The sequence below is a fragment of the Glycine soja genome, unplaced genomic scaffold (genome assembly GCF_004193775.1).
Source record: "Glycine soja cultivar W05 unplaced genomic scaffold, ASM419377v2 Super-Scaffold_78, whole genome shotgun sequence".
Lineage (NCBI taxonomy): Eukaryota > Viridiplantae > Streptophyta > Magnoliopsida > Fabales > Fabaceae > Glycine > Glycine soja.
In genome coordinates, this window is record NW_021143573.1 from 1,090,423 (window position 1) to 1,162,511 (window position 72,089).

General features: G+C 38.3%; 2 protein-coding genes and 2 non-coding genes across 4 annotated transcripts; 3 read left to right on the plus strand and 1 right to left on the minus strand.

Moving 5' to 3' along the window:
• Positions 1–6,388: 6,388 nt before the first annotated feature.
• On the minus strand, positions 6,389–6,495 carry LOC114404088. The gene has a single exon (XR_003664807.1). It is a non-coding gene; the product is annotated as a small nucleolar RNA R71 (small nucleolar RNA).
• Positions 6,496–15,552: 9,057 nt separating this feature from the next.
• Positions 15,553–17,004, plus strand: LOC114404079 (protein MAINTENANCE OF MERISTEMS-like). The gene is made up of 5 exons (XM_028367200.1): positions 15,553–15,583; positions 15,899–16,032; positions 16,175–16,531; positions 16,625–16,738; positions 16,831–17,004. The coding sequence occupies exons 1-5, from the start codon at positions 15,553–15,555 to the stop codon at positions 17,002–17,004; spliced, it is 810 nt and encodes a 269-aa protein (XP_028223001.1).
• Positions 17,005–19,368: 2,364 nt separating this feature from the next.
• Positions 19,369–26,463, plus strand: LOC114404084 (probable WRKY transcription factor 32). Its single transcript, XM_028367204.1, has 5 exons — positions 19,369–20,118; positions 20,210–20,259; positions 21,746–22,446; positions 22,566–22,715; positions 25,834–26,463. The coding sequence occupies exons 1-5, from the start codon at positions 19,965–19,967 to the stop codon at positions 26,189–26,191; spliced, it is 1,413 nt and encodes a 470-aa protein (XP_028223005.1). The 5' UTR covers positions 19,369–19,964; the 3' UTR covers positions 26,192–26,463.
• A 13,902-nt stretch (positions 26,464–40,365) lies between these two features.
• Positions 40,366–40,472, plus strand: LOC114404085. Its single transcript, XR_003664805.1, has one exon. It is a non-coding gene; the product is annotated as a small nucleolar RNA R71 (small nucleolar RNA).
• The last annotated feature ends 31,617 nt before the right edge of the window (positions 40,473–72,089 follow it).

Sequence of the window (72,089 nt, forward strand, 5' to 3'; positions counted from 1 at the left end):
CCTAAGTGAGGACCCTCAAGGCAATCCTCCATTCTCACCCTTTTTCGGTGCCCCGTGAATGTTATTGCCTAGCGCTGTTCATGTGTCCTCCACTTTCGAGTTTGGAGCTGTGTTTCATGATTGCCTAAGTGAGGACCCTCAAGGCGATCCTCCATTCTCACCTTTTTTCGGAGCCCCATGAATTGCGTTTTCATTCATATGTCCTCCACTTTCGAGTTTGGAGCTGTGTTTCATGATTGCCTAAGTGCGGACCCTCAAGGCAATCCTCCTTTCTCCACCTTTTTTCGGAGCCCCATGAATGTTATTGCCTAGCGCTGTTCATGTGTCCTCCATTATCAAGCGCGAAGCCTCTGGTGACTGGGGAACACGTTCTTCTGTTGTTTTCCGGATCGGTTCCTTCGCCAAATTTGTGTATATGTGTATATGTATATTATATTCGTTGTTCTTGTTGTGGTTTGTATTTTGTTTTGTGCAGAAGAAAAAAGAAGGAGTAGAGGCGAGAGTCGTCATCACGGAAAGGGCAGGACGGACGAAATGAGTGTCCTATCTTTGCTTTCCTCTTATCTCCGATGAGAGGTAAGTAAAGAGGGGCAACTGTCATACCCTAATTTCATCCGGGGATTATTATTTGATGATATACAGCCTTTGATTGGCCGCTTCGAGACACTTGGCGTCCTTTATTGCACAATGAATAAAGTCCCGAGACGTGTCAGAAATCAAAAAGGAAGCAGGCTTGCGCAATCCGTGAAATTCCGTAATGTGGCGGAAATCGAAAAGAGGTGTTTTTGCGCAATCCGTAAGTTTCCGTAACTTCTTCGAAAGCTAAAAAAGAGTAAATACATAATCCGTAAGGATTCGTAACCTTGCGGAAGAAAAATAAGTATCGTTACGGAATTCGTGAAGTTTCGTAACGTTACGGAAAAAGAATTACCAAAAAATAGAAGGGGTTGCATTTAGTAAAAAAGGGGTACAAATAGCAATCTGGCCCACTTGGGCCTTCCAGATCCTTCCTCCAGAAGGTTGTTGCTTCTGGAGGAAGCAACCTTGCTCGCCTGGGTGAGCTGGGTGGCAAGCTCCTCCCCTATTTTGCTATAAATAGGGGGAGGAGTGAAGAAGAAAGGGGTTCAACTTCTTAGGCACTTCTCTCTCTCTCTCAAAATTGCTGAGGAAAATTAGTTCCGTGAAGAAAATTCAAGCCGAGGCGCTTCCGTAATGTTTCCGTGAGTAATTACGCGAAGATTCTCGACTGTTCTTCAATATTCATCGTTCGTTCTTAGTTTTGTTCAGTCTTCAACGGGTAAGTACCTCAAACCGAGCTTTTCAATTCATTCTATATACCCGTGGTGGTTCACATTTTGTTTCATGTATTTTTATTCTCGTTTTCATTTGCTTTTTACACCCCCTTTTGACGTGCTTAAGCCATTTATTTAAGTCATTTCTCGCTTAATCTAAAAATAAAATAAATTTCCACTGATCGTTTGAATTGTATCATCCGTTAATTTCGTTTAAAATGAATTCCGACCGTTCGGTCATGCCGTAACCACGTTGGAAGTCAAAAAAGAGGTAAAATAATAATATAATAATCAAGAAATACCCTTTTAGTAAAGTAAAGCGAAAAATCAATCGGACGTTTTCTCTTTGGGATTTCTCATTCTTAATTGAATTGACTAATAACTAAAGTGAAACTAAGGCTAAAATCAAACTCGCCTAGTCAAGCTCGTCCACAAAAATAGGTTTTTGAAAGTTTTATCATTTCAGTTTCTTACTAAGTAAAAAAGATCACTTTTAAGGTCCAACGCCTTAAAATGATCACCCTTCAAGTAAAAAAGAATCACTTGATTCACGCATAAGGAAGAACTACGTAGGTCTGATTTCCTCTCCAAAGGAGGGTACGTAGGAGCAAAAGCCCCACTTTTGTCGACCTCAAAAAATAAAAAGAGATAAAAGTTAAGGTAACACAATTTCCACAATTCTAAAAAATAGGTTGTTGTCCTTTGAGACAAACGTGAGAGGTGCTAATACCTTCCTCAAGCGTAAATACAACTCCCGAACCTAGAATTTTTATTTTGACCGGTTTCATTCGGTTTTTCTGACGTTTTCCACAAATAAATGTTGGTGGCGACTCCGCGCATCTTTCCTCCTTTGGAAAGCGCACCCGTGAGCCTCGCCTTCGCTCGCCCGCGAATGAGCACGTTGCGACACTACTGTTCACGTAATGCAATTGTCCATTTCCTGCTTCTAATTACAATTTCATTCTTGTTTCTTCTTCTACTTTCATTTATGTTTCGGTTTTCATTTTCGTTTCTGTCTCATTTATGTTTCTCTTTATTTACGTTTCTGCTTCATGTTTCATTTACGTTTTCTGTTTGAATCTATGGAAGGCTAAATATTCTGGTGTTGTTTCCTTTTGAGGACGAAGCCCAACTCTCTTTGAGGTTTCGTTTATAATGTGGTTCCCTGGTAGTTTTCCCCTCACCAGTTAACCCAAATTCGTGAACATTAATCAGTGCACGCTTCTTGTTCGATTAATTGCCTCTGAGCCTAACTTGCGTTCATGCTTAATGGACGAAGGGCTAACTGGTGTATGTGGTGCCTAATCACGTATTGACAACCCTAAGTTGATTTTCGCTTAGTAAATTGAAATAGGGTTGGATTAAGTGGTTAACTGTTAGGGACGAATTCTCCATAACCCAGTATAAGAGAATGGCTTCTAAATCAGAGGAAACAACCCATTCTTAATATTATTAGTTTCGTATTCTAGTTTACTTGTTCTGCTCCTTAAATCACAAATCAAACAACCCCCCCCCCCAATCGTTACTGTTACTACAAGTATATTATGAACGTTTGGTTTATCATTGCTCATTGGGAAACGACCTAGGATCACTTCCTAGTTACTGCATTTTCATGTTTATTTGATTCGGGTACGACCTCAATCAGTTCCTATGTTGTCTCCTGGACTGTTGGACCTCGGTTCCTCATGATAGCCTAGCCTAGTCCTGATTAAGCCTCGTCCGCAGATTCCTCTTGTAAGACTAAACTCAACCAAGACCACATTAAGACACACATACACAACTAAGTTCTTGTACCCCGATCCCTCATGATAGCACAACAACTTAGTCCCACACTATCAAGGACTTTAGAATCAGACCAGTTCCCACTATTGAATGACCCTAACAAAGCATGCATCTACGTGATCAAGGTAAAAGCATACTAGAAAGAAAAGCAGATAGCATAAAGAACACAAAAAACATCATTACATAGATAAAAATATATTTACAACAGGTACCTACAGGGAAGATCCAACAGAGGATTTAGCTTTCCATAGTCCGGAAACCTCCTTTACAACAAAGAGAAGAACAAGATGAAAAACTGCAAAAACACAAGTGGTGAGGATGTCTCCTTCACCTCTAGGATCTCACAATCACTCACAAACTCATCTCAATCTCTCAGAACGACTTCCGCTTCGAACTCGCGTCTCTACATATGATCTATACACCCTTAAGATTTTCAAGGGGAGTTTGGCACTTTTCTTGAGAAGCTCTGCATGCACGAAGTTTCTGGAGAGAGAAAGGTCCAAGTTCCAGAGAGTTCTGAGAGATTTTGCTGTGTGGAGATCTGCAGAGACGCGAGTTCGAAGCGGAAGCCGTTCTGAGAGCTTGAGATGAGTTTGTGAGTGATTGTGAGATCCTAGAGGTGAAGGAGACATCCTCACCACTTGTGTTTTTGCAGTTGATGTGCCATCATTTTCTTCTATTTTCTAAACCCTTTTTGCACCATTTTAATTACTGATTGGTCTTAATTGTCAATTAATCAGGCAATTTTATTATTTGGGCTCATTTAGCTAATTTGATGTTTTTAATCTAATTTCAGGAATTAATGAAACATTGGGCTTAATCCGGATTTTGGTTATGGACTTGAAGAGAGCAAATTAAGCAGCGCTTACCTTAGTTAATTAGGAAATTTCGCAATTTTATTTTATGTTGTTCAGTGTTTATTTCGTTTTGGGCCAGAGTATTGTAATAGGGCCCAGTGACTTTGAGTGACTCTTTTTAAATAGCAGCCATGGGATTCGTGCAAGGCATTCTGTTATGCTATTCATTATTCAGAGCTTTTGTTTTAGGGTTTTTGTTTTTCTGCTTAATGCTACTGTTCACGTAATGCAATTTTACGTTTTCTATTTCTAATTACAATTTCGTTCTTGCTTCTTCTTCTACTCTCATTTACGTTTCTGTTTCATCTACATTTCTGTTCATTTACGTTTTTGTTCATTTACGTTTTTGTTCATTTACGTTTTTGTTCATTTACGTTTTTGTTCATTTACGTTTCTGTTCATTTATGTTTCTGCTTCATGTTTCATTTGCGTTTTCTGTTTGAATCCATGGAAGGCTAGATTTTCTGGTGTTGTTTCCTTTGGAGGACGAAGCCCAACTCTCTTTGAGGTTTCGCTTGTAATGTGGTTTCCTGGCAGTTTTCCCTTCACCAGTTATCCCAAATTCGTGAATATTAATCAGTGCACGCTTCGTGTTCGATTAATTGCCTCTGAGCCTAACTTGCGTTCATGCTTAATGGACGAAGGGCTAACTGGTGTATGTGGTGCCTAATCACGTATTGAAAACCCTAAGTTGATTTTCGCTTAGTAAATTGAAATAGGGTTGGATTAAGTGGTTGACTGTTAGGGACAAATTCTCCATAACCCAGGATAAGAGAATGGCTTCTGAATCAGAGGAAACAACCCGTTTTTAATATTAGTAGTTTCGTATTCCAGTTTACTTGTTCTGCTCTTTAATCACAAAACAAACAACCCCCCCCCAATCGTTACTGTTACTGCAAGTATATTATGAACATTTGGTTTGTCACTGCTCGTTGGGAAACGACCTAGGATCACTTCCTAGTTACTGCATTTTCATGTTTATTTGATTCGGGTACGGCCTCGATCAAATTGGGCACCGTTGCCGGGGAGCAGTGTCCAAAGGTTCATAATAGCTAGCGTTGTGTGTTTAATTCTTTCGTGTTTTATGTTTAATTGTTAGTATTGTGTTAGTATGTGTGTTAGTGTCGTTTAGTATCTTGATATTTTGTTTAGTGTGTGTTCTGTTTCAGTTTTCCCATTAAGCATTTCCCCTGTTTCAGTCTTGGGTGTTTTGCTGTGAATAGTGTTTTGTGACGGACTTAGCGACCATTTCTGCTTGCGGCAAACCAGAGTAGTAGTAGAAATCCCTTAGCGATGGATTTTAGCGACCACCCATGTTGAATTATTTGTGATTTTTTGTTTTAGTAGCTAGGGTTGTTATTTTTGGCTGAATTTTTTTGTGGTAACTTCTTTTAATCCATATTTTGTGGGAAAAATAGCTAAAGCCTTTAGTTTGGTCAGATTTGAAAGTTCCAAAAAACTAGCAAATTTTGTGTTTGTCAAAACTTCAAACGGCCATAACTTTTGCTCCGGTTATCAGAATCGCAATTATTATATATGCATTTGGGGTAGAAAAAAATTTCCTATGCCTTAATAGCCGGCCTAGCCGGCTGAGGTCTCCATTGTCCAAAAAAAGCGATTCTGTCAAAAGTTTTTTATTTTTCAAGTTTTATTCACTTATTTTTCTTAACCTACCATTTTTAGCTTTCATAGTTAGACTTTGAATTTTTGTCTGAAATTTTTTGTGCTATCTTCTCATCATTTTATAAGGTTGCTCACAAAATTTCAAGTCATATGGATATCATTTGAGGGTAGCTGTAGTTCAAACCTACACCTTTATTTACATGACAAGGCAACTAGTTGTGTGCATGCTGAATGTAGTGTATGACTAGAGGCAATCCATCTGACTTACAACCCTTTGATCCTGAGATAGATAGGACATTTCATAGATTAGTTAGGCATCATTTTATACCTTTTGATCATTCTGAGCATTCCATTACTGGTGAATCTGTGCATTCTGTTATTGGTGATTTTGAACATCCTGATCTTGAGCATTATAATTTTGATTCTGAGCATTCTGATTTTGCACATTCTGAGAGCATGGCACAACCTCCACCCCATGAGAGGACTCTAAGGGAAATGGCTGCACCTGATTTCACCTACGAAAGCTTGTGCATCCAGTACCCTGATGAGGATGTCCCATATGTTCTTAAAACTGGACTGATTCATTTGCTTCCAAAGTTTCATGGCCTTGCAGGTGAAGACCCGCACAAACATTTGAAAGAATTTCACATTGTCTGCTCCACCATGAAACCCCCAGATGTCCAAGAGGATCACATATTTCTGAAGGCTTTTCCTCATTCATTAGAGGGAGTGGCAAAGGACTGGCTGTATTACCTTGCTCCAAGGTCCATCACAAGCTGGGATGACCTTAAGAGAGTATTCTTAGAAAAAATTTTCCCTGCTTCCAGGACCACAGCCATCATGAAGGATATCTCAGGTATTAGACAACTCAGTGGAGAGAGCCTGTATGAGTACTGGGAGCGATTTAAAAAACTATGCGCCAGTTGCCCTCACCATCAGATTTCAGAGCAGCTTCTTCTCCAATATTTTTATGAAGGACTCAGTAATATGGAGAGAAGTATGATAGATGCTGCCAGTGGTGGAGCCCTTGGAGACATGACTCCTGCTGAAGCTAGAAATTTAATTGAGAAGATGGCTTCCAACTCTCAGCAGTTTAGCGCCAGAAATGATGCCATAGTCATTAGAGGAGTGCATGAGGTAGCTACAAACTCAGCTGCATCATCTGAGACTAAGAAGCTTGAAGGCAAACTGGATGCATTGGTTAACTTGGTAACCCAACTGGCCTTGAATCAGAAATCTGTACCTGTTGCAAGGGTTTGTGGTTTGTGCTCCTCTGCTGACCACCATACAGACCTTTGCCCTTCCATGCAGCAACCTGGAGCAATTGAGCAGCCTGAAGCTTATGCTACAAATATTTACAATAGACCTCCTCAACCTCAGCAGCAAAATCAACCACAGCAGAACAATTATGACCTCTCCAGCAACAGATACAATCCTGGATGGAGGAATCACCCTAACCTCAGATGGTCCAGCCCTCAGCAACAACAACAGCAGCCTGCTCCTTCCTTCCAAAATGCTGCTGGCCCAAGTAGACCATACATTCCTCCACCAATCCAACAACAGCAACAACCCCAGAAACAGCCAACAGTTGAGGCCCCTCCACAACCTTCCCTTGAAGAACTTGTGAGGCAAATGACTATGCAGAACATGCAGTTTCAGCAAGAGACCAGAGCCTCCATTCAGAGCTTAACCAATCAGATGGGACAATTGGCTACCCAATTGAATCAACAACAGTCCTAGAATTCTGACAAGCTGCCTTCTCAAGCTGTCCAAAATCCCAAAAATGTCAGTGCCATTTCATTGAGGTCGGGAAAGCAGTGTCAAGGACCTCAACCCGTAGCACCTTCCTCATCTGCAAATGAACCTGCCAAACTTCACTCTACTCCAGAAAAAGGTGATGACAAAAATTTACCTAACAATTTTTGTGCAAGAGCAGTTTCCCTCCATTCCCTCCAAGAGCAGTTTCCAACAAAAAAATGGAAGAGACAGAGAAAGAGATCTTGGAAACGTTTAGAAAAGTAGAGGTAAACATACCTCTGTTTGATGCAATAAAGCAAATTCCAAGATATGCCAAATTCTTGAAGGAGCTGTGCACTAATAAGCGGAAGCTTAAAGGAAGTGAACGGATTAGCATGGGCAGAAATGTCTCCGCATTGATTGGTAAATTTGTTCCTCAAATTCCTGAAAAATGCAAAGATCCAGGTACATTCAGCATACCTTGTATTATAGGGAATAGTAAGTTTGACAATGCCATGCTAGACTTAGGGTTGCCTACCCTGTTGGTTTCATAGAAGATGTCTTAGTTAGAGTTGGTGAACTGATTTTCCCTGTTGATTTTTATATTTTGAATATGGAAGATGGATTTTCTCAAGGATCAGTTCCCATCATTCTAGGCAGAACTTTTATGAAAACTGCTAGAACTAAGATAGATGTTTATGCAGGCACACTATCCATGGAGTTTGGTGATATAACTGTTCATTTTAATATTCTGGATGCTATGAAATACCCATCTGGAGATCTTTCTGTATTTCGTGCTGAAATAATTGACCATGTTGTTGATGAATACATGACTAATCTTTATTCTAATCTGCATGCCTCTCACTCTTCATGCATTGAGTCTGAAATTGTACTTGATCATATGTCTGAATTTGATGCTGAGAGTGAATCTGAGAGTGATATTGATTGCATGTCTGGTGGTGCTATTTTACCTCTTGAGATTGATTTTATAGAGTCAGATAGGACTAACCATGTTTCAGAAAGTACTCATACCTTTGACTTTCTTTATGAGGTAAAGGCTGAGAAACCATCTCCTTCTGCCACTGTCCAGCCGACCACACCAGAATTGAAGCCTCTGCCATCAAATTTAAAATACGCTTACTTGGATGATAGCAAGAGTTTTCCAGTGATTATATCTGCCTCCCTTGCTGATGAGCAAGAGGAGAAGTTGTTGTCAGTTCTCAAGAAGCATAAGAAGGCTATAGGCTGGACCTTGGCGGACATTCCTGGTATTAGCCCATCCATATGTATGCATCGAATAAATTTAGAGGATGGAGCTAAACCAGTAAGACAGCCACAGAGAAGACTCAACCCGGTGATTCTTGATGTAGTGAAGAAGGAGATAACCAAGCTTTTGCAAGCTGGAATCATGTATCCTATCTCCGACAGCCAATGGGTGAGTCCCGTCCAGGTAGTCCCGAAGAACATCGGCCTCACAGTGATCAAAAATGAGAAGGAGGAGCTAATTCCTACTCGGGTGCAGAACAGTTGGAGAGTCTGCATTGACTATAGGAGGCTGAACCAGGTTACCAAAAAGGACCATTTTCCCCTGCCATTCATTGACCAGATGCTTGAACGACTGGCAGGTAAATCCCACTACTGTTTCCTTGATGGTTTTTCTGGTTATATGCAAATTACTATTGCTCCTGAGGATCAGGAAAAGACCACATTCACCTGCCCCTTCGGCACTTTTGCCTATAGGAGGATGCCTTTCGGCCTGTGCAATGCCCCTGGTACCTTCCAGCGGTGCATGATTAGTATTTTCAGTGATTTTTTAGAAAATTGCATAGAGGTGTTTATGGATGATTCCACTGTATATGGATCCTCTTTTGATTGTTGTTTGAATAGTTTGGAAAAAGTTTTGAATAGATGCATTGAAACTAACCTTGTTCTAAATTTTGAAAAATGTCATTTTATGGTTGAGCAAGGTATAGTTTTAGGTCACATTATTTCCAATAAGGGTATTGAAGTAGATCCTGCAAAAATTTCTGTTATTTCACAATTGCCTTACCCCTCTTGTGTGCGAGAGGTGCGATCTTTTCTTGGTCATGCAGGATTCTACAGGCGCTTTATAAGGGATTTTAGCAAAGTAGCCCTTCCATTGTCCAACTTATTGCAAAAGGAGGTGGAGTTTGACTTTAATGACAGATGCAAAGAGGCTTTTGATTGCCTCAAAAGAGCGCTAACTACCACCCCCATCATCCAGGCACCCGATTGGACAGCCCCTTTCGAGCTTATGTGTGATGCATCAAATTATGCATTGGGGGCTGTCCTTGCTCAGAAAATTGATAAATTGCCCAGGGTGATATATTATGCTTCTAGGACTTTAGATGCTGCCCAAGCGAATTATACTACTGCTGAGAAAGAGCTTCTAGCCATAGTTTTTGCTCTTGAAAAATTTCGATCTTATTTGCTTGGTACCCGCATTATTGTTTATACTGACCATGCAACTCTAAAGTACTTGTTGAAGAAGGCTGATTCTAAGCCTAGGTTGATCCGATGGATGCTCTGGCTCCAAGAGTTTGACTTGGAGATCCGTGATAGGAGCGGAGCACAAAATCTAGTTGCTGATCATTTGAGTCGGATCGAACGTGTATCTGATGCAGATTCACCTATTCGGGATGATTTCACGGATGATCATTTGTATATACTGTATAGTATTTCTGACTCTCTTTCTACTCCCTGGTTTGCTAACATTGTCAATTATTTAGTTGCTTCTATTTTTCCTCCCTTAGCATCTAAGGCCCAAAAAGATAAAATTAAAAGTGATGCTAAGCATTTTATTTGGGATGACCCCTACTTGTGGAAATTGTGCAGTGATCAAGTCATTAGACGGTGCATTCCAGATCATGAGACTGACTCAGTCCTGCAGTTTTGTCATTCTTCCGCACCGGGAGGTCATCTGGGTGTTCAAAGGACAGCTCGCAAAGTGCTTGATTGTGGTTTTTATTGGCCCACCATCTTTAAAGATGCGTGGAAGATCTGCAGCACTTGTGAGCAGTGTCAGAGAGCAGGAAATACACTTACATGGCGACAACAAATGCCTCAGCAACCTATGCTATTCTGTGAGGTGTTTGATGTCTGGGGTATAGATTTCATGGGCCCTTTTCCTGTCTCTTTTGGTTATGTTTACATTCTCCTTACAGTTGACTATGTTTCAAAATGGGTGGAAGCCAAACCCACTAGAACTAATGATGCTAAAGTTGTTGCAGATTTTGTCAGGTCTAATATGTTCTGCAGGTTTGGAGTACCTAAAGCAATTGTTAGTGATCAAGGAACCCATTTTTGCAACAGAACAATGCATGCCCTACTTAAAAAGTACGGGGTGGTACACAGGGTATCCACACCATACCACCCCCAGACCAATGGATAGGCAGAAATTTCTAACAGGGAAATCAAGAGAATTCTAGAGAAGATTGTGCAGCCAAGCAGGAAAGATTGGAGTATCAGGCTTGATGATGCTCTCTGGGCACATCGGACTGCCTACAAAGCACCCATAGGAATGTCTCCTTATCGGGTTGTCTTTGGAAAGGCATGTCATCTTCCAGTGGAAATTGAGCACAAAGCATACTGGGCAGTAAAGACTTGCAACTTCTCTATGGATCAAGCTGGTGAGGAAAGGAAGTTGCAACTGAGTGAGTTAGATGAAATCCGCCTAGAAGCCTACGAGAATGCCAAGTTCTACAAAGAAAAGACCAAGAAGTTCCATGATAGCATGATAGTTAAAAAGGACTTCATGGTTGGGCAAAAAGTGTTATTGTATAATTCTAGGCTTGGACTCATGAGTGGTAAGTTGAGGTCTAAGTGGATTGGTCCTTTTGTTGTTACTAATGTTTTTCCTTATGGTACAGTTGAGATCAAAAGTGACTCCACAAACAAGAGCTTCAAGGTCAACGGACATCGACTTAAGCCATTCCTCACGAACCCTTCTCTAGTGGACGTAGTGGTGGAAGAGACTTCCTTACTCCACCCTACTCTTCCTCCACCATGACTTAGGGAGTTTTTCTTTTCCTATCTCCTTCTTTGCTTTTACTACACTTGTCCGATTCTATTTGATGATTTAATTGTTTTTAATCTTTTAATTGTGCTACATTGAGGACAATGTGTTGTTTAAGTAGGGGGGGGAGTGTTCTTTGGTTTTGCTAGTTTTCTTGGTTTTGTTAATTTGTTAATGTTGTTAGTTTCGTCGGATTGTTAGTTTAATATTTTGGGTCAATTTTGTGTGCATGTACGACTTTGCATGTTTTTCTTTGAATTATAGGATATGTTCAAGAAATGGGTAATTGTTTTGAAAATAAAAGTTCTTGACATTTTGTGACTTGAAATCCTTGATTCTCCTCTACATGTCATGATAGTTTTGAAAGCTCAATTTGAAAGTGATGAGTTTACCTTTGTGAGAATTTGAGCCATCCATCATCATAATCATTTGGTGTGTTTTGCCCCATTGATTGCTTGCACAATAGCCTTGGCTTGATTCTTGTTGATGCGTCCTAATTCACATGCATATTTGGAAATGATTGAGGCAATTTTTTTCTTATAAGCTTCTAGCCAAATGGACTTACCTTGAATTAATTCCTTTGATAGCCCTTTTGAGCCTTGTTTCCCTCTCCTTGTTTTGAAGCTCACTACAAGCCTTAAGTGAAAAACCATGATATCACCATATCCTTAAGGAATTTTGGAGCTTTGGAATTGTTTTGGGAATAAGTGTGGGGGGGGTTTTTGTTTCATTGGATAACTTGTTTTGTTGGCTATACTTCATGATGTATTTTGGGCCATACTTGATGTACATTGTATATTGGTTAAATGTTGGACATGCTGAATGAAATGCTGTTTCTCAAAGGATATAGAGTAAAAAAAAAATTCGAAAATGAAAAAGAAAAAGCAATAAAGTTGAGTGAATAAGATCTTAAATGGCAAAAGAATGATGAGACTCTTGGTTCTACTCTTTATGTTTAAATTTTATCTTTACTTCTTTTTATTTTCTTATTTTTTCTTATTATGCACTTATTCCTCATTGCTCCTCTATTCCTTTGGGATTTAGCCACTTATTCCATATTTTTCCATACCTTGTCCTTGGCCCCATTACAACCTTAAAAGACCTTTTGATCCTCATGTGCTCGTGTTTATGGGTTGATTGTCAATTTTAGAATCTTGCCAAGTTTATGTAGTGTTTGTTTTCATGGGTGCTTTGAGGGTAAATAGTAGCCTAGACACTTGAGAGATAAAGTGTATATCTTGTGAGGCTTTATCACTTTTCATTCTTGAGCTGATTAACTATTTTGCCATGCTTGGGTTGCTTGGATGATTTTCATGAATGTCTTGACTTTTCAGATCTCCTTATGTTAGATGTTACCCATTACTTTCATTCCTTGATGTTCATTGAGAAATATGTGAATGTTTTCGTTTGTCTCTCTTTGATACCCTTGGATTTTGTTCTTTGTTTCATTTTGCCCAGGAGTGCAAAAGGCTAAGTATGGGGGGTTTTGATGTGCCATCATTTTCTTCTATTTTCTAAACCCTTTTTGCACCATTTTAATTACTGATTGGTCTTAATTGTCAATTAATCAGGCAGTTTTATTATTTGGGCTCATTTAGCTAATTTGATGTTTTTAATCTAATTTCAGGAATTAATGAAACATTGGGCTTAATCCGGATTTTGGTTATGGACTTGAAGAGGGCAAATTAAGCAGCGCTTACCTTAGTTAATTAGGAAATTTCGCAATTTTATTTTATGTTGTTCAATGTTTATTTCATTTTGGGCCAGAGTATTGTAATAGGGCCCAGTGACTTTGAGTGACTCTTTTTAAATAGCAGCCTTGGGATTCGTGCAAGGCATTCTGTTATGCTATTCATTATTCAAAGCTTTTGTTTTAGGGTTTTTGTTTTTCTGCTTAATGCTACTGTTCACGTAATGCAATTTTACGTTTTCTGTTTCTAATTACAATTTCGTTCTTGCTTCTTCTTCTACTCTCATTTACGTTTCTGTTTCATATACATTTCTGTTCATTTACGTTTTTGTTCATTTACGTTTCTGTTCATTTACGTTTCTGCTTCATGTTTCATTTGCGTTTTCTGTTTGAATCCATGGAAGGCTAGATTTTCTGGTGTTGTTTCCTTTTGAGGACGAAGCCCAACTCTCTTTGAGGTTTCGCTTGTAATGTGGTTTCCTGGCAGTTTTCCCTTCACCAGTTATCCCAAATTCGTGAATATTAATCAGTGCACGCTTCGTGTTCGATTAATTGCCTCTGAGCCTAACTTGCGTTCATGCTTAATGGACGAAGGGCTAACTGGTGTATGTGGTGCCTAATCACGTATTGAAAACCCTAAGTTGATTTTCGCTTAGTAAATTGAAATAGGGTTGGATTAAGTGGTTGACTGTTAGGGACAAATTCTCCATAACCCAGGATAAGAGAATGGCTTCTGAATCAGAGGAAACAACCCGTTTTTAATATTAGTAGTTTCATATTCCAGTTTACTTGTTCTGCTCTTTAATCACAAAACAAACAACCCCCCCTCCCCAATCGTTACTGTTACTGCAAGTATATTATGAACATTTGGTTTGTCACTGCTCGTTGGAAAACGACCTAGGATCACTTTCTAGTTACTGCATTTTCATGTTTATTTGATTCGGGTACGGCCTCGATCAGCAGTCTTTCATCTTGTTTTTCTCTTTGTTGTGAAGGAGGTTTTCGGACTATGGAGAGCTAAATCCTTTGTTGGATCTTCCCTGTAGGTACCTGATGTAAATATATTTCTAACTATGTAATGATGTTTTGTGTGTTCTCTGTGCTATCTGTTTTTCATTCCAGTATGCTTTTACCTTGATCACGTAGATACATGCTTTGTTAGGGTCATTCAATAGTAGTAACTGGTCTGATTCTAAAGTCCTTGATAGTACTGGACTAAGTTGTTGTGCTATCACGAGGAATCGGGGTACAAGAACTTAGTTGTGTATGTGTGTCTTAATGCGATCTTGGTTGAGTTTAGTCTTACAAGAGGAATCTGCGGACGATGCTTGATCAAGACTAGGCTAGGAAATCATGAGGAATCGGGGTCTAGCAGTCTAGGAGACAACATAGGAACGCATGAGCATTGTTAAATAGAGAACATCTTTTTTAGTATTAGGAACCTATGAGAAAGACCAATGCATTCTCTACTTGTTTTTACACAGTATTTCTCTTGCGTGATTTTCTTTCTTCTTGCCTAGATAGTTTAAATACCTGTTCATAACCACAGTCATATTTCCATACCAGACGCCTATTTATCGAAATAGCTTTCTAGATAACACAAGTTCCTCGAGAATTCGATACTCGGTTCTTACAGTTTTATACTACTTGTGCGATCCGGTACACTTGCCGGTTGCGAACAGATGTGCATTTAATGCAAGCATTAAATGCACCAACAGGTACTTGGAGATGAAGGCTATATATAAAAGAAGCTTTGAAGAAACAATACACGAATCATCTGTGTGACCTTATTCTTTCATTCTTTCTTATAAAGTTTTTTTAAAATTCTTGTATAGTTACTAAGCTCTCAAAAACACCTTGTATACCTTGAAAGAAAAGACTAAAAGTGTTAAGTGATATATTTGTCTATAAGACGATCACATATTTAGTCAGTGCATAATCTTCCAACAAATCTTATTGATTTGTTTAGAGCCAACAATGGCTTAGTAGGACAAAGAATGTAGTGTTTAAGTCAAGCTTGGGGTAGAGCTTGCAAGTGTAAGAGCTAGAAGTGGCAATGGACAATACTTGTAACTTTGATAAGTTAGTGGAAACTTGGTGATTGCCGAGAATTAAACATAGTCTCGGGTATGAGACGAACTAGTATAATTCTTTGAGTGTTTCTCTCTTTGGCTTTAATTGAAAAAAGGTTTGAATTTGTTTTTAGATCTTATATCATGTTTTGTTTCACAAAGGAAATTGTATTTTTATCATTGTTTGACATAGTTTGATCTCTAAGTGTTTTAAGGATTTGGATATGATCTATACGCTAAGCCGTGAGTCTCAAGCGCTTAGCGCCCAACCCATGCATCTGAGGCTGATTTAGCCCGCTAAGCTGGCCAAGGATGAGCTAAGCCAACTTCTATTCGATCTGAATTCAGCTAAGCTTCAGCCGGATCGCTAAGCGACAACTTATCCTTGGCTAAGCATTAGGCATTGCCGCCAAGCTCAATTCTTTACGGCTATAACTGAGGTTCATGAAGCTAAGCGCCAATCATGGCAGCTAAGCTGAATTCCTTGCGGCAATGTGAGTGCTAAGTGAGTCCTTATCAGCTAAGCGCATGCTCCTCTGTACTTAAGATGCATCATTTTAGCTAAGCCAGCCCAGATCCCAGCGAGAGTTGCAGCTTTTCTGATCTGCAGACCTCGCTAAGTGGACTTGTCCTCATGCTAATCCAAGTCTATGTTAAAAAAAAACTGATTTGAATTTGAAACGTCGGCTAAGTGCGCGGATGTCAAACCTAGCACTGGACATCTGCAGCTCAAGCTTATCTTCTGCATCTTCTGGGTTGCACTCTTTTTTCTAATAAGAGTGCAACCCATGTTCATGTTGTACACTTAGACGCCCTGCGTGACCTCACTCAGGCTAGGAGGTATGCATGGGGAGCTACTGGCCTCGTCCATATGTATGATCACCTTAATGATGCCAGTATCGGCACCAGCCGACAAGTTGCTAGTTACATCACGTTGTTACAGGTAATTAACATGTTTTTCATAATTTAATTACAAAAATGTTTTAATGAGGGTATTTTACTTTAGACGTTCATTTGAAATTTGTATGATTTTTATGTAACCTCTGTAGTGTTGAATATATGAGCACTTTCCATCTGTTTCGGAGTGCAATGCTGATCCAGACCATGACGAGGTGTCACCACGTGCGTGTCAGTGGATTGCCACAAAGAAGACTGTCAAGAAGATATCTACAACGACGTATAGACAGCGCTTGGATTGTCTCAGGATTCTAGATGTCTGCTGGATGCCATATGCGGAGCACCGACCAGTCCAGGAGTTTCATCCGATTACATGTTTCTTAGGACAGCTCCTCTGGGGGCCTGTTGTTGTTAGATACAGACCGGAGAGGGTTATGCTCCAATTTGGATGCGTCTGGTGCATTCCTGCACACCCTGTTGATTCATGGGTGTCATTTGATGACGTAGATGATAGGTGGGCGCACTACTCCGACCATCTAGCGCCAGCAAGTGACATATGTGTTGTACCAGGTCAGTGTGCTTTCGACTACATCGATTAGTTCTTCATGATATCGCATCCATTCATGATTGTGCCACAGACATCAGATCCTCCTCAAGATGCATCTGCGACACAGCCTAGACATATCCCTCAAGAGCCAACACCAGCATCGACACATGTGGATTCTGATGCGGACGAGCCCAGACATGCAATGGTAAGTGTTACTATTTGGTTACATGTATGTCATTTACTTGAATTAATTTAATACTAATTTGAATAATTTGTTTGTTTTCAATTTAACATGAGGCTTACCATGCCATCGCCGAGATGTTGGAGCATCATCTCAACCTAAATGAAGTCACGCCAGGCACATCGACACATGAGGTCATCCAAAAGTGGCTTAGGATTGCCAGGGTTGTCACAGAAGATCGCAATGTGTATGTTAAGTCTCAACGTAGGCGGCGCATGGATCAGCCATAGTTTATTGACACCATCAGTTCTGGACGATGTTTTTGACTGAACATTTTGTATATTTTAAGTTATTTTGATTAATAATATTAGTGTTAACGTTTACATGTTATTTTTCAATTATGTTTAAATTACTTTATTGGAAATTCATTCCAAATTCATTGAAATATTATGAATGGAAGTAATTAAATTAGAAATTGTTGGAACAAGTGGCCTCGGAATAATTAAGAAGGGGGGTTGAATTAATTATGAACGTGTCTTGACTAATTAAAAATTTATCCTTCTTAATGTTACTAGATTCATTTTGGCTTTACTACTAAGTTATGAGAAAGTAAAGAACAAAAACAACAACTTAGACAGAAGTAAAGCGGAAATAAAAAGTGCACAGCGGAAAAGTAAAGAGCGTAGGGAAGAAGAAAGCAAACACAAGTTTTATACTGGTTCGGCAACGACCCGTGCCTACATCCAGTCCTCAAGCAACCTCTTGAGATTTCCTTTCCTTGTAAAAATCCTTTACAAGCAAAGAGCCACAAAGGATGTACCCTCCCTTGTTCTCTTTGAACAACCAAGTAGATGTACCCTCTACTTGAAGTGAACCACAAAGGATGTACCCTCCTTTGTATTCACTATTACAACCAAGAAGCTACCCGCTTCTTACACAAAATTCTCAGACGGTTAGTTCTTTGAATTCAGTGTTTGGGCAAAGAATTCTCAAGGGTTTAGTTCTTTGAATTCTTTGTTTGGGGAATCAAAAGAATTCTCAGACAGTTAGTTCTTTGAATTCTTTAGACAAGAGGGAGAAGGAAAGAAGAAGAAGAGAAAAAACAGAAGGATAGCACAATTTTTGTTTTTGCAGAATTTTCCTTTCTTCAAGGAAAGATTGAACAAAAACTTAGAATGAATTTGGTAAAGGTTTTTCTGTGTTATTGTATATTGTATTGTGTTTTTTAAAATGCGTGTCAAGTTCTTATATTTATAGAACCTTGATACCTTTTGAGAAAACCATGTTAAGAGTTATAACTCTTAACATTTTCTTCAAAAACATTCACTGGTAATCGATTACCATAATGGTGTAATCGATTACACAATGTATTTTATGAAAAGTTGTGACTCTTCACAATTGGATTTAAATTCCAACGTTCAGATTCACTTGTAATCGATTACTAATATAGTGTAATCGATTACACTATTTGAAAATCATTTTGGAACGTTGCAAAGCATTGAAACCAGTTTGAAAACTATCCCAGTCACTGGTAATCGATTAATACCAAATGGTAATCGATTACCAGAGAGTAAAAACTCTGGTAACTTAGAAGATTTCAGAAAATCCTTTTTAAAACAAAAAGTGTGCTATTTGATGTTTTTTGAAAAATACTTTTTACCACCTACTTTGACTTGGCTTGATGCTTCTTGATTTCTTCATTTGATTCTTGAATCTTTGAGTGGAATCTTGAATGCTTGATTCTTTAATCTTGAAACAACTCTTTGAGCTTTGGCATCATCAAAACATTTTGGTGAATCATCATGGTAGCTTTGCTTCCACAGAAATGTTATATTATTATTGCCTTAGTAAATTAGAAATGTCATTTAAAAATTAAAACATATCTACATTATTTATTACTAATTAATTAATTTAATGAAAATTTGTTTAAATAAAGCTTAAACTTTCAAAAAATACAGTCTGTTGCGAATCAAGTTGATCCGTAAAAGACATTCGGATCAAGTTGATCCGTAAAATACATGCGGATCAAGTTGATCCGTAAAATACACGTGGATCAAGTTTCTGTAAGAGACTTACGGACCAACTTGATCCACATGTATTTTACGGATCAACTTGATCCACAAATGTAAATAAGGTAGGGGCAATTTTGGAATTTTTTAACTATGCTAGGTGCACCAGCAATAATGCTAGGTGCACCTAGTAACAACAAAAGGAAGAAGCTCACTTCACATGCTCTGAAAAATGCCCAATAGGTTCACACACTTGGTCGAATTAGACCTCACTCAGTTCGTCTCTCATTCCTTCTATCCTGGTGTCATCGATTCCGACCTCGCTATCATTGGCATTGCTTTTATGGCACCAATAGCGAAGGTGTGGTGGAGGTTGGGAACTCTATTTGGGTCAAAGGAGGTTGGGAGAATTTGATATGGATGAGATGGAGGAAGGGACAGCAGTGGCGGAGGGCCTAGTTGGCAACGACAACAAGGTCAAGAGCATCGCAAAGCGAAGAGTTGCAACTTTGTCCGCCAGATCTAGAAAGCAAACAATAGAAAAATTATTTAAAAAAATAATTTCATTTATTATTGAAAATTATTTACCCAATTGCAAACCTACAATAGCATGTCAACTTGTTCCCTCACCTATGAGAAAGTTGGTTTAGGACTTCATCTTAGACACGACCCATGCTTTGTGTTGTTTTTATTTATTATTATTTTTTTCTTCACATTAGTAACCTGTCATCACAGGTAATTTTTTGGTTCCTCACCGTTGTCCACGGTTAGCAATCTTAATGATAACGGTCCAAAGAGGAAAAGGTAAAGGGAAAGAGTTGACTTGCCGACTCATCCATTCAAGTGTGGTGTACGTAAGAAGCGGTAGCAGAAGAACACAAACGGCGTTAACAAAACCGTGAGATTCGATTAGAAGAGAAGCAACGGCGATGCAGGTCCAGTAGTAGCAACGGCGAAACGGTGCAGAGACACCCTCCGTTTCGAAGTCTTGGCAAAACCCGACAACCCACCTGAAAGAGAGAGAAACAGAGTACTAGTAGCCAATAGCAGCCAAAGACACATATACCCCGACACACCACAACACACGTAGCTTTCTTCCTTCCTTCCTTTCTTTCTTTCTTTCACAACCCACTCTCCATCAAATATCAATCAATCAATCAAAGAAAGAGCCAGCGAGAAAATGAAAATTCGTGGTGGAATCATCATAGACTGAAGAGAAAAAAAGGTTGTTGTGCACTGTCATGAAAGAGGATGAAGAGACGCAGCAGAATCAACAACAAATCACTGACTCGTCCCTCTCCACCGAGTCACGCACTTCCACTCCTTCTGATGGAGCGCCACCCAACTCGGAAACCCTAGTTCTCCGCTCCTCGCTTCTGCATGACCTTGCCACTCGTACGCTGCGTTTTAATCGCTCTTTCTCCCATCTCTTGTATTTTAATGAAAGTAGTGAATACTGAATAAAAGTGTGTGGTTGATGCCGCAGATATGCAGGGAAGCTCTACCGCACGTAAGGGTGGAAAAGCTGAGAGTAAGGTTGGAGCATTTTTTTTTGTTAATTATGATTATACTAAAATGTTTTTAGAGTCTGTACTTTCGGTAAAAAAAATGGTATTAGTTTCCTATTTTAACTCTGATCAAGTTGATCCCTAACCTCAGAAAAACCAAATTTGGTCCCTAACCTTAGAAAAACAGTGGTTTTGGTCTCATCCCACACTTTTTCACTGTGAGGAGAGACAAAAACCACGGCTTTTTGGAAATTACAAAGACCAAATTCAAACGGAAACTAAAACCAAGTCTTACCGAAGTACAATGAGTGTAAACATATTTTATACTTAATTTTGAGTCATAAATTTCAAAGCTTGTTTTGCTGTTGTGATTCTTTGGAATTTTGTAATGTTGGTCGGTCTCTGGTACATTATGAAGGGATTCTTAGTCGCTATTGGTGCTTCTTGTTCTTATGAGCTGCTGAAGATTAGTCAACTAAATTAAGTGCTTATTAAATAAGTGTTTGTATAAGATATGTTTCTATGATTGAAGATGAAATAAAGTTCAATTGTTTTCATAGCTGAAAACTGTATTTACAAAAGGAGTCTATTGAAATAAGCTGAAAACATCTTATGGATATATCGCAAATGATTTTTATTAGGTCTCCCAAACAAGTGGTCACATCATAAGATAAGTCCAAATAAGCTGTAAATAAGTTATTTGAAGAACCCCTTAGTGGATTTTTGTGTTACTGTTTTTAAGAATTTGGCTTTGCGCGAGGATGTGCAATCTGAAACTCATTAACTGCTTGAAGGTTATATGCCTTCTTGGGCCTTTAAAGTATTTGTAGAGGCTTAGAAACTTGGGATTACATGAAACATAAAAAGAAAATGAGAAGTAAACTCCAGATTCTAACTATGCGATTATTCCAAGATAGTAAAAGTTAATTTAAATTTAATCAAGCCCCCATGAATCCAGCTAAAAATGCATGTTCTTCCATGAATAAGTGGATGGGGATTTGATACTTTGATTCATGCTTTCCCTTTTTAATTAATTTAAATTCCAGTACAACAAGGTATCCATGGTTCTAGCCCCAGAGGGGGATGACAAGGGGCATGCTAGAGATTAGAAACATTCATCAGTTTTCACCTAAGAGCTTTTAGGACTTAATTAGTCTTTGAAGAGCTCCTGATTTTGCAGTTTGGCTTCTAATCTTGATCAGCCAAGATGCATTAATGATGGATCAAGAGTCTCATTCTGGAATTTGTATGGTTTTATGAACAATATATATCCAATGATGAATGGTGATCTAAAAGTGCAACCCACGAAACTTTCTTAAATCCATAGTAACGTCTCCTAGGTAGGAACTCAAGTTGCATTTATTTATTGGTAATTTGATTGTTTTCTTGATGAACCACAACCAACATGACATAATGCAATATTTTTGGATTCAAATTAAGAATAAGAAAGTTGCATCTTCTTTAAATCCCATTAATTATGTTTCATTAAATGAAGTGCACCATTTTCTACTCAGGTGTCTGCTCAGCCTCCTGATGAGGAAACTGTTGTAAAAGATGCAGTTGAGGCACCTAAAAAACAGACAGAAAATCGACTTCAGTCTTTTTGTTCAACTTCATTATCTGGAGTATCACCAACTTCTGTTTCACATTCTTTATCATCTGCCCTTAGTCCAACTGTACCACAACAGAGACCGTCTCCTCCTAAGGCTAATAGTGTACAAGTGCCAAAAGTAGACAAAGGAACACCTTCTGATGGTACAACCTTATCTTCTGTTTCTGTTGCAAGGGCATCTGCATCTGATGGATACAACTGGCGGAAGTACGGCCAGAAGCAAGTGAAGAGTCCTATGGGTTCTCGAAGCTATTACAGGTGTACCCATTCATATTGTTGTGCTAAGAAGATTAAATTTTGCGACCATTCAGGACATGTGATAGAGATTGTTTATAAAAGTCAACATAGTCATGATCCCCCGCATAAAATTGATACCGCTAAGGAAAGTAAGCTCCTGCCTTCCAGTGAACCTAAAGTAGAAAGCAGTGTTTCAAAGCACTCTACCAATGTTTTGAATGATTCTGATCCATCATCTTCTCCAAAAGAACTTTTACAAGAAACACCTTGCAGTGGTGATAAGAATCTAGAAAACTCATCTAATGTTGAGAATGGCAAAATTATTTTGAATGATGAACATGTTAATGACCCAGAGCCAAAAAGAAGGCAAGTTGCATGCGAATTCATTTTCTTCATAGGAAAATAATTTAAAGAACAAGTACTTTTTCTTCTAATTGTGGCTGGATTTAATGGTCTAATGCTCTTCTCCTTAATATGATAATTAGATTAAACAATAGTGATTTGGATACGGCAGTAAAACCAGGCAAGAAAACAAAGTTTGTTGTACATGCGACAAAGGATGTGGGGATATCAGGTGATGGATACCGGTGGCGCAAGTATGGACAAAAGTTAGTGAAGGGAAATCCACACTTCAGGTGCATGGATATATTTTGCTTGCTTTTCATATTTTAAAATGAATCCTGTATTTATAATTCCTTTCTTTTGTGTAAGACTAGCTTCATTGTGGAATTTTATAAATAAATTTCCTGTTTGATATGATTTTAAAATCTTAACCTAAATGATGACTATGTGGTTTATTTAATTTGGTGGTAAGGATCAAGGCAGTAGTACATTGAGTGTCAAATCCATTAAAGATACTGTTTTCAGAAAATGTTGGAAAGTCACCTTAATTGCGGTCACCCCTAACCTACCTTATTTGCGGCCTCTTTGGGGGCTGTGTTAATTGCTTGGTGTTTAGTTCCACATCAATCAAGCTGGTTTTGTGGGATTGAGTTAGGTCCTAAGCCCAAATTCTAAGACAATTTTGTATGTGCTTTTATTTATGTATGACATTGTTTTGGTTGCTCATGCCATGGAATGCTTCTTAATGCTTATGAGTATTTTGTTTTAAATCAAAGCTTGCATGTCGCCTTTTAATATTCTAAGAAATGCACCAAATCATTACCTGACACCACTTATGCTGGGATTTGTTTTTTGACATTGTTTGGGTAAGACTCTTAATTTTTTAGCTGTCAACTATAAAACCGTTGACAAATGTATGCACGGCCAAATTTGGTAAACCTAAGAAACATTAAGCAGCTTCTCATTAATCATACTCTTTGAGAAGGATTTGAATCTCCTTGCAAAAGTTGTGTTTCAGAAGATAATTAAACAAGCCCTTATGACAGTGTAAAATCAATTCTCAAAATATTAAAATATACCGAACCAGACTTGTTTCCTTCACCACCTGACCACGAGCAGCTGCTAAAGCATAAAATAAGTTAATCCGAAACACTCAATATAAGTTTCTAGTTGCACAATCAAGGGTTGGTATGTAGCTTAGTATGTCTCTAGAATGTCCACTAAACCAAAAGTTAGTCTTGATAGTTGAAATAACAACTGATATCTGGAGGAGGATTTTTTGCCTGTGAAGTACCATGGTCATCTCCCCACCATTCTTTATGTTGTCACTGGAATGACTGATATCTGATAGTCTGGTAAGATGGTCTGCGGCAGTTAGTAGTCAAGGATATCTGTCTGCTAACTCTGCTCTCATATGTTTATGTGGACATAAAAGAATATGATTATAAAACGGATGATTTTACTCTTATCTGGGCTTTTATAACTTCCATTATTCGATTTAAAGGAAATTGCATCTAAGTTGGGCATGGGTTTCAGATTCCTTTGGTTGCAATATGTGATGATGGGAGCATCTTATTTGTGACTTTTGGGGACACACACTGGCGGATCCAGGACCTTGAGTCAGTGGGGGCAGTTTATTTAAAAATAATAATAATAACTATTATTGTCTTACATATGAAAATAAAGACAAATATCAAAATCAAATGCAATGAGTTGAAATGGGAATGAAATGTCCAACTAAATAAAGCATAGAAGTACTTAGTGAGTTGAAAGGGGAACGAAATATAAGAAAAAAAATTAGCCAATAAAACACAATTTGACAACGACTGAAAAAATTGGGAGCAGTGAGTTCAAATTATAAAAATAGAGGGGGCAAAAAGATATCAGTAGATATAAATATTCATGGTAGTTAAAATCAAGATCTTTCTCAAGATCGGAAAGGGAGTATGGATCAAAAATCAGGAGATCGTAACACGGATCGTAAGATCCTACAAATTTATGAAATTCATATATATAATATATATGTGCATATATAAAGTAACAAATCATTATGCCACACTTCAAACACATAATTGAATTTCAATTCAACATGATAAGTAAGAATAAAAGTATAACATGCATATATATATATATATATATATATATATATATATATGTATATATGTATGTATGTATGTATGTATGTATGTATGTATCATTTAATCATATATATGTAACTCCATCCTAGTTAAAAAACAGTAGAAAAACTGTAAGAAAACATAAAGGTACTTCAAACTTCAAAACACCGAGAGGTAAATGGAGTTGAGATGAGAGAAAACAGAGTAGGTGTTGAGTTGCAGAAACAAAGCAAAATAGAGAAGAGAAGGGTGTCTCGCAGTCCAACAAACAAAGAGCAACAGAGAAGATGTGCTGAAAAAGATGAGAGAAGAGTGAGTGAAAGAGAATTGTGGGAATAAAATTGATGTGGGTGAAAGAGGGGATGAGGGATTTAGGGGGCAGTAATTTTTTGTTTACTGGTAAAGGAAGAGCTGTAGTTTTCTTTTTTTTTTAGGTCGAAGGGGGTGCTGGATTATTTGCACATAGAAGGAATAGAAGAGTTGGACTTTGGGCTTAAGTTTTGAGTTTTTTGGGCTGCAGCAGTTTGGTTTAAAATACTTGGTCTCAAACAAGAGCCTGTCGGCCACGAGTCTCGATCTTCAACACGATCCAGCGTGATCTGCAGAAACTGTGACCCAAAGTAGAAGCAAACTCGAAGAGGATGAAGAAGATCATAAAAGTGTACAATCTTATGCTTCAAATCGCGATTTTGACTACCTTGCTTATTTTTTCTGAAAGTTGGGTGCAGTGGGTTCAAATTATAAAAATAGAGGGGGCAAAAAGATAACAAGTATATACTTATATTTTCTGAAAGTCAGGGGGCACCCCCTCAACAACACTTGGGTCCGCCCCTAGGGACACATTTTGCCAGGCTTCTACACAGGAAATCAACAAGTGTCAACTACTTGGATGCATATTTGCTTTTATTGTTGAAAACCACCCTAGCACAAAGCCGCAAACCATCTATTAAAATTTTTCACATGCTTAGGTTGTATTTCCATTATTATGGTAGGAAATATAACTATATAAGTAATAATGGGATGATCCCTTCCCAATCAGAGGATTAGAAAGTTGTATTGTTAGTAGTATGGTCCTTTCCTTCTGTATTTTGCTGAGAAGAGCTGCTTCCTATGGGAAAAAAAAGGTACTAAGGTAGAGAGCAAATATTTAAGTGATGAAACCGCAATTCTAGAAAAAGTTTTAATTAAAAGCCCCTTTATGTCTTTATATGGAATGATAACTTCCTCTTTTGTTCTATTTGACTATTGTCTATTTGTTTTGTGCTTATCAATGTGATGTGGCTTGGATTTTCAGAAACTACTACAGATGCACTACTGCTGGATGTCCTGTCCGAAAGCACATTGAGACTGCTGTGGATAATTCAAAAGCTCTCATCATAACGTACAAGGGAATGCATGATCATGACATGCCTGTGCCCAAGAAACGGCATGGCCCGCCAAGTGCTTCACTTGTGGCTGCGGCAGCACCTGCTTCAACGAACAATGTGCAGTTAAAAAAAACTGGATTGCTACAAAACCAGGAAACTGAAGCTCAATGTTTAGAGGACACAGAAGGAGAGTTAACCGGGGAAGCGTTGGACCTTGGTGGTGAGAAAGCAATTGAGTCGGCTCGAACTCTTTTGAGCATAGGCTTTGAAATTAAACCTTGTTGAATACATCTTTCATAAATCATGCAGTTGGATTGCATCTATATTATATTAACTGGTAGGCCTCATGTAATTTTGGCGGTTTCCCATGTTTATCTTCTCTTTCTTGATTTCTTTACCCATGCATGTAGTCTTTTAGTGGAGCAGTTATATTTATTTGTACACAACGTTCAGCTGGTCTGAAACAGCTTGCGTAGTCGAGCGAATATGGAATAGACTTGTATCTTATTCTCATGGAGAGTGAGAATAGGTGAGGATAGTGTTACCATTCAACTTTACTCGCACATTGTTTTGTTTGAGTGTAAATAGAAAGGAATGAAATAGAAAGGAAGACAATAGAATAAAAATATAGGATTTCTGCTGTTTATTAGGGAGGAAAAACGAGGAGGGAAATCTTTTTCTTAGGAGTCTTTTGAAAAAAAAAAACTATGGAATAAGAGGGAAAATATCTCTTTTATCCATTAAAAAAATAAGACAATATTTTTCTTATGAATTAGAAAATATGAACAATTTTTTGTTAAGAAAAAAAATAACAATTAAAAAGACCATTTTTTATGTTTAATTTAATTTTTAATTATTATATAATTTACTTATCTTTTTTCTCATCTTGATAAATGAGACAAAATTATTTATTTTTTATATTTATTCATCCAAACAACACATTATTTATACAATATTTTTACTCTAGCTAGACATTCGATAATATATAGAAAATTCATATAATCGTATTATACTGTTAATTATAATGTTTACTATAGTACAATATTATAGTATTATTAAATAATTTATTCAAATGAAAAAGTATAAAAATGAATTATAAAATTGATTATAAATAAAATTTGAATTAGGTGTTTTAAAATGTATACGGTAAAATGTACTCTTAAAATTATTGAAATGATATATATTCTAAAAAAATTGTTCATCGAATAAATAATAAATAAAAATAACAAATGCTTGCAACATACTCTATCATTTTTTCTTTTTGTATAAAACAATATTCTTTTATTAATATGATTTGATTTTGTCTTGTTTACTTTATAAAATTATAACATACTATTATATTGTTAGAGTATCTCCAATGATTTTTGCTATTTGCTTTCATTTCAATTTGAAGCCACCAAATCAATTTTTTCTCCTATAGAAGTTTCTATTAACAACTTGCCTCCTTACTCCATTTTCATTGGGATCTTAGTGCCCCCATTACTCTTAAAACCCCCTTTCATTAGTCTAGTTTGAATATTCTTCTAAAGCAACAACTAAGGGCCATAAACACTATCATTATTTATCCCTTTAATGCTCATATCATTTTACACAGAAAAATCTGCATGCACAATCTTTCTCATTACAGTTTCAATCAACCTGATATCCTCCATCTCCTTCTTTGGTGGTGCCATCGTTGCACTACCTTGTCCACCCCCCATGTAACACCCTGACAAAAATTACAATTCTGGCTCACATATATGTAGTTAATTGCAGTGATTATGTTTTTAGTTCCCATTTTTGTGCTTATATATATATATATATATATATATAGGTATGTGATTATTTTAGTGAAGCTTGACAGAGAAATAAAAATTGTCTGAGCTAGATTTCCATCTGTGCAAAAATTGCACTGTGCACTGAGTCACGGTGTAATATGTTTCTGTGTGAGGTTTATTTTGAGTACATGTATCCCTAGGGAAATTAACACAATAATCTAGGAAGTTAGCACATTAATCTAGACATTTAAGATAAGATTTACGAGCTTTGGTAAGAAAACAATTTTTACTATTTTTTCCTATGTCTACTTTAACCATTTTTGGTTTAAATTTCAAAAGCAATAATACCCATCGGAAGCATGACTTAGCACGTTCAACATGGCTGGCCATTAGTCAATCATGGTGTCAATTAAGCTTGTCAATTAGGCTTAATCAAAATTTCTTTTGGACAAAAGCCTTAGACCTTATCTTCACAATTCTTTAAAAGCAAATTTTTGGGACCTTCTTCCTCATTTTCACGAGTTCAGCCAAGGGAGAGAGGAATCCATATCGTTCTTCTTCTAAGATTCATGCAAGTGTTCTTGAGGTTTCGTCCATCAAAGCTTTGGTAAGGGGCTCTTAATTTTCTTCTTGTTTTTCTTACCAAATTCGTCCAAGCTTCTCATTCATGGTTCCAAAATTTTATTTTCATTCTTATAAGTTTGAGACATCAAGGACCTGAGCTCTTTGTTCATCTGAGTCATTTTGTGTAACTTCATTCAAGGTAAGGGGGATCTTTCCACTTCTTGAACCCTAACCTTGTTGCCTTTGGAAGCTAGGCTTTATTGCATGTTGTTTTGATGTCTAAATATTCGTAGCTACTGTCTTGGCTGGAACTAGAGTATATGTTGTTTTTCTGGAAATTCTAAGGTTAAAAATTAGTTCTTTAGGTGTTAAAACTTAAGGTTAGCCTTAAATTTCATTTAAATCGGAGTTTTCTAGCAAAAGCTATGAATAAAACAAGTTTTAAGACATTTTATTGGATAAAATATGTCATGAAATTATACAGGCAGTGAGAGTTGTATGGACTTTCTTTCTTAAAGTTTTTACCACAAAATTGAGTTTTTTTAAGTGTGAAAATGTAGGGTAGCATATAAGACTCATGAAAAATCGATTCCTGGAACATCTAGAACACTAAAAATAAAATAGGAGCAAAACTTTGTAAAATTGAGTGGCAAAGTAATTTTAGACAGTAGACAACTTGACATTGAAATTCATGCCTCTAGGAAAATTCACCTTAGGATTTTTTTTATTCTAGATCTTTTGATTTAATTACTATATTATTTTCGAGATAAATTGGAAAATTTGATGACTGATGCATGTTCTGAAATTGTGATGATTCTCTGCTGATAAAATTACTGAGGTGCATGCATGTATAATTACTATTATTATTGGAGAATGATATGACTGACAAAGTGTGAATTCTGGAAAATTATATTTGTGGCGTGTGACTTTATATTCTGCTATATATATGTATTTGTTACTTTATTATCTGTTCGCGTTGTGGTTTGGATACAGGGGTGTTTGACCCTTGACAAATTGTTTGTTATGATGATTAGATGGTTGTAATCATAGCCGTTATGTTATTCGTTTTTTTTAGTGACAAGTGGTTTCTATTGCTTAAGGGACCGCGATTGGTTCCATGAGAGTATTATGTAGGCCTGAGCCTCACCTCTCTTTCTTGTTTGTTTGTTTGTATGCATTTGTTGATGCACATGGCACAAGGGCCATGGACGCAATGCAGTGGCAGAAGTCAAGAGGATTGGAGAAAGAGTAAGGAATTGATAGTTCTATTTTCTTTTATGAGAAAATGAGATTACGTTTAGAAAGTGGACGATGGACAAAGATACGTGGGGTATAGTGGGCGGAGAGGTTCAAAAAACCTGGGGTAATTATCGAAAGGTGACTATCTGGAATTTGGTGCACTTATTTGGTACGGGTAACTCACATGTCTCACTTTGCTACTCTTGACGGGCTCTGAGACAATGCTTTTTGAGTTGGGAGCTTCGGGATTGGTGTACCATCTATCCTTATATGCTGATCACTCCCGACTGTCATCCATATGATAATGTATAAGACCCTCAAGACCTAGGAGGATTGGCGGCGGTGGTTGCCCTAATAGGTGAGGTGAGAAGTGTGTTACTAAAGCACTTAGGATCTTGAGGTGTTGTTTGCTTAGAGAAACCGCACGTAGTGGTTAATTAGGTTGCATGTTGTCTTTGTTTGACTACTGTGTGTTTATGGCATTTGAGGAGTGGAGGACTTACCCCTACAATCAACAACTTTCAGGTACTGAAGATGCCGAGTACATCGAGGCATCTATGGGCTTTGTGTAGCTTCCAGTGGGAGTGGGTATGGCCATGCATTGTTATATGGACCACATGTTACATTTGCCATACTCGAGTCCATGTAGCGCTAGTAGATAGACTGGATGCAGTGCTCATTGAAAAAGATGATGGTACTCACAAACCAAGAGGGGGGGGGGGGGGGGGGGAGGGTGAATTAGTTTTCAAAACAAAACAAACTTTTAAAACCAGAGTTACAAAAACTTCTTTTGCGCGGATCGTATTGATAACAATGTCGAGTCGTTCCAAAAAAAAAATATAACTAAGAAATTATGTAGCATAGGATTAACCTAGGTCGACTCAAAGATATGATTCATTTTGGTTCCTACGTTCATTCACTTATAAATAGCAAGGGGGGATTTCATTAAACAATTTATAGGCGATTGTAAAAGAATGCAAAAACGCAAAAACAAAGATGAAGAAACCGAACAGGACAAAAACAATACACAAATCAAGTTTGATAGCATCAATCAAATTCACCAAACCAATGCAAATCTAATTATCACAGTTACTACGAATGATGTTCAATGTGAAAGTTTAGTCAAATGCATTAGAAAAAATTCAATTGAATAAATCTCTAAATTGTTTGATATCGCAAATTAAGTTGGAAAAGCATTCACACAATCTGTGATTAAATTTCAAAATTAGGAAATGAATCCATAACCTAATCCGTTTTCAATCCTAAGCATAATCATAATCATGAAAATAAAAAATAGGATTGAAGAGAAAGATGAACATTCACAAAGATTAGAAATACTAAACAAGAACTCAAATTTAGCCTTGTTTAGAGTGGATCCTTGGATTGATTAATTATTTATCCCTCCATGATCATCACCAATGAAAAAGCCATGAAATTTTGTGCAAGAAAATGGAAGAACATAAATGAAAAGAGGAAGAAGCATGAAGAGCAGTTGAGAGAAAAAGAGAGAAAAAAGTTTGATCCTAAAACTTGCACAACAAGTAACTAATTCTGTTCTTTTTTTTTTTTACATAATGAAGTAACTAACTAACTAACTAACTAACTAACTTACACTAATATATAGAGTGATTTCTCGGAAGGAAGGGATGACCTTTGATTAGTCCCATCTTATCTACCTAATTAAACTAATTACACAAAATAAAGCTGAAACTCTCAGCCTAATTATTCAAGTGCTCAATTTGACCCTCGAAATGGAAGAATTGACCAAAGCTTATTTCTAACAAAATTGAATATATTTTTCTTAGCTTTTAGGGACTACTCAAACTCTCCATTTGGCGTTCTGTAGTGTCCTGTAGGCCCTGCACAAGGCAAATAGGTCAAGTAAGCACAAAATTTGAAAATCAGCTACAGTTATCAATTAACCTCAATCATTTGCCAAATACCAAAACTGAGTTAAGGTGAGAAAATAAGGGTCAAAGAGATGTCAATTGAGCTAATAAGAATATAAAAGTATTAAACTTCAAATGCTCAATCAAATTCTCCAACACTTTATCTTTTGCACTCCTGGGCAAAATTGAAAGAAAGATTAAAAAAAAAGAAATCAAACTAAAAAAAACCACACTAAAAGAAGGAATGAACAAGGCACACATATTTTTCAATGGATCCTAATAATGCACAAAAATAAGAGAGGTGTAAAATGGAAGAATGGTCTCAAGGTAACAAGTAGTCAAGTCAAAATTAAGAATGTACCATGGTGATATAAATCTCTCAAAGAACAACACTCATCTTACCAAATGTGTATGGGTTTTTGTTTACACCCAAGCACCACATGTAACTAGCACATCCAAATTTTCACAAGACTCTAATCCATTCAACTTGAAATACACATGGTTCTAAAGATCAAAAGGACTTTTGTTGGCTAGTAATGTATGGCTTAGGTAAAGTTGTATATGAGAATGATATTTAGGCTAAAACTAAGGGAAAAGAGGGGCAATGAAGAGTAAGTCAACAAGTAAAAAGAGGATTAGAAAAAAGAAATAAAGTGTAGAACAACAAAATTAAAATAACAAGAACTTACAAGAATGAAAATGAGTCACAACACATTTTTTTTCTTCTTCTCTTTGTTTGTACAAATTTTTTCTTTTTGAACTTTTGCTTTTATACTCCAATTTTTTCTTCTTTTTTTCCATTTTTTTATTTTCTTCTTTTTTCTTTCTTTCTTTTGTATTCTTCTCTTTTTTTTCTTCCTTTTCAACAAGTCACAAGAAAATGAAATGATGAAAATAAAGGAAATTTCAAAAAACAAAGTACAAATTCCCCACACTTGTTTGAAACCCACTCCTAAAGCAATTCCAAGGCCCCTTTTCTCCCTAAAAGTTTAGGACAACATGGGTTTCCATTTTTTTTTGCTTGTAAGGAGCTACAAAATGAAAGAAGGGGTTTAAAGGCTAAAAAAGGGTGACAATGGATATCAATGCAAGGTAGGTGATCGCTAAAATCCGTCTCTAATTGATTTCTACTACTACTCTGTTTTTGCCGCAAGCACAATCTTCACAGCGAAACACCCAAGACTGAAACAGGGGAAACACTTAAAGGGGAAAACTGAAACAGAACACACATTAAACAAAATACCAAGACACTAAACAACGCTAACACACGTACTAACACAATACTAACAATTTAAACATAAAACACGAAAGGATTAAACACACAACACTAGCTAGCTATTATGAACCTTTGGACACTGCTCCCCAGCAACGGCGCCAAATTTGATCGAGGCCGTACCCGAATCAAATAAACATGAAAATGCAGTAACTAGGAAGTGATCCTAGGTCGTTTCCCAACGAGCAGTGACAAACCAAATGTTCATAATATACTTGCAGTAACAGTAACGATTGGGGGGGGGGGTTTGGTTGTTTGGTAATTAAAAAGCAGAACAAGTAAACTGGAATACGAAACTACTAATACTAAAAACAAGTTGTTTCCTCTGATTCAGAAGCCATTCTCTTATCCTGGGTTATGGAGAATTCGTCCCTAACAGTCAACCACTTAATCCAACCCTATTTCAATTTACTAAGCGAAAATCAACTTAGGGTTTTCAATACGTGATTAGGCACCATGTACACCAGTTAGCCCTTCGTCCATTAAGCATGAACGCAAGTTAGGCTCAGAGGCAATTAATCGAACACGAAGCGTGCACTGATTAATATTCACGAAATTGGGATAACTGGTGAAGGGAAACTGCCAGGAAACCACATTACAAGCGAAACCTCAAAGAGAGTTGGGCTTCGTCCTCAAAAGGAAACAACACCAGAGAATCTAGCCTTCCATGGATTCAAACAGAAAACGCAAATGAAGCATGAAACAGAAACATAAATGAACAGAAACATAAATGAACAGAAACGTAAATGAACAGAAACGTAAATGAAAGTAGAAGAAGAAGCACGAATGAACTCGTAATTAGAAGCAGAAAACGGAAATTTGCATTAAGAACGAAAATTGTAACAAAGGAACAGAAAAACGTGAAAACCTAAAACCAAAGCTCTGAATAATGAAAATAGCATAACAGAATGCCCCGCACGAATCCCAAGGTAGCTATTTAAAAAGAGTCACTCAAAGTCACTGGGCCCTATTACAATACTCTGGCCCAAAACGAAATAAACACTGAACAACATAAAATAAAATTGCGAAATTTCCTAATTAGAAATTAACTAAGGTAAGCGCTGCTTTATTTGCCCTCTTCAAGTCCATAACCAAAATCCGGATTAAGCCCAATGTTTCATTAATTCCTGAAATTAGATTAAAAACATCAAATTAGCTAAATGAGCCCAAATAATAAAACTGTCTGATTAATTGACAATTAAGACCAATCAGTAATTAAAATGGTGCAAAAAGGGTTTAGAAAATAGAAGAAAATGATGGCACATCAAAACCCCCCATACTTAGCCTTTTGCACTCCTGGGCAAAATGAAACAAAGAAAAAAATCCAAGGATATCATAGGGAGACAAACAAAAACATTCACATATTTCTCAATGAACATCAAGGAATGAAAGAATGGGTAACATCTAACATAAGGAGATCCAAAAAGTCAAGACATTCATGAAAATCATCCAAGCAACCCAATCATGGCAAAATAGTTAATCAGCTCAAGAATGAAAAGTGATAAAGCCTCACAAGATATACACTCTATCTCTCAAGTGTCTAGGGTACTATTTACCCTCAAAGCACCCATGAAAGCAAACACCACATAAACTTGGCAAGATTCTAAAATTGACAATCAACCCACAAACACAAGCACATGAGGATCAAAAGGTCTTTTAAGGTTGTAATGGGGCCAAGGACAAGGTATGGAAAAATATGGAATAAGTGGCTAAATCCCAAAGGGATAGAGGAGCAATGGGGAATAAGTGCATATTAAGAAAAAATAAGAAAATAAAAAGAAGTAAAGATAAAATTTAAACATGAAGAGTAGAACCAAGAGTTTCATCATTCTTGTGCCATTTAAGATCTTATTCACTCAACTTTATTGCTTTTCTTTTTTTTTTGATTTTTTTTTTTTTTTACTCTATAGCCTTTGAGAAACAACATTTCATTCAGCATGTCCAACATTTAACCAATATACAATGTACATCAAGTATGGCCCAAAATACATCATGAAGCATAGCCAACAAAACAAATTGTCCAATGAAACAAAAACCCCCCACACTTATTCCCAAAACAATTCCAAAGCTCCAAAATTCCTTAAGGATATGGTGATATCATGGTTTTTCACTTAAGGCTTGTAGTGAGCTTCAAAACAAGGAAAGGGAAACAAGGCTCAAAAGGGCTATCAAAGGAATTAATTCAAGGTAAGTCCATTTGGCTAGAAGCTTATAAGAACAAAATTGCCTCAATCATTTCCAAATATGCATGTGAATTAGGATGCATCAACAAGAATCAAGCCAAGGCTATTGTGCAAGCAATCAATGGGGCAAAACACACCAAATGATTATGATGATGGATGGCTCAAATTCTCACAAAGGTAAAATCATCACTTTCAAATTGAGCTTTCAAAACTATCATGACATGTAGAGAAGAATCAAGAATTTCAAGTCACAAAATGTCAAGAACTTTTATTTTCAAAACAATTACCCATTTCTTGAACATATCCTATAATTCAAAGAAAAACATGAAAAGTCGTACGTGTACACAAAATTGACCCAAAATATTAAACTAAAAATCCGACGAAACTAACAACATTAACAAATTAACACAACTAACAAATTAACAAAACCAACAAAACTAGCAAAACCAAAGAACACTCCCCCCCCCCCCCCCATACTTAAACAACACATTGTCCTCAATGTAGCACAATTAAAAGATTAAAAACAATTAAATCATCAAAGTGAATCAGACAAGTGTAATAAAAGCAAAGAAGGAGATAGGAAAATAAAAACTCCCTAAGTCATGGTGGAGGAAGAGTAGGGTGGAGTAAGGAAGTCTCTTCCACCACTACGTCCACTAAAGAAGGGTTCGTGAGGAATGGCTTAAGTCGATGTCCGTTGACCTTGAAGCTCTTGTTTGTGGAGTCGCTTTTGATCTCAACTGTACCATAAGGAAAAACATTAGTAACAACAAAAGGACCAATCCACTTAGACCTCAACTTACCACTCATGAGTCCAAGCCTAGAATTATACAATAACACTTTTTGCCCAACCACGAAGTCTTTTTTAACTATCATGCTATCATGGAACTTCTTGGTCTTTTCTTTGTAGAACTTGGCGTTCTCGTAGGCTTCTAGGCGGATTTCATCTAACTCACTCAGTTGCAACTTTCTTTCCTCACCAGCTTGATCCATAGAGAAGTTGCAAGTCTTCACTGCCCAGTAAGCTTTGTGCTCAATTTCCACTGGAAGATGACATGCCTTTCCAAAGACAACCCGATAAGGAGACATTCCTATGGGTGCTTTATAGGCAGTCCGATGTGCCCAGAGAGCATCATCAAGCCTGGTACTCCAATCTTTCCTGCTTGGCTGCACAATCTTCTCTAAAATTCGCTTGATTTCTCGGTTAGAAATTTCTGCCTGTCCATTGGTCTGGGGGTGGTATGGTGTGGATACCCTGTGTACCACCCCGTACTTTTTAAGCAGGGCATGCATTGTCTTGTTGCAAAAATGGGTTCCTTGATCACTAACAATTGCTTTAGGTACTCCAAACCTGCAAAACAGATTAGACCTGACAAAGTCTACGACAACTTTAGCATCATTAGTTCTAGTGGGCTTGGCTTCCACCCATTTTGAAACATAGTCAACTGCAAGGAGAATGTAAACATAACCAAAAGAGACAGGAAAAGGACCCATGAAATCTATACCCCAGACATCAAACACCTCACAAAATAGCATAGGTTGCTGAGGCATTTGTTGTCGCCATGTAAGTGTATTTCCTGCTCTCTGACACTGCTCACAAGTGCTGCAGATCTTCCACGCATCTTTAAAGATGGTGGGCCGATAAAAACCAAAATCAAGCACTTTGCGAGCTGTCCTTTGAACACCCAGATGACCTCCCGGTGCGGAAGAATGACAGAACTGCAGGACTGAGTCAGTCTCATGATCTGGAATGCACCGTCTAATGACCTGATCACTGCACAATTTCCACAAGTAGGGGTCATCCCAAATAAAATGCTTAGCATCACTTTTAATTTTATCTTTTTGGGCCTCAGATGCTAAGGGAGGAAAAACAGAGGCAACTAAATAATTGACAATGTTAGCAAACCAGGGAGTAGAAAGAGAGTCAGAAATACTATACAATATATACAAATGATCATCCGGGATATCATCCCGAATAGGTGAATCTGCATCAGAGACACGTTCGATCCGACTCAAATGATCAGCAACTAGATTTTGTGCTCCGCTCCTATCACGGATCTCCAAGTCAAACTCTTGGAGCCAGAGCATCCATCGGATCAACCTAGGCTTAGAATCAGCCTTCTTCAACAAGTACTTTAGAGCTGCATGGTCAGTATAAACAATAATGCGAGTACCAAGCAAATAAGATCGAAATTTTTCAAGAGCAAAAACTATGGCTAGAAGCTCTTTCTCAGTAGTAGTATAATTTGCTTGGGCAGCATCTAAAGTCCTAGAAGCATAATATATCACCCTGGGCAATTTATCAATTTTCTGAGCAAGGACAGCCCCCAATGCATAATTTGATGCATCACACATAAGCTCAAAAGGGGCTGTCCAATCGGGTGCCTGGATGATGGGGGTGGTAGTCAACGCTCTTTTGAGGCAATCAAAAGCCTCTTTGCATCTGTCATTAAAGTCAAACTCCACCTCCTTTTGCAACAAGTTGGACAGTGGAAGGGCTACTTTGCTAAAATCCCTTATAAAGCGCCTGTAGAATCCTGCATGACCAAGAAAAGATCGCACCTCTCGCACACAAGAGGGGTAAGGCAATTGTGAAATAACAGAAATTTTTGCAGGATCTACTTCAATACCCTTATTGGAAATAATGTGGCCTAAAACTATACCTTGCTCAACCATAAAATGACATTTTTCAAAATTTAGAACAAGGTTAGTTTCAATGCATCTATTCAAAACTTTTTCCAAACTATTCAAACAACCATCAAAAGAGGATCCATATACAGTGAAATCATCCATAAATACCTCTATGCAGTTGTCTAAAAAATCACTGAAAATACTAATCATGCACCGCTGGAAGGTACCAGGGGCATTGCACAGGCCGAAAGGCATCCTCCTATAGGCAAAAGTGCCAAAAGGGCAGGTGAATGTGGTCTTTTCCTGATCCTCAGGAGCAATAGTAATTTGCATATAACCAGAAAAACCATCAAGGAAACAGTAGTGGGATTTACCTGCCAGGCGTTCAAGCATCTGGTCAATGAATGGCAGGGGAAAATGGTCCTTTTTGGTAACCTGGTTCAGCCTCCTATAGTCAATGCAGACTCTCCAACTGTTCTGCACCCGAGTAGGAATCAGCTCCTCCTTCTCATTTCTGATCACTGTGAGGCCAGTCTTTTTTGGGACTACCTGGACGGGACTCACCCATTGGCTGTCGGAGATAGGATAAATGATTCCAGCTTGCAAAAGCTTGGTTATCTCCTTCTTCACTACATCAAGAATCACCGGGTTGAGTCTTCTCTATGGCTGTTTTACTGGTTTAGTTCCATCCTCTAAATTTATTCGATGCATACATGTGGATGGGCTAATACCAGGAATGTCCGCTAGGGTCCAGCCTATAGCCTTCTTATGCTTCTTGAGAACTGACAACAACTTCTCCTCTTGCTTATCAGCAAGGGAGGCAGATATAATCACTGGAAAACTCTTGCTATCATCCAAGTAAGCGTATTTTAAATTTGATGGCAGAGGCTTCAATTCTGGTGTGGTTGGCTGGACAGTGGTAGAAGGAGATGGTTTCTCAGCCTTTACCTCATAAAGAAAGTCAGAGGTATGTGTACTTCCTGAAACATGGTTAGTCCTATCTGACTCTATAAAATCAATCTCGAGAGGTAAAACACCACCACCAGACATGCAATCAATATCACTCTCAGCATCAAATTCAGACATATGATCAAGTACAATTTCAGACTCAATGCATGAAGAGTGAGAAGCATGCAGATTAGAATAATGATCAGTCATGTATTCATCAACAACATGGTCAATTATTTCAGCACGAAATACAGAAAGATCTTCAGATGGGTATTTCATAGCATCCAGAATATTAAAATGAACAGTTATATCACCAAATTCCATGGATAGTGTGCCTGCATATACATCTATCTTAGTTCTAGCAGTTTTCATAAACGGTCTGCCTAGAATGATGGGAACTGATCCTTGAGAAAATCCATCTTCCATATTCAAGATATAAAAATCAACAGGGAAAATCAGTTCACCAACTCTAACTAAGACATCTTGTATGAAACCAACAGGATAGGCAACACTTCTATTAGCTAAATGAATTACCACATCAGTTGACTGCAAGGGACCTAGAGATAGAGAATTAAAAATCGACAGAGGCATAACACTAATAGAGGCTCCTAAATCTAGCATGGCATTGTCAAACTTACTATTCCCTATAATACAAGGTATGCTGAATGTACCTGGATCTTTTCATTTTTCAGGAATTTGAGGAACAGATTTACCAATCAATGCGGAGACATTTCTGCCCATGCTAATTCGTTCACTTCCTTTAAGCTTCCGCTTATTAGTGCACAGCTCCTTCAAGAATTTGGCATATCTTGGAATTTGCTTTATTGCATCCAACAGAGGTATGTTTACCTCTACTTTTCTAAACGTTTCCAAGATCTCTTTCTCTGCCTCTTCCATTTTTTTGTTGGAAACTGCTCTTGGAGGGAATGGAAGAGGGGGAATGTGCTGCTTTTGCAAATCAGAATTACCTGTGCAAGAAGATTCACCTGCACAGAAATTGTTAGGTAAATTTTTGTCATCACCTTTTTCTGGAGTAGAGTGAAGTTTGGCAGGTTCATTTGCAGATGAGGAAAGTGCTACGGGTTGAGGTCCTTGACACTGCTTTCCCGACCTCAATGAAATGGCACTGACATTTTTGGGATTTTGGACAGCTTGAGAAGGTAGCTTGTTAGAATTCTGGGACTGTTGTTGATTCAATTGGGTAGCCAATTGTCCCATCTGATTGGTTAAGCTCTGAATGGAGGCTCTGGTCTCTTGTTGAAACTGCATGTTCTGCATAATCATTTGCCTCAGAAGTTCTTCGAGGGAAGGTTGTGGAGGGCCCTCAACTATTGGCTGTTTCTGGGGTTGTTGCTGTTGTTGGATTGGTGGAGGAATGTATGGTCTGCTTGGGCCAGCAGCATTTTGGAAGGAAGGAGCAGGCTGCTGTTGTTGTTGCTGAGGGCTGGACCATCTGAGGTTAGGGTGATTCCTCCATCCAGGGTTGTATCTGTTGCTGGAGAGGTCATAATTGCTTTGCTGTGGTTGATTTTGCTGCTGAGGTTGAGGAGGTCTATTGTAAATATTTGCAGCATAAGCTTCAGGCTGCTCAATTGCTCCAGGTTGCTGCATGGAAGGGCAAAGGTCTGTATGGTGGTCAGCAGAGGAGCACAAACCACAAACCCTTGCGACAGGTACAGATTTCTGATTCAAGGCCAGCTGGGTTACCAAGTTGACCAATGCATCCAGTTTGCCTTCAAGCTTCTTAGTTTCAGATGATGCAGATGGGTTTGTAGCTACCTCATGCACTCCTCTAATGACTATGGCATCATTTCTGGCGCTAAACTGCTGGGAGTTGGAGGCCATCTTCTCAATTAAATTTCTGGCTTTAGCAGGAGTCATGTCTCCAAGGGCTCCACCACTGGCAGCATCTATCATACTTCTCTCCATATTACTGAGTCCTTCATAAAAATATTGGAGAAGAAGCTGTTCTGAAATCTGATGGTGGGGGCAACTGGCACATAGTTTCTTAAATCTCTCCCAGTACTCATACAAGCTCTCTCCACTGAGTTGTCTAATACCTGAGATATCCTTCCTGATGGCTGTGGTCCTGGAAGCAGGGAAAATTTTTTCTAAGAATACTCTCTTAAGGTCATCCCAGCTCGTGATGGACCTTGGAGCAAGGTAATACAGCCAGTCCTTTGCCACTCCCTCTAATGAATGAGGAAAAGCCTTCAGAAATATGTGATCCTCTTGGACATCTGGGGGTTTCATGGTGGAGCAGACAATGTGAAATTCTTTCAAATGTTTGTGCGGGTCTTCACCTGCAAGGCCATGAAACTTTGGAAGCAAATGAATCAGTCCAGTTTTAAGAACATATGGGACATCCTCATCAGGGTATTGGATGCACAAGCTTTCATAGGTGAAATCAGGTGCAGCCATTTCCCTTAGAGTCCTCTCACGAGGTGGAGGTTGTGCCATGTTCTCAGAATGTGCAAAATCAGAATGCTCAGAATCCGAATGCTCAAAATTATAATGCTCAAGATCAGGATGTTCAAAATCACCAATAACAGAATGCACAGATTCACCAGTTATGGAATGCTCAGAATGATCAAAAGGTATAAAATGATGCCTAACTAATCTATGAAATGTCCTATCTATCTCAGGATCAAAGGGTTGTAAGTCAGATGGATTGCCTCTAGTCATACACTACATTCAGCATGCACACAACTAGTTGCCTTGTCATGTAAATAAAGGTGTAGGTTTGAACTACAGCTACCCTCAAATGATATCCAAATGACTTGAAATTTTGCGAGAAACCTTATAAAATGATGAGAAGATAGCACAAAAAATTTCAGACAAAAATTCAAAGTCTAACTATGAAAGCTAAAATTGGTAGGTTAAGAAAAATAAGTGAATAAAACTTGAAAAATAAAAAACTTTTGACAGAATCGCTTTTTTTTGGACGATGGAGACCTCAGCCGGCCATAGGCGGCTGCCACGGCATAGTAAATTTTTTTCTACCCCAAATGCATATATAATAATTGCGATTCTGATAACCGGAGCAAAAGTTATGGCCGTTTGAAGTTTTCACAAACACAAAATTTGCTAGTTATTTGGAACTTTCAAATCTGACCAAACTAAAGGCTCTAGCTATTTTTCTCACAAAATATGGATTAAAAGAAGTTACCACAAAAAAATTCAGCCAAAAATAACAACCCTAGCTACTAAAACAAAAAATCTCAAATAATTCAGCATGGGTGGTCGCTAAAATCCGTCTCTAATTGATTTCTACTACTACTCTGTTTTTGCCGCAAGCACAATCTTCACAGCGAAACACCCAAGACTGAAACAGGGGAAACGCTTAAAGGGGAAAACTGAAACAGAACACACATTAAACAAAATAACAAGACACTAAACAACGCTAACACACGTACTAACACAATACTAACAATTTAAACATAAAACACGAAAGGATTAAACACACAACACTAGCTAGCTATTATGAACCTTTGGACACTGCTCCCCGGCAACGGTGCCAAATTTGATCGAGGCCGTACCCGAATCAAATAAACATGAAAATGCAGTAACTAGGAAGTGATCCTAGGTCGTTTCCCAACGAGCAGTGACAAACCAAATGTTCATAATATACTTGCAGTAACAGTAACGATTGGGGGGGGGGTTTGGTTGTTTGGTAATTAAAAAGCAGAACAAGTAAACTGGAATACGAAACTACTAATACTAAAAACGGGTTGTTTCCTCTGATTCAGAAGCCATTCTCTTATCCTGGGTTATGGAGAATTCATCCCTAACAGTCAACCACTTAATCCAACCCTATTTCAATTTACTAAGCGAAAATCAACTTAGGGTTTTCAATACGTGATTAGGCACCACGTACACCAGTTAGCCCTTCGTCCATTAAGCATGAACGCAAGTTAGGCTCAGAGGCAATTAATCGAACACGAAGCGTGCACTGATTAATATTCACGAAATTGGGATAACTGGTGAAGGGAAACTGCCAGGAAACCACATTACAAGCGAAACCTCAAAGAGAGTTGGGCTTCGTCCTCAAAAGGAAACAACACCAGAGAATCTAGCCTTCCATGGATTCAAACAGAAAACGCAAATGAAACATGAAACAGAAACATAAATGAACAGAAACGTAAATGAACAGAAACGTAAATGAAAGTAGAAGAAGAAGCACGAATGAACTCGTAATTAGAAGCAGAAAACGAAAATTTGCATTAAGAACGAAAATTGTAACAAGGGAACAGAAAAACGTGAAAACCTAAAACCAAAGCTCTGAATAATGAAAATAGCATAACAGAATGCCCTGCACGAATCCCAAGGCAGCTATTTAAAAAGAGTCACTCAAAGTCACTGGGCCCTATTACAATACTCTGGCCTAAAACGAAATAAACACTGAACAACATAAAATAAAATTGCGAAATTTCCTAATTAGAAATTAACTAAGGTAAGCGCTGCTTTATTTGCCCTCTTCAAGTCCATAACCAAAATCCGGATTAAGCCCAATGTTTCATTAATTCCTGAAATTAGATTAAAAACATCAAATTAGCTAAATGAGCCCAAATAATAAAACTGCCTGATTAATTGACAATTAAGACCAATCAGTAATTAAAATGGTGCAAAAAAGGTTTAGAAAATAGAAGAAAATTATGGCACATCAGTAGGTTTATTTGGCTAGTGGCTAAAACAACGAAGGCCTAAATCATCTCAATTAATGCATGTGCAACAAGGAATGACAAGAGAAGCAAGACAAAACCTAGAGTAATCTAGCACAAGGGTGAAATCACACATGAAAGAGTATGAATGGAATAATGCAATCCATCCACAAAATCCCCAAAACACACAAGGCATAATTCTATCACAAATGATCCACCTCAAAAATTTCAAGCTTACTTATCACTTCCACAATTGCAACAATAGTTCACATCAAGCATGAAACCTCTCAACTAAAAATGATACATCTCTCTCAATTTATAAAAATTATAAATCCTATGAAAAACATGAAAAGTGCCTAAATTCAACGAAAACATTAGAAAACAACAGATGCAAAATACGTATACATATATATATATATATATATATATATATATATATATAATTTTATGTATGTAAAAACAATAAAAACAGTAAAACAACAAAACAAAAAACAGAAAAAAAAATAACAAAACAGAAACAACATATAGATACAGAAAGATAGACAAAACAAAATATAGCTAAACAGAAACATAAAATAGATACAGAAACAAAAGTTAAAACAATACAAAAAGAAAAATAACAACAGAAATAGTAAAAACAGAAAACAAAATTCTGAGAACAGAAAATAGGAAACAAATTTTTCAAAACCCTCCCCCCACACTTGAAATGCATATTGTCCTCAATGTGAGCATGTAATGAAATGCAAACAAAGAGACAACATATAAAAGAAAAGGGAAGGAAACTCCTCAAGTGCCATTCAAGGCACATCATCACATAAGATTGGCAAGACCAAAGAGAGGTCCACCACGAATTCCTCCTCCACTTGGGGGCTCTCATGAAAAAGCTTGAGTTGGTGACCTTTCACTTTGAAGAATTTTTCAGTAACTTCATTTTTAATCTCAACTGCGCCATTGGAAAAAACATTAGTAATAACAAAAAGATCATCCCATCTAGATTGAAGTTTACTAAAAATAAGCTTGAGGCGAGAGTTAAACAAGAGCACTTTTTGGCCAATATGGAACTCTTTCCTAATAATCTTAGAGTCATGGAACCTCTTCACTTACTCCTTATAAATCTTTGAGTTCTCATAGGCACCTAAGCGAATCACTTTAAGTTCTTGCAACTGAAGCTCCCTTTCCATACCCGCTTCATCAAATGCCATGTTACAACTCTTCATTGCCCAATAAGCACGGTGCGCAATCTCCACCGAAAGGTGGCATGCCTTACCAAAAATCACTCGATAAGGAGACATCCCCAAAGGTGTTCGGTAAGCGATCCTATGGGCCCATAGAGCATCCTCAAGTAGCTTGCTCCAATCCTTCCTATTGGCACTACCTTCTACAACACTCGCTTGATCTCTCTATTAAAAATCTCTGCTTACCCGTTAGTTTGTGGATGATAAGCTGTAGCAACTCTATGCATAACCCCATACTTCTGAAGCAAGGATGCCAATGACCTATTGCAGAAGTGGCTCTCCAGGTAACTAATAATAGCTCTAAGCACACCAAACTTGCAAAAAATGTTAGATCTCACAAAACCACACACAACTTTAGAATCATTAGTTCTAGTGGCCTTAGCTTCAACCCACTTGGAAACATAATCAATAGCAAGTAAGATATATGAAAAACCATGAGAAACAGGAAATGGACCCATAAAATCAATACCCCAAACATAAAAAAATCTCAGAAAAAATAATGGGTTGTTGGGGCATCACATGCCTATGTGTAATGGCCCCTTCCACTTTTTGACATTACTCACATGTGGTGGAAAAATGATGAGCATCACTAAAAGTGGTGGGCCAATAGAACCCACAATCTAAGATCCTCCTAGTGGTCTATTGAGGACCAAAATGACCATCGATAGGTGTGTTATGACAAAACTATAGAATATACTGAATCTCATGATCGGGCATACACCTGTAGATCACTTGGTCACCACCAAACCTCCACAAGTAAGGATCATCCCACACATAGTATTTGGCATCACTCATAAGTTTATCTATTTGAGATCTAGATATATGCGGTGGGACAACAGATGCAACAGTGAAATTCACAATATCAGTAGACCAAGGTTTGACATGTGATGAATGCAACTGCATTAAGTGCCCATTAGGGAAGTTATCCCTAATAGGGAGGGAATCAACAAGTCCCTCAATCCTATTCAAATGATCAGTCACCACATTTTTTGCACCACTTCTGTCTCTGATCTCAATATCAAACTCCTGAAGAAGCATCTACCTGATCAATCTACGTTTAGCATCAAGCTTCTTCAATAGGTACGTCAAGGCTGCATGGTTAGTATAGACAGTAATATGGGAGAAAAGCTAATAAGATCTAAATTTATCTAATGTAAAAACAACAGCTAAAAGCTCCTATTCGATGGTGGTGTAGTTAACTTGGGCTCCATCTAGAGGCGTGAGGCGTAAGCAATGACATGTGATAGTCTATAACTCTTTGCGGAAAAACAACCCCAAGTGCATAATTGGAGGCATCACACATGAGCTCAAATGGAAGCTCCCAATCCGATGGCTGCATGATGGGAGAGGTGGTAAGCCTCCTCCTTAGCTCCTCAAATGCCTCTCTACAAGACTGGTCAAGCACAAAATTTACGTCCTTCTGAAGAAGCTTAGACAATGGCAGGGAAATCTTGCTAAAATCCTGGATGAATCTCCTATGAAAACTAGCATGTCCAAGAAAAGAACGTACTTCCCGCACATAAGCATGGTAAGGAAGAGAAGTAATAACATTGATCTTTGTGGATGATAAATCTTAGCATATTCCCTTTAGATGCCACAAGAATGAAAGGTGTGACTCTAGCACATGGGAAAGGAATATGCCACAAGAATATGCCAAAAGGGGCAAAACTACACACACCCATCCAATAGCTAAGCTCACACCCATGCCAAAATACACAAAAAATACAAAAAAAGTCCCTACTACAAAGACTACTCCAAATGCCTTGAAATACAAGGCTAAAACCCTATACTACTAGAATGGCCAAAATACAAGGCCTAAAAGAAGGAAAACCTATTCTAATATTTACAAATAAGAGTGGACCCAACCTGATGGAAGCTTGCTTGAGAAGCTTCTATGGAGGCTGGATCTTTAAGCTTCAATGAGGTCCTTCAATGGTGATTTTCAACCATGGAGATGCAGCAGAAAATAAAGGAGAAGAGGTGAGAGGAGGCGCCATCCACTAGGGATTAAGCCATAGAAGGAGGAGCTTCACCACCGAGAGAGTGCCTTGGATAAGAAGCTTAGAGAGGAAACTTCAATGGAGGAAAAGAATGAGAGAGAGAGAGAGAGAGGGGGGAACGAAATTGAAGGAGAAAAAGAGGGAGAGAAGTTGAAATTTGAAGTGTGTCTCACAAGACTCTCATTCATCAAAGTTTTAACAAGTGTTACACATGCTTCTATTTATAGCCTAGGTAGCTTCTTTAAGAAGCTTCCTTGAGAAGCTTCCTTGAGAAACTTCCTTGAGAAGCATTCTTGAGAAACTTCCTTGAGAAGCTAGAGCTTAGATACACACACTCCTTTAATAGCTAGGCTCACCACCTTGAGATGAGAAGCTAGAGCTTAGCTACACACACCCCGCTAATAGCTAAGCTCACCCCATGCCAAAATACATGAAAATACAAAAAAGTCCATACTACAAAGACTACTCAAAATGCCCTGAAGTACAAGGCTAAAACCTTATACTACTAAAATGGCCAAAATACAAGGCCCAAAAGAAGGAAAACCTATTCTAATATTTACGAAGAAAAGTGGACCCAACCTTGGCCCATGGACTTAGAAATCTACCTTGAGGTTCATGAGAACCTTAGGGCCTTCTTTAGTATCTCTAACTCAATCCTCTTGGAGTCTTCTATCCAGTACCCTTTAGGGATAGAATTGCATCACAACCTTGGCTCATGGGCTCAGAAATCTACCCTGAGATTCATGAGAATCCTAGGGCCTTCTTTAGCAGCTCTAGCCCAATCCTCTTGTAGTCTTTTATCCAATACCATTGGGGGGTAGGATTGCATCATCCCCTCCCCTTGGAAAGGATTTGACCTCAAATCTCGATGTTCTTGATACTTTGGGCTCGTTCTCTTGACACCTGTAAAAAGAATAAAAACATATATTATTAGTGGTGTTGGGTATGTTAGAGTAGGGTAAGGTCTAAAAACCCCTTTTCCTGGGCATCTTCCCATGAGGGAACATGGTTCCTCACCAACTCAATGAGTGGTGCTACAAGTATAGAAAAATATGGGACAAACCTTTTGTAAAAGTTTGTTAAGTCATGGAAGCCCCAGATTTCCCTTATACTTGGTGGAGTGGGTCACCCAGGAAAGACCTTTATTCTTTTAGCGTCCATGGGAACCCCTTGATCACTATTTAAAAATGTAAGAAAATTAATGTAATAAAACATACCTTTTTTTGTATTTTCATGTTGATTATTCCTACAAAAAAGTACGACAAACCTAAGGTGTCCTATATGAGCACCTAGGTTTGTATTGAAACCAAAAATAAGAACAAACCTACCTAATGAGTCCCTCTGTACACGAATCATGAAGATGTTGGGTGCATGAATGATTTTACAAAAGAGGGTTGCACCTCTTAACATATTCATCATATCACCTATTTTAGGGATTTGGTGCCTAATAATACCTATTTTGGGCACCAACAAAGCACAAGGATTTAAGCTCTTACCAACCAAACCCTCATCCAATAACTCCTTTACTTGAAGAGTAACTTCAAGCCCAAGAGGTATGGCAGTGCTAAGCGAGATATCCCTTGATAGAAGAGGTAGAAGGATTGTTTAAGAAGGAGTGCTCTTTAGATATCACCTTTTGTTGCAAAATGATTTTCCTTCTTAACAATCTTCTTGGAGGAATCCTTTTCCTCTTTTTCCTTCTCCTTGGCCTTTGAAGACAAGGCCTTACTATCCTTCTTTTTCTTTTGTTTTTCCAGTTTTTCTTCCTCATCCCTCTTATCATCTTTGCGCTTAGAAGGTGCAGCTCCTAAGATGCCATGACCTTGATCTTTCTTTGAATAAGAGTGAGAGCCATAAGATTTTAAAGTAGGCTTTCTTTTAAGTTGTTGCTTTACCATTATGCAAAGTTGGACTAGGTCATCTAGGTCCCTATATGGAAGGAGCTCAACCTTGTCCCTCACTTCCATATTAAGTCCACTAAGGAACCTAGCAATACTTGTTCTGTCCTCCTCCATAAGCCCAACTCTCAAAAGGAGTAGTTCCATTTGTTTCCTATACTCTTCAATACTTATACTCCCTTGTCTAAGCCTTTGGAGCTTTTCCATAAGCTCCCTTTCATAGTACAAGGGGAGATGCCTCTTCCTAAGGACACTTTTCATGTCATTCCAATACTCTACTGGAGGATCCCCATGAATCCTTCTTTCCCTAACAAGGGAATTCCACTAATAGAGAGCATACCCTTGGAAGCTAAGGGTAGCCAAAGGAACCTTTCTTTCCTCTCTTGTATGATTGCAAGCAAAGAGTTGCTCAACCTTCATTTTCCAATCTAAATAAGCCTCTACATTGTCCTTCCCATAGAAGTATGGGAGGTTAATGTTAGCCTCTTGAGGCTTTCTTTCCTTTGCTCTCCTATGGGAGTGAGGTCTAGGATGTGACCTATGCCTTCCTCTATAATAGTCATTAAGTTTTTCACTTTGGCTCTTACAAGAGTCATGACTACTATAGGAGGCATGTTTTTCTTTTTTTTACTCGTTTAGTATTTTCCTAATTTCCTCTTCCCTTATTTGATCCCTCTCATATTGACTTATTTCTACCCTCTCTTTTCCTTTTTTCTTTCCATAACTTGAAGGAACTCAACTCATCCAATATTCTACGTACAGGGTCCTTATGACTAGTACCGTTACCATTAACACTAGATGAACGATGGCTCTTGTTGGTTCCTAAGTTGTGGTTCTTTCTTGTTAGGGGTTTGCAAAATGTAAAAGCTAGGGTTCAAAAGAACTCAAGATAAGCATGATAAGAAAGAAGAAAGTATTATGCAATAACAACATAAACTAGGCATGACTTGTAAAGAACATAAGCTGTGAAGGTAAGCAATAAATTAAAGTGCAAGAAATGTAAATTAGGCGGATCCTACGAGTGTTTGGATGACCTCATTTAAGGTTCCCAACAAAACCCTCACTATCCTAAGGGAAACTTGACTAAAATTATTACACATAAATGGAAGTAGGGTGACCTATTGGAGGCTCCCAACTTACTTCCAATGAAAGACCTTTTTTTACAAAATTTGAAAGCAATGAAGGTAAACATACAAGTGTCCAATTATAAGTAAATTGCCAATTACAAAATTAAAAAAAAAGTTCTCAATTTTGGTGGTCATTCTCTCTTTGGTGTTTCACTCAATTTGGAGTGCTTCTTAGTCCAATAGCTCTTAAGGTGGTTGGCCCCTTGCTTCTTGACTCAAATTCTTCAATGGATGGCACCAATCCTCCTTTCCAATTCCCTATATGGCAACTCTCAAACAAGGAAACAAAGAGACAGGCAATAACCAAAGACCAAAAAAATGAAATGAAATCTAAACCAATAAAGTTTAACAAGACAAATTTTCAAGGATTATTAAACAATTAAAGAAATGAAAAGTACATAAAAGCAAGTTAGGACTCAAAGTGAAACCTAGAATGACTCTAGAGTTGAGTAAAAAAAAAACTAAAGAAAGGACTTAAGAAACCTTTAGTTTTGACACTTGTTTTCACACTACTTTTCAATTGAAATTTCAGAACTAAGATTAGTATAAAGTAGACACTAATTCTAGAACAAATTTTGAGCCAAAACAACAAGCACACTTCCCTTTCACTTTTTATTTTATTTTCTTGGACACTGATTTTTTCTGCCAACTTGTATGATTTTTCTTATTTTTTTCCTTTTATCCAAATCAATTGGTTCTTTTTTCTAGTTTTTGTCCAGATGTTTAGAAAATTCGGTAAAAAGTTCAGCTCCAAGTTTGTAGTGAGAAATGCCCAATAAGTTTTACAACATTTAGCATGTTAAAAACATTTAGCACAAGGCATGTTAGGAGATACATGGAGAAAAATGAAGAAACAACAACGAAGGAGAAGGTAAAGCTGAAAATTGATGAAGGTTTAAGAAGCACCTACTTGAAGCTATTGTGCTCTAATACCACTTGATGGAAGCTTGCTTAAGGAGCTTCTATGGAGGCAAGATCTTTGAGTTTCAATGAGGTTATTCAATGATGATTTTCAACCATGGAGATGTAGTAGAAGATAAAGGAGAAGAAGTAAGAGGAGACACCATCCATTAGGGAATAAGCCATGGAAGAAAGAGCTTCACCACCAAGAGAGTGCCTTGGATAAGAAGCTTAGAGAGGAAGCTTCAATTGAGGAAAAGAAAGATAGATAGAGAGAGAGAGAGAGAGAGATGGGGGAACAAGAAATTGAAGGAGAAAAAGAGGGAGAGAAGTTGAACTGTGAAGTGTGTCTCATAAGACTCTCATTCATCAAAGTTGTGACAAGTGTTACACATGTTTCTATTTATAGCCTAGGTCACTAACTAAATGAAATTCACTTTGTGAATTTTGTTTTCATTTCATGTGAATGTAAGAGGAATATTCCAAGGATATGCCAAAGGCATCTTAGAATATTTCAAGAATATGCCAAAGGAATCTTAGCATATTCCCTTTAGATGCCACAAGAATGAAAGGTATGACTCTAGCACATGGGAAAGGAATATGCCACAAGAATATGCCAAAGGGTGGAAAACTACACGCACCCCTCCAATAGCTAAGCTCACACCCATGCCAAAATACACGAAAATACAAAAAAAAAGTTCCTACTACAAAGACTACTCTAAATTCCCTGAAATACAAGGCTAAAACCCTATACTACTAGAATGGCCAAAATACAAGGCCTAAAAGAAGGAAAACTTATTTTAATATGTACAAATAAGAGTGGACCCAACCTTGGCCCATGGGCTCAAAAATCTATCCTGAGGTTCGTGAGAATCCCAAGGCCTTCTTTAGCAGCTCTAGCCGAATCCTCTTGGAGTCTTCTATCCAATACCCTTGGGGGGTAGGATTGCATTAGGATGCCTTAGTCTCTTTTTCCGGGTTGGGAATTATAGATTGCTTGTAAGGATTCTTGATGCATAGTGGAAATCAATTTCAGGTTGTGGATTAGATAACTGGATTGGCTTATCTAGAAATAAAGAGTGACTTAGTATAAATTTTTTTGTCTTTGTCTCTTGATTCATATCTTTCACTCATTCAAGGTTTAATCAACCCATCACGAGGGATGACAACCTTTAATCGAGTGTGCATAACTTGACTTCAAAATTATTTATCTTTCCCTTTTTATATATTTTTTTTTATTTTTTTGGGGTCGACAAGGAGGCTGCCCTAGCTCCTACGTATCCTCAGGTGCGATGAGGAATTCAGACCTACGTAGTTCTTTAAGTCTGAATGTTTGTGTGTTAAATTGATTTTTTATGTTTTTGAAAGATTCATTTTAATTGCGAACAATAAGTCGTTTAAGGCGTTGGATCTTGAAACGATGTTTTAAATTTTGAAAAGTGGAGAGAATCGTTAAGGTGTTGGACCTTGAAATGATCTCAAGTGATATTTGAGAGCTGGTTCCTTCAGCCTAAAGTCATTTGAGAGCCAAGGAGAGTCAGAGGCTAGCTTGGGCGAGCTAGGGTCCAGGAAACGCAATACTTTTGCCCCTCCTTTTTGGTATCTTTCTCATTCTTGATCAAAACATTGAACGATCTTTTGTGTTGTGCGGTAACTGGTGTCGAACAACGTAGTTCGACTAACGAGAATCAAAACGTCAGTGAATGATAGACCCTGGACGAAATTAGGGTATGACAGTTGCCCCTCTTTACTTATCTTTTATTGGAAATAAAAGGGAAGTAAAGATGAGGACACTAATTTCGTTCGAGTGACCTTGCTATTCGACTGGGCAACTGGCGAAAACCAATGAAGAAAAACCTGTAAACATGAGGACATTGAAGTCCTATAAAACGCACAAAGGGAGGACATGGAAGTCCTATAGAACAGAAGACATTTGAAGTTTTTTTCCAAAGCATAGAAACAAAGGACGTTGAGTCCTAAGTAGCACCAAGTCAAGGGCATTGAGTCCTATAAAAGACAGAAGACGTTGAAGTCTTATATAGTATAAAAGACAGAAGACATTGAAGTCTTGTAAAATGTAAAAGGCAAAAGACATTGACGTCTTGTAAATGTAAATGAAGACATTGTAGTCTTTTGCAAACGTAAATGACTGAAGACATTGAAGTCTTTGAAATGTGAATGAAGACAATGTAGTCTTTTGAAAGCGAAAATGACTGAAGAAATTGAAGTCATTGAAATGTAAACGAAGACATTGTAGTCTTTTGAAAGCGTAAATGACTGAAGATATTGAAGTCTTTCAAATGTAAACAAAGACTTGTAGTCTTTTGAAAGCGTAAATGACTAAAGTCATTGAAGTCTTTGAAATGTAAACGAAGACATTGTAGTCTTTTGAAAGCATAAATGACTGACAACATTGAAGTCTTTGAAATGTAAATGAAGACATTGTAGTCTTTTGAAAGCATAAATGACGAAAGACATTGAGGTTTTTGAAATGTAAATGAAGACATTGTAGTCTTTTGAAAACGTAAATGACTGAAGACATTGAGATCTTTGAAATGTATATGAAGACATTGTAGCATTTTGAAAGCGTAAATGACTAAAGACAATGAAGTCTTTGAAATGTAAATGAAGACATTGTAGTCTTTGAAAGCATAAATGACTGAAGACATTGAAGTCCTTGAAATGTAAATGAAGACATTGTAGTCTTTTGAAAGCATAAATGACTGAAGACATTGAAGCCTTTAAAATGTAAATGAAGACATTGTAGTCTTTTGAAAGCATAGATGACTGAAGAAATTGAAGTCTTTGAAATGTAAATGAAGACATTGTAGTTTTTTGAAAGCGTAAATGACTGAAGACATTAAAGTCTTTGAAATGTAAACAAAGACATTGCAGTCTTTCAAAGTGTAAATTACTGAAGACATTGAAGTGTACGAAATGTAAATGAAGACATTGTAGTCATTTGAAAGTGTAAATGACTGAAGATGTTGATGTCTCTGAAATGTAAATGAAGACATTGTTGTCTTTTGAAGGCGTAAATGACTGAAGACATTGAGGTCTTTGAAATGTAAATGAAGACATTGTAGTCTTTTGAAAGCTTAAATGACTGAAGACATTGATGTCTTTGAAATGTAAATGAAGACATTGTTGTCTTTTGAAAGCATAAAAGACTGAAGACATTGAAGTCTTTGAAATGTAAATGAAGACATTGTAGTCTTTTGAAATTGTAAACGACTGAAGACATTGAAGTCTTTGAAATTTAAATGACAAATGACTTTGAGTCCTATGAAAGCATAAAGATAGAGGACTTTGAGTCCTATGAAAGATAAAGGCGAGGACTTTGTGTCCTTGGAAAGATAAAGCGAAGGACTTTGAGTCCTATGAAACAAGCCAATTGGCACTAGTACCAAAAGGCTTAACCTTATGAGAAAGCAAGAGATTGACTATTTGAAAGGGCCTCTCATCCTAAACTTAGAAGATAGGACATTAGATTTGGGAAATTGGTATATAAAGAGAAATCTACGCACTTATAGTCTAATATGAACATGATTTTTGGGATGCAGATGCATGAAACCTTCATCTTGTAATGCTAGTAATGCAACAGGTTTTGAATCATGAAAATTGTGTAATGCTCATGAGATTCTTTCCTATTTTTGTGATTTTGATTTTGATTTGATTTTTTTTGTTTTTTTTGTTTTTGTGGAAAACACAGATTGACTGTCTCTTTCTGAAAGACATGATAACTCATGAGACTTCATCCTATCTTTTTGCATATCTCTTCGGGGACTCCCTCAGAGTGTATGTTTTGTTTGATTTAGTCACTTGACAATTTTGGAGTGACGACAATGGAGCCGTTTGACATTTAAACATTCAACTGAAATATTAATCCTAGGGTTTTCCCGTTTCTTTTTAAAAACTTCGATTATTCTACACAGCAAAAAAACATAAGGCTTTATTGGTAATGGAGCCGTTGAAGGATGGCAATGGATTGTCACACTTTGGAATGTGACCAAGTGAAACTTTCCTGAATTAAGATTGTAAAGTGATGCCAAGGGTTTGTTGATCCTGCTAAAACTTGATGACTTGGGCTAATCCCAAAAGAGTTTCTACAACAGAGGCAACCCTTGGATTCAAAAGGAATCCTAAGGAGTCTACATGAGCAACTAACATCAAATGTGTCCTACTATCACAATTGTCTTTTGTCAATTTCCATGAGCTCCTGGTCGAATGAGTTTTCTTCTCAAATGTGCAAGTGCGAAACCTCGAGGATTCTCTTTATATATATATATATATATATATATATATATATATATATATATATATATATTCTTTTTCAACAATCACAAGCATATGTGGGTTTCATTTCAGAATACCAACTTAAAAGCAAAATTAGCCATTCCTTGATCCACATGGGCCTTGTCGCAACGTGCCCTTTTGCGGGCGAGCGAAGGCGAGGCTCACGGGTGCGCTTTCCAAAGGAGGAAAGATGCGCGGAGTCGCCACCAACGTTTATTTGTGGAAAACGTCGGAAAAACCGAAGGAAAACGGTCAAAATGAGAATTCTAAGTTCGGGAGTTATATGTACGTTTGAGGAAGGTATTAGCACCTCTCACGTTTGTCTCAAAGGACAACAGCCTATTTTTTAGAATTGTGGAATTGTGTTATCTTAACTTTTATTTCTTTTTATTTTTTTGAGGTCGACAAAAGCGGGGCTCTTGCTCCTACGTACCCTCCATCAAAGAGGAAATCAGACCTACGTAGTTCTTTCTTATGCGTGAATCAAGTGATTCTTTTTACTTGAAAGGTGATCATTTTAAGGCTTTGGACCTTAAAAATGATCCATTTTACTTGGTAAGAAACTAAAATGATAAACTTCCAAAACCCTATTTTTTGTGGACAAGCTTGACTAGGCGAGTTGATTTTAGCCTTAGTTTCACTTTAGTTATTAGTCAATTCAATTAAGAATGAGAAATTCCAAAGAGAAAACGTCCGATTGATTTTTCGCTTTATTTTACTAAAGGTATTTTTTTGATTATTATATTATTATTTTACCTCTTTTTTGATTTCCAACGTAGTTACAGCACGATCGAACGGTCAGAATTCATTTTAACCGAAATTAACGGATGATACAATTCAAATGATTGGTGGAAATTTATTTTATTTTTAGATTAGGCGAGAAATGACTTAAATAAATGACTGAAGCACGTCAAAAGGGGGTATAGAAAGTGAATGAAAATGAGAATAAAAATACATGAAACAAAATGTGGACCCCCACGGGTACATAGAATGAATTGAAAAGCTCGGTTTGAGGTACTTACCCGTTGAAGATTGAAGAAAACGAAGAACGAACGATGAATGTTGAAGAAAGGTCGAGAATCTTCGCGTAATTACTCACGGAAACGTTACGGAAACGTTACGGAAGCGCCTCGGCTTGGATTTTCTTCATGGAAATAATTTTCCTCAGCAATTTCGAGAGAATAAGAAGTGCCAAGAAGGCTGAACCCCTTCTCCCTTCACTCCTCCCCCTATTTATAGCAAAATAGGGGAGGAGCTTGCCACCCAGCTCGCCCAGGCGAGCAAGGTTGCTTCCTCCAGAAGCAACAACCTTCTGGAGGAAGAATCTGGAAGGCCCAAGTGGGCTTGATTGCTATTTGTACCCCCCTTTTTACTAAATGCACCACCCCTTTATCTTTTTTGGTAATTCTTTTTCCGTAACGTTACCAAACTTTACGAATTTCGTAACGATACTTATTTTCCTTCCGCAAGGTTACGAATCCTTACGGATTATGTATTTACTCTTTTTTAGCTTTCGAAGAAGTTACGAAAACTCACGGATTGCGAAAAACACCTCCTTTCGATTTCCGTCACATTACGGAATTTTCACGGATTGCGTAAGCCTGCTTCCTTTTGATTTTTTGGCACGTCTCGGGACTTCACATATTGTGCAACAAAGGGTGCCCAGTATCTCGAAGCGGCCAATCAAAGGTTGTATATCATCAAATAATAATCCCCGGACAAAATAGGGGTATGGCAGTTGCCCCTCTTTACTTACCTCTCATCGGAGATAAGAGGAAAGCAAAGATAAGACACTGATTTCGTCCGTCCTGTCCTTTCCGTGATGACGATTCTCATCTCTACTCCTTCTTTTTTTGTTTTACAACACAAAACAAAATACAAACAACAACAAGAACAACGAATATAATATACATATACACATATACACATGTTTGGCGAAGGAACCGATCCGGAAAATAACAGAAAAACATATTTCCCAGTCACCAGAGGCTCCGCACTTGATAATGGAGGACACATGAACAGCGCTAGGCAATGACATTCATGGGTCTCCGAATAAAACTGGAGAATGGAGGATTGCACTAGAGGGTCCACACTTAGGCAATCATGAAGCATAGCTCCAAACTCGAAGGTGGAGGACACATGAACAGCGCTAGGCAATGACATTCATGGGGCTCCGAAAAAAGTGGAGAATGGAGGATTGCACTAGAGGGTCCACACTTAGGCAATCATGAAGCATAGCTCCAAACTCGAAGGTGGAGGACACATGAACAGCGCTAGGCAATGACATTCATGGGGCTCCAAAAAAAGTGGAGAATGGAGGATTGCACTTGAGGGTCCACACTTAGGCAATCATGAAGCATAGCTCCAAACTCGAAGGTGGAGGACACATGAACAGCGCTAGGCAATAACATTCATGGGGCTCCGAAAAAAGTGGAGAATGGAGAATTGGCGAACAGCGGTAGGCAATGACATTCGCGGGGCTCCAAACTCGAAGGTGGAGGACACATGAACAGCGCTAGGCAATGACATTCATGGGGCTTCGAAAAAAGTGGAGAATGGAGGATTGCACTAGAGGGTCCACACTTAGGCAATCATGAAGCATAGCTCCAAACTCGAAGGTGGAGGACACATGAACAGCGCTAGGAAATGACATTCATGGGGCTCCGAAAAAAGAGGAGAATGGAGGATTGCACTTGAGGGTCCACACTTAGGCAATCATGAAGCATAGCTCCAAACTCGAAGGTGGAGGACACATGAACAGCGCTAGGCAATGACATTCATGGGGCTCCGAAAAAAGTGGAGAATGGAGGATTGCACTTGAGGGTCCACACTTAGGCAATCATGAAGCATAGCTCCAAACTCGAAGGTGGAGGACACATGAACAGCGCTAGGCAATGACATTCATGGGGCTCCGAAAAAAAGTGGTTGGCAGGACCGAACGGTTTACCGGGTTTTTCCACCTGCAAGGAAAACATGGTTTTTGTAAAGAAAAATAAATCATTCGCGAGAGCACCATATCTTAGAGAAACAATATTCTTGTGCCAAGGGTAATCTTCCTTGTAACCGAGAATGAAGGGCAGGATGTCAACTTTTAGCTTTTAAATGAACATGCAGGGGAAACATCGGGCTAAGCTGAAAATAAATCACTCATAGTGTATAAAACTCACAAGGCAAGTGTTTTATCCTATTCCCAAACCATAACTGCACCATGACTTTATTTTGCACACGACTTCCAATCGAATCAAAGATCAAACGTACGATCACGGACCAATAGGATTTTCTCGAGGGTAGTGTTTTTTGGAGAGGAAGCTGGGTGTTTCGGTATTTTCCTCTTTGTTCAGGTGGGGTGGGATATCGCCAGTCGAGAACGACCTTGAATGGCAATCTGAAAGGAAGAGACACCAAAAATGGGTTTTCCTTTGCCGGCAGTCACTTACCCTGCCGAAAATTTATCTGGTCTGAAGAATTTCTGTCCTCTCTCTTCCATTGATTGAGAATTGCTTCTTTTCCATTTTTTACTTCCTTTCGACCTTTGATTGGGAATCCTTCTTTTTATTTCTTTTTTATTGTTCTTTTCTTTATTTTCATCTTTTTCTTTTTCCTTCTTCCCATTTCTTCCTTTTCTTTCTTTTCACTTCTCCTTTTCCACCCCTTTCTTTGGGAAATCAGTTTTAGCATTCTATTTGCTCTCCCTTGAGGAGATTCCGCTGGCCTTTGCTTCGGGGGAAAGGATGAGGATTCCTTTTTTATAGGCCAAGGTTCAAAAAGGTCTAAGGTTGTGTCTCAATGGGGTCTTTTATCGTGGGAACCCCAATCTTGATATCTGGGGCGAAACAAATTTGGGTGTCAAGGTGTCGATTTCGGGTCGAACTTCCATATTATTCCATAAGGCACGCGTGACAATGATGATTTGAAAACAACGTGCAAAATTAGTCATGGCTACAGCCAGGTTGGCACTCAAGCATCCTGTTTATGGCATTGTGATACTACGGTTGGGAATCTACACAAACAGACCCAATGTTTCCAAATTATGTTCTTTCATCAGTTCAATGAATTCATCCATTCTTATCTCGGTTTATTCCAGAAAATAAACTCTTAGCATCAGTCCCTTGTTTCCAGAAGATACGTTTGCTCTTTACGAATGATTTATACTTCTTAACTATAACATGTCGACCTTCGAGGTCTTCCTTTCTTTTTCCTTTTTTGTTTCATTTTTATATTCACAAAACTATACACCCATGGCCCTCTATGAGGAAAACTTTTCTTTGTACATCTACATTCTTATACATGACAAACGTTTTCTGTACACGCATTGGAACTCTTTCTCTTTACGTCACACGGTCTATATACAAACCCTATTTACGTTCAAAGATTTTTTTATTTTTCCCAACACACACTTATGGTTCATACAAAAGTTTCTTCATATACACTCGTTGCTCACACACACAAGAATTCCTTTCCACGCATCATTTACACACAAAAAATCCTTTTATACACATTTTCGTTTTACACATATATATAAATAAAAACCTTTTTCTTTTCTTTATGAACATGACTTTTATTCACAACACTTCTTTCTTTTTATTAGGATTTTTGGTTCATTTTATTTTTAGGACGACGTTCCTAAATGAAAAACTCTACACGGTTCCGGAATTTCAACAAACACTATTGACAACCACGATGTAAGCACTAACGCAATAGTCCAAACAAAATATATGCACAAAACAAATGACAATCGCGACATCAAAAAACAAACGTTAGTCCCTCAAGTCATGTAAATGATAAAGGATGAAACATAAAAGAACATGAATCTGGGGATCCCACAGTCATGTGGCTCCGCATGCCACTGGTCTCTTGGGACACGGTAACAAAAAGTGAGGTGGTCGACAAAAGCAGGGCTTTTGCTCCTACGTATCCTCAATTTGTGATGAGGAACTCAGACCTACATAGTTCTTGATAACTGTGAGACTAAAAATAGTCTCGGTGCTTTCTTCACCAAAATGCGAACATGCTTTAGTAAAGAGACAAAACTTCCAACTGATCAGAGCAACATATGCTTTTTGGATGAAAAACAATGTGTCTATCGGGGAAGAAGAGTATGCTGATGAAATTTTCTCATAACCGTAAATGAGATTTTGGATGTTAGCGTTTCGTTTCTAAATGACCATTTAGAGGAAACATTGGGTCCAACAAAGATAGGAGAAAATCACTCAAAGTGTATCAATCTCACACAGGTAAGTGTTTTATCCTAATTCTGAACCATAGATATGTCATGACTTAATTTTGCAAATAATTTCCTATCAAATCAAAGATTACATGTGTGATCATGGATCAATAGGACTTATTTTGGGAATGGTTTTTAGGTGGGGAATTTGGCTTTGAGTGTTTTTGCCTTTTCCTTTTCTGTTGTTGTTTAGTGCGTGGCGAGAAAGTCGCTAGCGCACAGGATTTTGGTTGGCAATCAAAGGGAGAGGGCCACTTTGGGTCGTGGTTTCCTTTCGTTTTTGTTTACTTGGTGACAGTTCTGTATTGTTCAGATATTGTCTGGTCCGAAGACCTTTCTGCATATTTCTTCCGTTTTCTTCCGATCCTTGATCGAGAATTTTCCTTTCTTTTTTTTTTTTTGCTTTCTCCCACTCTTTCATTGGGAATTTTCTTTCTGTTTTGTGTCTTCTCCCTTTCTTGGATTGGGAATTCTCTCTTCTTTTTTTTGTGTCTTCTCCCTTTCTTGGATTGGGAATTTTCCTTCTCTTTGTGTTTTCTTCCGAGGGTAAGGATTATGGCGAGTTGGGATTTTGGCTCAAGGCTTGTAGAACGGCTGGTCATGATACATGTCAGGATTTGGCAAGCGGTTCGGGGATAAAGGGGATGTCCCCACATTATTCCCATGATACACATGCAACAAATGATGATTAGGAAATTTTATGCAAAACTGGTCATGCATGCACCCATGTGGACACTCAAGCATCAAGTTTTTATGGTCATGTGACACTAGGGCTCAGGATTTATTTTCCCTATTTTAAGTCGACCCAGTATTTCCAAAATATGTTCTTCTATCAATTTGTGCATTCATCCGAGTCTATCTTGGGTGTTCGAAAAACTTTTCACAACATTTACCCTTCAAATGTGTACACACATTTTTTTTTCAAAAATTGGTTAAGATCAGTAAAATCTTTCAAAGAAAAGTCGGAAATTATCTCTTTTCACAAGCATGCTGTTTTTTAGCTAGACAACTTTTTATTATTATTATTATTATTATTATTATTATTATTATTATGATTATTTTTTCTTATTCTTTTCTTGCTCACTCTCTTTTTGCTCTCTCTTTTTTTCATGAGGTATTTTGCTACCTAAACATACGTATAATATTTTTGCTATATACATGCATATCCAAGGTATCTTGCTACCTAAACATACATATATATGTTTTGTGAGATATTTTTGCTATATACATGCATATCCAAGGTATCTTTCTACCTAAACATACATATATATATATATATATATATTTTGTGAAGTATTTTTGCTACATACATGCATATCCAAGGTATCTTTCTACCTAAACATACATATATATATTTTTTGTGAGGTATGACTAACTTCCGAGCTTGTGCTTGTTTTATTTAAATTCCTAGGATCATGAGCAACTAGGTGTGTCCTGCTATGACTTGAGAAACAAAAATTGATCAAATAACAAGCAGAGATTTAAAAGGTACTAGGTTGCCTCCTAGTAGCGCTTCTTTAACGTCTTGAGCTGGACGCTTGATGGCTTGTCGGTCACGGACCTAGTACTTTGCTTACCTTTGGCTCTGGACTTGGTCGCCTATTGCTCGGCCATGGGTCGTAAGCAACGCTCTAACCTTTTTGTGGATGAGCTGAGGTGAACTCTAGAGGTGATGGCCGTGCGTCTGTTGCCCGCTGCTGGCCATCCCCAGGCTGCTGTGGTGTTTCGCCCTGTGCCTGCCTGGGGGCGCAGTACTTCTTGATGAAAGCTCGATTAGTAGGGGGCTTGATGCCCTTGCTGGAGGTGGCATGCACTCTGTAGAACTGACAGAGACCCGTAATTAGAGCTTGACAACTCCAAGACCCCGTTGGACTTCTTTGGGTCCACTAGGTGTCTTGCAGGCGCGATCCCTGCAAACAATAGATGAAATCAGAAATCAGTTGAGCGATGTGCATACTTACCTATGATGACGTGACCTTGCCGGGGGGAATGGGCACCCTGTAGGACTACAGAGGCCCGTAACCAGAGCTGGAAACCCCAGGGCCCTGTTGGACTTCTCCGGGTCCACTGGATGTCTTTGTAGGTGCGATTCCTGCAAACAATAGATGGTATCAGAAATCAGTTGAACCATCTGTATACTTATCACGATGGCATGACCTCGTTGGGGGAACGGGCACCCTGTAGGACTGACAGAGGCCCGTAACCAGAGCTGGAAACCCCAGGGCCTTATTGGACTTCTTCGGGCCCACTGGGAGTCTTGTGGGCGCGATCCCTGCAAACAATAGATGACATCAGAAATCAATTGAACCATGTGCATACTTACCTATGTCATGACGGCACAGACCAACCGATACATCTGCAGGGGGAGATTGGCATTGTGGTCGCCGGGCAGAATGTTACTAAATAGCAACGTCATCCATATCCATGTAAAAGTGGTCATGTTGGTGCGCATGATCCACACTCGTCTTTTTGCAGCGGCACGGGTGAAATCTTGCCCCGGTATGCATAGTAGATGCGTGATAGCCTCCCTCTCTGGATGTGCTCGCACAGTTGGTCGCCCTCTAATATCAGGGGGTGGCCCAGGAACTGATAAAAGGAAACTACTGGCCCCTTAACCGGGAGCGCAAGTCTCGGTTAAGCATCTAAGGGCAAAGGACCTTATATTCTCTTAAGGTGTGGATATGGAGCACACCGAAAATGAGGACGCATAGCCCTCTAAAGGCGAGGGCATGCAACCCTCTGCAGGCGAGGACATATAGTCCTCTAAAGGTGATAGGTACTAGTACCCAAGGGTCCACCTTTATGAGAAAGCAAGAGATCGACTCATCGAGAGGGCAGGTCATCCAAAAAGATTGGACACGAGATGTAGGAAATCTATGCAGTTAACATGATTTTTAGGGATGCAGACACATGCAACCTTTGTTGTGAAATTTGGTAATGCTGACCGCACATGAAAGAATGCAATGCAATGCAATGGAAAGTTGTACAATGTTCATGACATTCTTTCCCTATTTTGTGATTTTGATTTTGATTTAATTTTTTTTTGGAAAACACAGATTGACTGTCCTTTTGAAAAAGGTGATAATTCATGCAACCTTATCATATCTTTTGCAAATCTCTCCGGGAACTCCCTCAGAGTGTATATTCTGTTTGATTAAGTCACTTGACCATTTTGGAGTGACGGGAATGGAGCCGTTTGACGTTTAATCAATCTATTGAAATTCCAGGGCTTGTCTCCCTTTTTTTTTGTTTAAAAACATCGACGGGTGAGAACTTTTGATCTGCCCCTATGTTCACTTGAGGCTCATGCACAATGCCCCTCATTGCCCCAGTGTAAGGCTTTGAGGTACCAATTGTTATCTTTCGTCATGACCTTGTAGCTGGGAACCTATTCGGTGAGAACTTCTAATCTGCCCCTAGGTTCGCTTGAGGTTTTTACATGGTGCCTTTCGTTGCCCTAGTGTAAGGCTTTGAGGTACAAATTGTTGTCTTGTTTTCACAACCTCGTAGTGAGGAAGAATGAAAGAAGCAGTTGATTCTTGCAAAAAGAATTTTCCAAGGACGAGAAATAGTTGAAGGATTTTTCAGTTGATGGATTAAGTCAAATGACTCCTATGTTGAAGCAAGATGTTTTGATGTCTTGATGATGCTAAAGGATCAAGTGCTTCTAAGTTTTACTCAAGACAAGAATCCAAGAAAATCAAGATATATGATCAAGTTGATCTCTAGAATCTTTAGGAAGAAGTTTCCAAATTGAAAATACAAAAGGTTTGACCAAAGAATTCTATCATTTCAAATTGAGATTTTCTCTCTGGTAATCGATTACCAGCAGATGAAAATGTTTATCACAGTCACTAGAAATTTGAATTCAAAATTTATATTGTGTAATTGATTACGCATGGATGGTAATTGCTTACCAACAGTTTATTGAACGTTTTAATTCAAATTTTAAAGCCTGTAATCGATTACACAAGTCTTGTAATCGATTACCAGAGGGGATTTTCAGAAAAATTTCCAAGAGACACATCTATTCAAATGTGTTATGAATGGCCATTCAAATGTTTTAAAGAGAGTTTTCATTGCCCAAATAGTTTTATCCTCTCAAAAGATTAAGAGTTTTTCTGAACTGAAATGTCTTATCCTCTCAAAAAGATTCCTTGGTCAACCACTTGTATATTCAATAAGGAATTTTGATTGATCTTCATTGTACAATCTATCTCTTTTAAGAGAGATCTCTTCTTCTCTTCTTCTTATTTCTGAAAAGGGATTAAGAGACCGTGGGTTTCTTGTTATAGAGGATTCCTGAATACAAGGGAAGGGTTGTCCCTGTGTGGTTCAGACTTTGTAAAAATAGTTTTACAAAGAGAATGGAAAATCTCAAGTGGGTTGCTTGAGGACTGGACGTAGCCACGGGAAGTGGCCGAACCAGTATAAATCAGGTTTGCATTCCTCTCTTCCCTTTAACTTCTTTTATTTATTGCTATTTATCTTTGGTTTAAAGAAGTTTATTTTGAATTGTCTTTTGAGTAATGCATGTTAAGGGTGCATTGTTAATAAAAAAGAGAGAGTGAAAATTTAATTGGAGAATAGTCTTTGTATCTTAATTCAACCCCCCCTTCTTAAGATAACTGAGGCCATTTGTCCAACATCCTATTCTTGATAACTCACTTCTTTCTAAAAAGACAAACTTTCCGGAATGATAAAATGAGCTCACATGAACGTCTTGAAAACACAGTCAATCAAATGCTTCTTTTTTTTTCTTTTTGAACTCTTTTTTTATTTTTTTTTTATTTTCAAACTTATTGGTTTTGAACTTTACTCGTTGTTTTACGGCACCCCCACCAACGTGCAAGACGAGTAATCTCTGATTGAACGGTCTTGGAAGTCCAAACTCAGGAGCACAGGTTGCTTGATCAAACAGACCAATGGCTTGCACCCACATTCCAGTGAAAGTTGAATATGCAAAGATGCGTTTGTGAGAGGATGAGGGACAAAGATATCAACTTTATCCATTTCATTTAACATTGTAACTGTGGTTTACAATAATGGTACAAACTTGAAAATCCTGATGAGTCATTAGAGACATTTACAACAGCTTTCAAAATTTCCCCATGTGTGGCATCTTTTGTCAATGTCAGGATTTACACGTGATTCTCCTCAAATTTCAGCCAGCCCGCATCAATTAGACCTTGCACCTTACGCTTCAGAGCCCTACAATGCTCAATGGAATGCCCCGGGGCTTCTCCGTGACAAGCACACGTTGCGTTCAAGTCGTATTCTCGGAGAAATGGAGGTTGATGAACCTTGGTTGGGGTTATGGCTACCATTGAATTATCAAGTAGATATGGGAGCAAGTCAGCATAGGACACTGGAATTGGGGTGAATTCTACAGGCTTTCTCGCTGCAAAATTCATTTCTTGGTTGGTGCTCTTGGTTTGTGCTAAAGGTGATGTTTGTCATTGGAAGTGTGGTAGACAGACTTTGTGGTTGATTTAGGGATGGCCTTTGTCGATAACTGGGCGGTGGGTAAGGAGAAGGTTAGTTTATTGGCTGAGTAATGACATTGTTGGGTTGGTGGGAAACTTGGCTGTATAGGAATGGCAATCATAGCATGGGCTTGTCCCTCATTCTCACCCTCTTCATTTGCCCTATTTTTTTTGGCATTTATCAAAGTATGATGATCTGATTTGCCTCTTTTTAGACTCACTTTGATCCTTTCGTCGGTGAATACCATATCATCAAAGCTTGAAGGTGTGTAGTCCACCATCTTTTCATAGTAGAATACTGGTAATGTGTCTACTATCATTATCATTTTTTCTCCGTCATTGAGGTGCCACTTGAGCTGCCAGGTCTCTCCGCCTTTGGGCGTATTCTTTGAAAGATCTGTGCCCCTTTTTTTGCACATATTTTGTAGTTGCATCCTATCCGAAGCCATTATACCGACACTGCCTAACGAAGGCAACCATTAGGTCCTCCTAGGAATGGACTCGGGAAGGTTCCAAGTTAGTGTACCAGGTAACAACTACCCCAGTAAGACTTTCTTGAAAGGAATGTATCAACAATTCCTCATCTTTTGCGTATGCCCCCATCTTCCGACAATACATCTTTAGATGGTTCTTGGGGCAAGTAGTCCCCTTGTACTCGTCAAAGTCCAGCACCTTGAACTTGGGAGGGGTGATGATATTGGTTTCTAGGAACAACTCTCTTTTAGGTTAGCAAAGGCATAATCTTCACCTCCTTAAATGGCCCTGAGCCTTTCCTCTAGATGATCCAACTTTCCCATTTCTGCCATAGCATGAGGGTTTTTACTTGTGGTGGAATGCAAGAGGTGTAGCTGGGGGTGATACTGAGGGTCATCCGAAGTGTTTTCAAGGGGTATACCACCAAACTGCTTGCCCTTCAGTGACATATCCGAGCCAAGGCTCGAAGTCGGCTAGATTGTGATGGGGAATTTCATGTGTCTCCCCCACGGTTTAGGAGGCATGTGCATGATCAGTTTGGGGTTGTTGGCTCTGAATGGGTATAGGAGTGGGGTTATTGACATTCTTATTGGGAGTGTACACCACATTGGGTGGCGTATAGTTGAGAGGCAAGCCATATGGCGGGAAGGTGTGCTCGTTTTGAATTTGCACATCATGGGGGCCACCCGTACTTCCCAAATCTTTGCCTACCATATCTGAGGTTGGATGATTCATTTGGTTGATGCCGGATGGGGACGTCGGGTTCACCTTAGCAACAACACTAGTAGCGGCAATTGCAACCGCATTAGCTTCCATTATCTTCTTCACGCTCATCATGGCCTCCATCATTGCGGCCATTTGCTCTTTCATGGCCTCCATGTCGGCCTCCATCTACTCTTGTACCTCCTCCGCTTTACCCATTACTCTAGCTCTAGCACAGGTTCAGTGAGGGCACCGTAAAGCATGCTCTTTTTTTTTTCTTTTTTATAACAATGATTAGGTTCTCTTTTTCTTTTCAAGGAAAGAATGCAATGAGCAATGCAACCAATGAACAACATGGATGTATGCGAATGATGCATAATTGAAGTATTGCGAATTTGTACACTGGATATGGGGTTGAATCAATTTAGATTTTCAACATGGTCCATGACATCTTCGTCAAGGTGAAACTAGAAGTAACAGGGACATCAGCAGCCCTAAATGTGTTTGGCAGTAGACGAAGCAGCGATGTAACACGATCTTTTGCCCCAATTTTTTTCAAGATGGTTACTTCCATACTTCAACTTGACTCGATGAACCTTTTCGTAAAAGCACGAGCTTGGTTCAACCCCATAACCCAGGAAATGGCAATTTTGATCGCCAATACTTCATCAACAATTCATAGGGATGAAAGACTCAGGAATATGCATGCAATGTATGGAAAATGTAATTATGAGATTGAGATGCCCGAAGAAACATCCTTTCTTAGTTAAACATGCATTAGGTACCATGTTCAATCATTTTGTTTTTAAGTGAAATGGGTTTATGATCCCAACATGGTTGGCTCATGGTACCGAATATATGCAACTAAGAATGCAGCGTGAATTTTCGTGCTTCCCTTTTTTTGTTTTTGTTTTGTAGAGGAAAATACAAGGATCATGTATGAGCAAACAAAAAGTATGTTGAACGCATATGCATGATGATGCAATGACTCATGCAAAATGGGAATGTGATAACGGACAAATGCAGGAACGATATGTTCATTATGATGCTGAAGAGATATTTATGCGGTGCATGATATGAATGCATTTACGGACACGAGAGCCCGGAAAATTATCTCCTCTTACTTGCACACTTGGGGGTGCAGTGCCCCATGTGTGCAGTTAAGAAGACGATATGGATCTTCCGACTTCCCACGACCAAAGACGAGACCCACATACAACGCATATGTGACGACATGATGCAGATGCGCAAAAGCGCAACAGGGGGATGCACAGAGTACGACAATATCCATAAATAATTACAAGCAAAGGCGTATATGACATTTAGGACTACATGCATGGCAGTGTTTAAAACGACACACAACGTGTTTGCTCTATGCCCCTATTTTAGGGACCTACAGGATAGTATCTAGGGGTCTCTAATAACTACTCCCAATGATTCATAACTCAAATGGCCGTTTTCTAGAGGTATCATCACTCAAGATAATAATATTGTGGCGGTATGGAATACCAGCGACAACATATTATAAAGAGAGAAAGCTCTAGACGAGGTTTCACTATTATCAAGCAAGTCGGAGACCTAGCATGATCATAGATTCACCTCCACTCCTTGGATTCCCATGAACCCGGGTATAGGGCCCCTTTTTTACTCAAAACCGTGGGTGCTTAGTGTAAAAATGTGAAAAAAAGACAGTAGTTATTTACACTTTACACAGTTCAATAAATGCACACACAAGGTTTCACAATTCCACAATTCCTTAGAATAGGCCTAACTCACAAAAATAGTCCCCAGTGGAGTCGCCAACTGTCGCAACGTGCCCTTTTGCGGGCGAGCGAAGGAGAGGCTCACGAGTGCGCTTTCCAAAGGAGGAAAGATGCGTAGAGTCGCCACCAACGTTTATTTGTGGAAAACGTCGGAAAAACCGAAGGAAATCGGTCAAAATGAGAATTCTAAGTTTGGGAGTTATATTTACGTTTGAGGAAGGTAGTAGCACCTCTCACGTTTGTCTCAAAGGACAACAGCCTATTTTTTAGAATTGTGGAATTGTGTTATCTTAACTTTTATTTCTTTTTATTTTTTTGAGGTCGACAAAAGCGGGGCTCTTGCTCCTATGTACCCTCCATCAAAGAGGAAATCAGACCTACGTAGTTCTTTCTTATGTGTGAATCAAGTGATTCTTTTTACTTGAAAGGTGATCATTTTAAGGCGTTGGACCTTAAAAATGATCCATTTTACTTGGTAAGAAACTGAAATGATAAACTTCCAAAACCCTATTTTTTGTGGACGAGCTTGACTAGGCGAGTTGATTTTAGCCTTAGTTTCACTTTAGTTATTAGTCAATTCAATTAAGAATGAGAAATCCCAAAGAGAAAACGTCCGATTGATTTTTCGCTTTATTTTACTAAAGGTTTTTTTTTTATTATTATATTATTATCTTACCTCTTTTTTGATTTCCAACGTAGTTACAGCACGACCGAACGGTCGGAATTCATTTTAACCGAAATTAACGGATGATACAATTCAAATGATCGGTGGAAATTTATTTTATTTTTAGATTAGGCAAGAAATGACTTAAATAAATGACTGAAGCACGTCAAAAGGGGGTATAGAAAGCGAATGAAAACGAGAATAAAAATACATGAAACAAAATGTGGACCACCACGGGTACATAGAATGAATTGAAAAGCTCGGTTTGAGGTACTTACCCGTTAAAGACTGAAGAAAACGAAGAACGAACGATGAATGTTGATGAACGGTCGGGAATCTTCGTGTAATTACTCATGGAAACGTTACAGAAGCGCCTCGGCTTGGATTTTCTTCATGGAAATAATTTTCCTCAGCAATTTCGAGAGAATAAGAAGTGCTAAGAAGGCTGAACCCCTTCTCCCTTCACTCCTCCCCCTATTTATATCAAAATAGGGTAGGAGCTTGCCACCCAGCTCGCCCAGGCGAGCAAGGTTGCTTCCTCCAGAAGCAACAGCCTTCTGGAGGAAGAATCTGGAAGGCCCAAGTGGGCCTGATTGCTATTTGTACCCCCCTTTTTACTAAATGCACCCCCTTTACCTTTTTTGGTAATTCTTTTCCGTAACGTTACGAAACTTTACGAATTTCGTAACGATACTTATTTTCCTTCCGCAAGGTTACGAATCCTTATGGATTATGTATTTACTCTTTTTTAGCTTTCGAAGAAGTTACGAAAACTCACGGATTGCGAAAAACACCTCCTTTCGATTTCCGTCACATTGGCTCCACAAACTCAATTTCAAATTCAAGTGAAATATGAATAGAAATTCAAATTGTTTTTACCTTCTTATAGAAATTTCAAACTCAATTTGGCTCCACACCTAGTTTATCTTGTTATTGCATAGTACTTTTTTCTTTCTTATCACGCTTATCTTGAGTTCTTTTGGAACCTTAGCTTTTACCATTTTTACAAACCATCAACAATAAAGAACCACAACTTAGGAACCAACATGAGTCATCATTCATCTAGTGTTAATGGCGAGGGTACTAGTCATAAGGACCCTCTATCTAGAATCTTAGATGACTTGAGTTCTCTCAAGTTATGCAAAGAAAAACTTGAAAGAAAGGAAAAAGGAAAAGAGAGGGTAAAAATAAATCAAGATGAAAGGGAACAAATAAGGGAAGAAGAAAGAAGGAAAATACTAAAAGAATTAAGAAAAGAAAAACATGCCTCTTATAGTAGTCATAACTCTTGCCAGAGCCTAAGTGAAGAACCTTGTGATTATTATGAAGGAAGGCATAGGTCACATCTTGGACCTCATTCCCATAGGAAAGAAAAGGAAAGAAAGCCTCAAGAGGCTAACGTTAACCTCCCATACTTCCATGGGAAGGACAATGTAGAGGCTAACTTAGATTGGGAAATAAGGGTAGAGAAACAACTTAAAAGAAAGACTACTTCAAAATCTTATGGCTCTCACTCCTATCCAAAGAAAGACCAAGGTCAAGGCATCTTAGGGGTGACACCTTCTAAGCCCAAAGATGATAAGGGGAAGACAATAGAAAAGCAACCCCTTAAGGCTAGTATGCAAGAGAAGACTAGCTCCATGAAGTGCGTTAAATGTCTTGGAAGATGACACATTACTTCTCAATACCCCACCAAGAAAACCATGATTATGAGGGGCCAAGACATTTATAGTAGCCAAGATGAGGCTACTACTTCACCTTCCTCTAGTGAAAGTGAAGAAGCAAAATGGGAAGAATCTAGTAAAGAGATCTACCCCCAAGAAGAAGGACAACGTTTATTGGTTAAGGAGGAGTGTCAGGAGGTAAGTGTCTCCTCCAAGAGGTTAGCTAAGAAGGAAAGTCATTTTGAAATAAAGACAAATATTGAAGAAATTTCCCCTCTTAGACATCCTCCACATTTTCTCCTTTGTAAAAAGACACTTGTTAGCATTACCACATCTCTTAGGCTTGAGTTTATTCCTCAAGTAAAGGAGTTGTTGGATGAGGGTTTGGTTCGCATGAGCTTAAATCCTTGTGCTTTGTTGGTGCCCAAAATAGGTATTATTAGGCACCAAATCCCTATAAGAGGTGGTATGATGAATGTTTTGAGTGGTGCAACACTCTTTTGTAAAATCACTCATGCACCCAACATCTTCATGATTTGTGTACATAGGGACTCATTAGGTAGGTTTGTTCTTATTTTTAGTTTCAATACAAACTTAGGTACTCATATGGGACACCTTAGGTTTGTCATACTTTTTGGTAGGAATAATCAACATGAAAATACAAAAAAAGGTATGTTTTATTGCATCACTTTTCTTAATTTTTTAAATAGTGATCAAGGGGTTCCCATGAACCCTAAGAGAATAAAGGTCATTCTGGAATGGCCCACTCCACCAAGTATAAGAAAGATTTGGGGCTTCCATGACTTAACAAACTTTTACAAAAGGTTTGTCCCATATTTTTCTATACTTGTAGCACTATTCATTGAGTTGGTGAGGAACCATGTTCCTTCATGGAAGGATGCCCAGGAAATGGGTTTTCAGACCTTACCTTAATTCAACACACCAAACACCACTAATACATATGTTTTTGTTCTATTTACAGGTGTTGACGAAAAAAGCCCAGAGTTTCAAGAACCTCGGGATTTGAGGTCAAATCCTTTTCAAGGGGGAGGGAATGATGCAATCCTACCCCGCAAGGGCATTGGATAGAAGACTCCAAGAAGATTGGGCTAGAGATGTAAGAGAAGGCCCTAGGATTCTCATGAGCCTTAGGGTAGATTTTGGGCACATGGGATAAGTATGAGCCCGCTTATCATTGTACATATTTGATTAAGGTTTCATTATTTTTGGGCCTTGTATTTAGGGCTCCATAATATAGGTAATGTACCCTAGAAATGTATGATTTTTCAGCCCTTGTATTTTAGGGCACCTAGACTAGTTTTTTGTATTAGGGGTAGTTTTGCAATTTCACATGCATTAAGTGAATATTTGATGTGTGTGGTTGGAAATAAATTTAATTGAATTGGGAGAAGCCCAATCCAATTAAATTTTAGAGGGAGAGGTGAGGATTTGCTTGCTATACGCCATTGCCACATCATATAGTCACACTTTGTGCATGTCCTTCATGGTTTACATGCCTCATGACACCTAAGCACACTTAGTGGTGAATCTTGGATTAGTGGGTTGAACCATAGCTAAAATTCACTAATCATAATTACTGAAATT

Bases quoted from the DNA above. Each gene is read 5' to 3' on its own strand.
- LOC114404079 (XM_028367200.1), top strand. From the start codon at position 15,553: ATGGCAGCTAAGCTGAATTCCTTGCGGCAAT. The intron at 16,532-16,624 runs GCAAGTGACATA...ATTGTGCCACAG, and splicing joins ACTCCGACCATCTAGCGCCA to ACATCAGATCCTCCTCAAGA. The intron at 16,739-16,830 runs GTAAGTGTTACT...ATTTAACATGAG, and splicing joins ACGAGCCCAGACATGCAATG to GCTTACCATGCCATCGCCGA.
- LOC114404084 (XM_028367204.1), top strand. From the start codon at position 19,965: ATGAAAGAGGATGAAGAGACGCAGCAGAATCAACAACAAATCACTGAC. The intron at 20,119-20,209 runs GTACGCTGCGTT...TTGATGCCGCAG, and splicing joins TCTGCATGACCTTGCCACTC to ATATGCAGGGAAGCTCTACC. The intron at 22,716-25,833 runs GTGCATGGATAT...TTGGATTTTCAG, and splicing joins AAGGGAAATCCACACTTCAG to AAACTACTACAGATGCACTA.